The sequence below is a fragment of the Ascaphus truei genome, chromosome 17 (assembly GCF_040206685.1).
Source record: "Ascaphus truei isolate aAscTru1 chromosome 17, aAscTru1.hap1, whole genome shotgun sequence".
NCBI classification, from domain to species: Eukaryota; Metazoa; Chordata; class Amphibia; order Anura; family Ascaphidae; genus Ascaphus; species Ascaphus truei.
The window spans coordinates 24,243,696-24,315,784 of record NC_134499.1 but is presented as its reverse complement, the minus strand read 5'-3'; the positions used below and the strand labels follow the sequence as shown (position 1 = coordinate 24,315,784).

General features: G+C 42.9%; 3 protein-coding genes across 10 annotated transcripts in view; 1 reads left to right on the top strand and 2 right to left on the bottom strand.

The window, feature by feature from the left end:
- Nucleotides 1-18,764: 18,764 nt before the first annotated feature.
- Nucleotides 18,765-55,146, bottom strand: LOC142468140 (uncharacterized). 3 transcript variants are annotated; one of them, XM_075574306.1, is made up of 11 exons: nucleotides 54,851-55,146; nucleotides 52,852-53,023; nucleotides 50,699-50,739; nucleotides 49,144-49,367; nucleotides 41,276-41,512; nucleotides 39,606-39,677; nucleotides 38,843-38,948; nucleotides 37,072-37,280; nucleotides 35,878-35,950; nucleotides 24,828-24,945; nucleotides 18,765-19,685 (listed from the first exon to the last, which is right to left on the bottom strand). In XM_075574306.1, the coding sequence occupies exons 1-11, from the start codon at nucleotides 54,864-54,866 to the stop codon at nucleotides 19,490-19,492; spliced, it is 1,464 nt and encodes a 487-aa protein (XP_075430421.1). In that variant the 5' UTR covers nucleotides 54,867-55,146; the 3' UTR covers nucleotides 18,765-19,489. The 3 variants fall into 3 exon arrangements, with proteins under 3 accessions (XP_075430421.1, XP_075430419.1, XP_075430420.1); XM_075574304.1 differs by having other exon boundaries at nucleotides 38,732-38,948; nucleotides 54,851-55,143; XM_075574305.1 differs by having other exon boundaries at nucleotides 38,732-38,948; nucleotides 54,904-55,142.
- Nucleotides 55,147-56,487: 1,341 nt separating this feature from the next.
- LOC142468139 (2-epi-5-epi-valiolone synthase-like) lies at nucleotides 56,488-62,557 on the top strand. Its single transcript, XM_075574302.1, has 5 exons — nucleotides 56,488-56,831; nucleotides 58,035-58,668; nucleotides 58,912-59,145; nucleotides 59,404-59,656; nucleotides 60,442-62,557. Exons 1-5 carry the CDS (start codon nucleotides 56,641-56,643, stop codon nucleotides 60,513-60,515), a joined length of 1,386 nt encoding a protein of 461 aa, XP_075430417.1. The 5' UTR covers nucleotides 56,488-56,640; the 3' UTR covers nucleotides 60,516-62,557.
- A 5,981-nt stretch (nucleotides 62,558-68,538) lies between these two features.
- MITF (melanocyte inducing transcription factor) overlaps nucleotides 68,539-72,089 on the bottom strand; it is a 169,407-nt gene continuing 165,856 nt past the window's right edge. For all 6 annotated transcript variants that reach the window (XM_075574299.1, XM_075574296.1, XM_075574297.1 and 3 more), the window contains one exon: nucleotides 68,539-72,089. This exon is cut by the window's right edge and continues 1,395 nt beyond it. The gene's annotated coding sequence lies outside the window, so the exon portion shown is untranslated.

Here is a 72,089-nt window from a genome sequence, read left to right as displayed (position 1 = left end):
TTTACTACTGTATTTGCAACATGAGTAACTTTAATGAGAAATAATTACCTAAGCTGCCAATCGATCCATTCTCCTGTGATCGATCGGCCAATATTCTGCTGCATGGGGATATCAAAATGGCTGCCTTCTGACTGTGCTGCAGTCTGTGAAATGCTGCAACTGATATGTCACATTATATTACTAAGTGTAACACATTATTGTTACAGCTTTCAGCTTGGCAATAGACAGTCGGCTCCTGGAAAACTGCAACAGATCTGTCTGTGATACTTTGTTGCCAAAGGGTAGAACTCAAAAAGGTGTGTGTTTGCCTTTTTCAAAAGAGAAAGGGAATATGACTTTCTAAATGGTTTCTATAGCAACCAAAGGATGATCAGTACATTTAAAAAAAATGCTGTCAGTATTATCTAATACTACAAAACTGATTTATTGGGGGGGGGGGAGATATAGGATTTTGGATGTTTTGCTGCTTTAAATTAACATAGAGAAATCAAAGTGTTGGTCAACTTAATAATAATAATAGCATGTTTTTGTATAGCGCTGCTAGTTATACGTAGCGCTTTACAGAGACATTTTGCAGGCACAGGTCCCTGCCCTGTGGAGCTTACAATCTATGTTTTTTGGTGCCTGAGGCACAGGGAGATAAAGTGACTTGCCCAAGGTCACAAGGAGCCGACACCGGGAATTGAACCAGGCTCCCCTGATGCAAACTCAGTGCCAGTCAGTGTCTTTTACTCACTGAGCCACTCCCTCTCACTTGATCATTTCTAAATAAATCTGCGATATTATTCACAAAACACAACAAGAAAGCCCCACACATCTCTAGTGCTGGGTTATGCAACACAATGTAAAAATGTTATATATACTGTAACTTGCCTGCAGATCTGAAAGGGTTAACATACTGTATACTTTACCGGATAAGGAAAATATCCTTTACATGAATCTCAAGTTAGACCAAACTTGCAACAATTTGAAAACCTGTTTAAGCCCAAAACCTCTTAAGCATTCACTATTATAAATCCATTGCGATATTATCTAATGCGTTCCGTTGAAAAGTTAAAGAACAAGGTAATTCAGCAGCCTCCATTAGTCCACAAAATGTAACATCTGTTCTGAGTTATTACATTTTTAAAGATCTGTGTGTAAAAAGTTATTCAAGTCATTTCAAACGTAGAAAATTTTAAATATATATACTGTGAGCAATGAGCGAATAATCAGTCATTTATTTTCACAGTTCATAGTAATGTTAAATGTAATGTTATTTAAACATGGCATTAAAAATCACGAACTATGTTTTAATGCTTTTTGACACAAGGCACTAATAGGTAATATTCTGCGGTATTATTTGTTCAAGTTTTGCGCTGTGACATTTTTACAACATAACCTGGGTTAGTTTTGTATCCTGTGTAAACCCATATTCCCTATAATTTATTTACAATCTACTTTTGTAATCCCTGCCAAGCCTGCACATTGCAAATCGGATTAACAACACAAAGATTTTCCAGATCGGTCTAGAAACTCAGACTAAGGTCGGTCAATGTCACTCCAAGGTCAACCATTTTTGTTCTTGGTGATGTCTGGTCAGAGTCGAGTACAGATTGGGAGAAATAATTGCCAGTTCCTTTATAATTACACAACAATAAATCACTCTTCTGAAATACAGATGCAGCCACCAGTATTAGAACAGATAGTGACGCTGTCATGCGCTTCCATGTACTAAGGCAGATACACCCTCAGGGTGTCTCCAGGCAATGTAGCTATGTGGGAGGGAGCTGTGCGTGGCCACTGAATTGACCTGTGCAGGGGGATGTCCTCTTACCTCTCCTGCACCGTTGGTCTGGGACCCGCTCTCCTCCCCAGCTACTGCGTGCCGCCGTCGGTGAAGATCAGGAACGAAGAAGTGAAACGGCGCTACTGCGCATGTCTGAAGAAATGAAGCTCCCGGATGTTCTTCTGAAAAACTTTATTGACCACAACACAAGGGCTACACCGCATTCTCCCCCTCTACGCGTTTCACCCTTACAGATAGGGCTTCGTCTCCGTAGAGGGGGAGAATGCGGTGTAGCCCTTGTGTTGTGGTCAATAAAGTTTTTCAGAAGAACATCCGGGAGCTTCATTTCTTCAGACATGTGCAGTAGCGCCGTTTCACTTCTTCGTACCAGTATTAGAACACTTACCTGCGAAATCCTGGGAGATTCTGGGGCAGTCTCGCAGTAAATGCCTCAACATTTCTGTGAGATTCTTAATGGCGCATAGGATTAACACAGCGGGGATCCCTGCAATGTTGAGGCAATGGTCAGACAATGTTGCGGCATTTACTGTGAGACTGCCCCAGAAGTCTCCCAGGCAAGAGTTCTAATACTCGTGGCTGCATCTGTAAGACTTGTCATTAGCTGCCTTGTATTGAAGTCAAGAGTTCACTATACAGTATGTTAAAAGACAACGGGGCCTATGCAGAGAGCAGCGAATTTTAAAATTGGCGAATTTATTAAAAAGTAGCTTTTTTGGAGAGTTTTATTCTCCATATGCAGAAAAGTGCGAATTCTGCTATGTTTAACATGGATGCGTGTGGCGAGTTTAAATTGGCGAGATGCGCGCTTCAGAAACGTGTAAAAACAAATTCGCGCCTTTTTTTTCCCATTGCAATGGCCGCGAGCGGCAGCTTCTTGCCAATTTTTTCTGGCGCGGCAAAAAGGAGACAATCGCGCCATTTTATTGGCGCGAACAGCCGCTAGATGCCGTTCGCGCCTCTCTGCATTAGGATATTTTTAAAACTGGCGAGATTGAGGTTCTCGCCAGCCGCGAGGCGAGTTTTAGAGATAGAAAAGAAAAATTGGCGCGTTTTTCGGAACTCGCCATTATCTGCTGCTTTCTGCGCGATTTTCTCCAAAAAATGGCGAATTTCGAAATAGCGCTGCTCTCTGCATAGGCCCCAACAAGTGAATATACACGATAAACGCAGCAGTGATCTTTTGTTTCAGGATGTTGCATTCCATCCCAGACAGTTTCCCAAAGGCCATTTTTATTTGCGCGTTGTGGGTGATATTTTGAACAATAGGTTAAAGCAGCAATCCATGGAATACCCGGGTATTTTTGTTGTAAATAAATCAGTTCTGTAGTATTAGATAATACTACCTTTTTTAATGTTAAAATTCAACTCGAATGCCATTGTAATAAGTTTTAATATACAGAACATCTTTGGATTTCTAAGGCCGGGATAATAGTGGCGTTGTGCGACGACAAAACAAATTTATGTTGCCCAATGAGCGCGCACATAGTGAGCGCGAGCAGCACGCGAGCAGCACGCGAGCAGCACGTCCCAGCGCGATTTTTGAAAAAGCATTTTAAATAGTTTTTGCCGGGTGACGGGCGCGTCACCTGAGCGGTTCAGCCATGTGACATCTGGCCACGCCTCCCGGTGACTGCAGGCTGCAGTGCAGGTTTCGCGCTGACGTCACGCGGTCGCGCACGCTGGCAGTATAATGGCGGCCTAAAGCAGACTTTAGCCCACCTCCACCAACAGCGCAAGACCTTTGCAACACTTTGCTGTTTGTGATCATGTGTTGCCAATATTCCCAGCAGTTTGAGCTGTAACCTGTAGCAATAGATAATGTTACCGTAATTTAAGAATACATTGTAGCTGCTGAGTTACACTGACTGAAGGATTGATTTGAAACTTAAAGGCAGCCATTTACTGAGCCTTGGGAAGCAGGATTTTGCTGATCGATCATGGGAGAACCAATCGATCTACAGCTTAGGTAATTAGTTTTCAATAAAAGTAATCAAATTCTGCATATATTAAACAAAATATATATTTTTTTTTAAGCTGCTTGAATTGCCTCTTTAGGATGGTACTCTGAGCACAGTATGCTGCATAGACTTACAAATACTTTGATTTATTCGCTGGCAAATTGAGCTAGGAAATGTTTGTGTCTTATTTTACATTTTGGGGTGCTTATCCCCCATAAACTCCCCTTTGTGAGTACACACTGTATGCAACATGGATAGAGAAGGAGTCACCTGTCTGCACTGTGAAGTGTAATGACATGTGCTTGGGACAGCAGGCATAGATTGTATACTCTTCAGTCCCAGCATAAATTGTGCCTGAACTATTGTGCAACTCGGAATTCCTTAATAGTCTCACGTGAATTAATAGCTCTATGTGAACTCACATGGTTCAATTAGGCTACTCCTCGTACTAGTCCTGACTCACTTACTTAGCACCTCACTTATGTTCTATGCTGTTCTTCTTCTTATTATTGTTTATTATCATTTCTTTATAAAATACCAACATATTCCATAGCACAGTGCAAACGGTCAGCACAATTCTATTAAATTACATTAAAAGAATTACATACCAATCAAGGACAAGCGCAATCAGATACAGAGAGTGAAGAGGGCCCAGCTCCTGAGAGCTTACAATGCAGAGGGCATAAGGGTCAAAGTTGAAACAAACGATAATGGGGCTGTTGTTAGTGGGATTGAGTATGCCTCAGGGGTTCGGTGCAGCAACATAGCTTGTCCTAATGTATTCTGTAAGTCCCCCATTATTCCATTTAGATGGTACATTTTGTAGGACAGGCAATCCCTACTTCTTATTGTTTAACGCAGAGGTCCCCGACTCCAGTCCTCAAGGACGGCTAACAGTGTAGGATTTAAGGATAACCTCTCATTAGCACAGGTGGAACAATCATTTTGACTGAACCACCTGTGCTCTAGCAGGGGTAGCCATAAAACCTGCACTGTTAGTGGTCTTTGCGGACTGGAGTTGGGGACCTCTGGTTTAACGTACTTGTGAAACTTTGTATGTTATTGTATTGTATGTCTTTATTTATATAGCGCCAAAAGTGTACTCAGCGCTTCACAAAGAATAAAGTACAGGGAATTATAATTATACAATAAGTGCAGCAAAATCAGACAATAGGAAAGGAAATCCCTGCCCCGAAGAGCTTACAATCTAAGTTATCCTCCGATACTGTCTGTATTATAATTCTGTAAAGCACTGCATACATTTCTAAATAAACATATACAGTACATACATACGTTCACTATTAGTGCTGCTTATCATATGCTACTCTTCATTCGTGAAAGAAACTTTTAGAGATGCGAAAACATTTTTTTTATGGCTTTCACAACCACCAAAAAATAATCTACCTATATATTCGGGATCTCTCAGAAAAAGCATGTTCAGATAATTGTATTTATCTGTCACATATCAGAAAGAACGTATGGAACCTTAAGCAAAGTGCGGCATGACTGCAAGGTCCGGGCTGACCCCACCCCTCCCCCACCCTTTCCTCCTGCTCCCCTCCCCCCTCTTGGTCACCGGTGACAGTCCGGAGGGGGGGAGAGCTGGCGGTGACGGGCGGGAGATCATTCTGCGCTCCTCACGGTGTTTTCCCTCCCTCCTTTTTGGTTAAATTCTGTTTTGTGAGCTATACTCGTATTGAATATATTTATATTTGAGGTGTCTGTTGGGGTTATGTTGCCTCTGTCGCAGTGGCTGATTGGGGGGTAAGTGCAGGGTAACCCTTCAGACGGGGCTCAGTTACGGTAATGCCTGGTGGTTGCATGGTTGGCAAATGGGCAGGGCTCATTGTGCTTTGAGTAACTGGGGCCCATCTCTTGGCTGACGTGGAGTCAGCTGAACGGCCAGAACTTGAAATGGTCCCATCTAACGGGCTATAATATAACCATCATTGGCCTTACCTGTGGGGGGAGCACTCTGGCAGGGTTAGCACCTGAGGGTTTGCTGTATACTAATAATAGCCGCAGCCATTGTACTTCCAGACCTTGTGCTTTATTTGTGGGATATTTCGGGCGGGTGGAGGGGGGGGAGTTGCAGAGTTGCAAGCTCTGAGGGCATGTCCATGAGGCTCCTTCCTCTGTGTATGTTGCTCGTGGATACAAAAAAAGCAGCGTAAACGTGCTACCCCAGGCATTTTCTTAATATTCACTTCCTACCCTACAGTATATTTTCCAATAAACAGACATGTCATCGGAAGTTTTGAAGTGGCAAATACAATTTAAAGCCCCGCCTTCTGAAATGAGAACAATAGAATGATATACTGTAGCAGAGTGGTCTCTGATTAAATAGTGCAGTGCTACTGGAACGATATTGTGCACGGAGAGGATCTGGTTCTACACTCAATACAGGGTTTATCATGGAAAGAGGAAGGTGTCTTGGGAGCACAGTTAGGGTCCAGAAGCTGTCCCAGAATAGACCTGCCATTGCCATACCCAGTAAACCTATTTTCTGCTGCTTCCCGATGGCCCATGGTAAGACGATGGAATGGAAACACGCTACAAATCAATTAATCACTTTGCCAGTTGGAAAGCCAAGAGCAGCGAAGGGGCTCGTTCCCCCCCCCCCCCCCGTGTTGAAATCCAGGGGCTGCAGTCATACCCTTGTCAGGGGTGAGGGATATCCCGTGGTGTCATGTTGCGTGTGACTTCTCTATCACTGTGAATTCGCCTGAGAAAAACTTTCCCTGTGAGGTTGTTATAAAAAGATTTCCAAAATACATTAAAAAATAGTTGTTGTTTTTTTAAACTCTAATTACATAGAGAGAGTTTGCATTAAGGCACAATCCATCATGTGTGTGCCATTCACCTTTCAATATGTCAATCACGTTGCAAAGTGTATGTCACTTTTTTTTGTCATTCTTTTTTTTTTTTTTTTTTAAGGGAAAAGAAAGATTCACACTCGTTTTATGGACAGGACTTTAGTTTCTATTTGTAATCACAATCTTTGCTGTATAAGTATTCAGCACACATTGATTTTATGCATAAGCACATTGGAAGGCATAAGGTAAATTATGATCAAATGGTGACAATTGTCTGGAAATGTGAAGGCAGATTGCATTTAGATTATTTCGGGTTTTTTTTTTTTGTTTTTTGATGGGAGAAATGCAGTTTCTTTCTGGTCCATAAAAAATATATGACTATTTTCAAACTGCATCAAGTCTGCCAACAGCCATTCACATTAGTCGGTTCCATAACACCATTAGGTGTAAATGTAAATCATACAGGGACACAATGCCATAAAATATTAAATGTAAGAAGATCATAATTGAGATGTTATTGATGCCATACATTTTTATTGACAAATAAATGTATGCTTTCAAAATATTTACCTTGCTGTGTTACTGGTTGATTGGCATAAAAAAATATGTCATGTACTGTAATACTGTCGATAAAATAACAGGAGTTTGCAAGCGATAGTCAATTAAGAAAAACAGATTTCATTCATTTGTGGTACAAGATATTCGGGATTGGGTTGTGATGCTGGTAGATCAGGGGTAGCCAACTCCAGTCCTCAAGAGCTACCAGTAGGTCAGGCTTTCAGGATTTCCCTGCTTCAGCACAGGTGTTTCAGTCTTCGGCTGAGCCACTGATTGAGCCACCTGTTCTGAAGCTGGGATAGCCTCAAAGCCTGACCTGTTTGGGGATCTTGAGGACTGGAGTTGAGCACCCCTGGTCTATACCGCCTCCGATTTTGCAAAGCTTTCCACAGCAGCTAAAAGATAACAGATCTCGAATCAGAATTTGACCCGCCCTGTTGTAACATGAGCGTTGTGTAACTCTTTCCTTTTATTAGCATTCCCACTTCTCCAAATGCAAGCTTGCACAAGCAAGGCACAGAAGAGGAAATACCAATATACACTGACAATGAGATGTTAACCCCCCTTCCTCTTTGCACACATTTTATGGCAAAACCTCAAATATACCATTATAATATGTACATCAAGAAACTCCTTCCATAACTCTACATATTGCTCCATACCCCTGCTGTTCATATCACTTATCATTGCTGAACAGTGAATTAGGCCAGATCAATATATGTATTGTTACATTGATACCAGGAGACATGATCACAATGCTGTTAACACGAGTTTTGAAATCAGGCATCAGTTTGAAAACAATATGTATATTTTTTCCATTGAAGTTAACTGGGTTACATTTGCATTTGCTATCACTGTAACAAAGTTGTCCTTCTCATTAAATCCTCTGAATTTACTGTATTCATTTTTAAATGACACTGCAGCTGAAAGAGAACACATAGGCAGAGTCTGCAGTTAGCATTGGGCAGTTGAAAGCTGAGAGCTGTTGAGAAAAAAACATTTCTTAAGCAAGCTTAATTGTCTAACGCCATGAAAAATGTAATGCAGGCTTACTAATGGAACACAGTAAGAATCCAAAGAAACGTCTTCAGGGTGAAGTGTCCTTAAATAGACAGAGTACTTAAAGAAAAAAACCATGACATTTTTGCCAAGTGCACTGACTTCCTTTAGCCCTATTAGATTAAACACACAGATACCCAGTAAGCTCATATAAACCCCCCAAAATTACCACATTGTATATATGTGTGTGTATATATATATATATATATATATATATATATATATATATATATATATATATATATATATATATATATATATATATATATACAGTGGTTGACAAATCACCAAAAAATCTACTCGCCACACAAAAAAATCTACTCGCCACCTAGTACCAAACGTGTGCTGCTTGGGCCAATATTTACTCGCCCGGGGGTTAAATCCACTCGCCCGGGGCGAGCAAATGTATAGGTTTGTCGAACACTGTATATATATATATATATATATATATATATATATATATATATATATATATATATATATATATACATGTAATATAAGTGTCAAAAGGAGTGCTACTGAGCGTGGCACTGTATACTACAAAAAATCAAAACACAAAGGGAGCCCAGAGCTACTTCCAAAATGTCAAAAAAACACAGTCAAATAAATAAATATATATATATATATATATATAATATATATATACAGTCAACAAATCACCAAAAAATCTACTCGCCGGACAAAAAAATCTACTCGCCACCTAGTAACACACGTGTGCTGCTTGGGCCAATAGAAGCTCGCCACGATGTTAAATCCACTCGCCCGGGGCGTGCAAATGTATAGGTTTGTCGAACACTGTATATATATATATATCAAATGTAAATACAACTGTATGCTCATCTGCATGTCTTAGGCAGGTCTGCAACCCCGCCTTTCACCATTATCACCCAGCACACAGCACTTCCACTACAGCAAGGGATTCTGGAAAATCACATGCAAATGAGCACACAGTGCCATTTTTTGCTTCAAAAACCATTTTATACATGGTTCCCTATTTTATACATGGCTATCGAAGCAGTGAGAAGGCAAAGGGGCGGTGGAGGAGCTTGGTACTTTGGTGATACCACTCTGCCCTTATGTGCAGGACTATCTCTACAGTTTGTAAAGTCTCATTCCTTTTGTTTGAAACTCTTGCATTAGCTGGGACTCCGGGGAATAATTATATTAAATCTTTTCATGCTGTATGATCTTGGGGCTGGCTTTTTTTTGTTGCTAAGTTGACCTAAAAAATTCACCAACCATTAAAATTCAATTTGCAGGTCACATGATCCTTGCTTACTGCAATTTTGGGAAAACGTCTCGCCTAAATTGGCAAAGGTTTCACAGAATGTTCACAACCATTGTAAATGTAAGGGGAATTCTCAAACAAGAATTAGGGAAGGCCATTTGAAGACTTTAGTACATCTCTACCATGAAATCTATTTACTCCTTTGCAGTGCTGCTGAATAAAGTTTTTCTCTAATAAACTGGGACCTGAGACCCTAGCAGATATATAATTACATATTTTTGCATATTTCTTGGGTGGTGGCAGCAGCTAGATATGTGTCACGCTGCGCTCACCACAAACAGGACGGAAGACCGCGGGGCTGAGGTGGGGATAGAAAGACACCGACCCACAACCACGCAGTCCTGTCCGGAATGCGTAGTCCAAGTCGTACCGCGTCGTAGGGTTGGAGAGGTCAGGGTAGTCAGGGTACTTGCCGTGTTCCGGGGTTGGAGAGTAGAGGATGGTAGATTTCCGTAGCCAAGGTCCGGGGTAATAGAAGGTAGAATGGTCGAGGGCGAAGCTGGGGTCAAAGTGCAGGAGAGTGTAGGAATCCAGAGAACAGCCAGGATCAGGATATCAGAGAACAGACAGGTCAGACCAAGCAAAGTTCAAGCAAACTAAACAGCAGCGGTGAGCACAATGCATAAACAGGAGTTTATGCTCAGCAAGGAATGCCAGACAGGAGCAGGTATATATGTGGGAAGGATCCAATTACCTTTCAGGGGTGTGATCCGGTCCTCCAATGATGTCCGGGCGGCAGTAATCTGAAACAGCCTGCAGGTCAGGCTTTCCTGGTGATTGCCTTGGTTGCCGAGCAACCCGCGCGCGTGCGCGATGCGCGTCGTGGAGCGCTGACGTCACGCGGGCGTACGGCCGAGTTCCCTCCCTGTGGGAGGCGCTGGCAGCTCCTTTCCGAGCGTGCGTGTACTGCCCTGGCCGTGCGTGTGCGCATGGGTCCGCCGTGTGACGCGTCAGCGGGGCGGTCTCTGACCGGAGTTGCTGCAGATGTGACAATATGATTGCAATTGAGAAAGGGGTTAATATTAACTCATTGAAAGTACCTTGCGGAGGAGAAAGGTGAGTTGGCTGGGGTATTCCCTGTGAATTAACCCTGGTTGCATATCTACATTAAGTCACGTGCTCACTGTTCATGACAGATGGTTTATGGGGACGGATTGAGGGGAGATATTTTTCGTTTGAGGGACCTTTGCGGAAGGTGAAAAGTGGGCCAGCTAGAGAGCTTTGTATTAACCTTTGTCCCGGATTCAGGTCACGTGCTCACAGGTGTGCCGTATGTGTTGCACACGCCTATAACATATAATCTTTCTCTGTTCATGCAATGTCTTTAAATGTAGTGTATAACCTCTGTTCATTTAATGTAACAATGTATTGTTATCATAACTCTGTGCCCAGGACATACTTGAAAACGAGAGGTAACTCTCAATGTTTAACTTCATGGTAAAACATTTTTTAAATAAAATAAATAAATAAAGCAATTCCTAGCAAGACAGCGACGCGGAACACTCTCTGTATATTACTGACTTCGTAATGAACTTTTTTCCACTTGCACTGTAATGTCTGAGGGTCTGTGTTTTCCACAACTATGGAAATGACATCTTAAGAAGTTAAAGGCAAATCCCTTACTCCTTTGAACTGGGTTTTTTTTCAGTGTTGCATGTACACAGATACACTTTTGATGTGTTAACTAGAAAATCTTACTGAAACAGAACAAAGCAGTTGTCACTGAAAAGAAAGAACTGACAGAGAACCACGCAGCATTTTATTGAGCAACTGTCAGAACTGATGCATCCGTTTGTCTGCTGTATTTATCAAAGACCAAGAACTAATGCAAGGAATAACAGACTAAACATTATTCTTATTTACGTAATGGAGAAGAGAGTTTTTAGTGGTATAAGCGCTCAAGCGCTGAATCCATAAAATGTAAAATATTCAAAATGGCGCATAAGCAGAGGCACAGGGTACAAGGCAAGTGGTATATATTGAATAAAAATAACCAACGTGAATCTCAAGAGGTATAAGGTCCTAAAAAGAGACAAAGTAACCCTGAAGGATAAGATTTAGAGGGCTGAAACCCACTCCTCAATACCTCACTGGAATTGTTCCAGGACCACTATTATAACACTTGGTCCAATGGAATTCTGTATAAATATACTCACATTTGAGTAGTACGTCTGTCCTGTGCCTCCAGTTAGCGCTACCAGTTGTTGGATCAGAATAAACACAAATGGAGATATGGCGCTCAGCCAAAGAGTGGGTCAAAGGATAATATAAAAAATTATTTCTTTAATGAATCCATTTAAAAACAGAGGTGTAACAGGCCTGTTACAGGACAGAGGTACTACTCAAATGTGAGCATATTTATACAGAATTCCATTGGACCAAGTGTTATAATAGTGGTCCTGGGACAATTCCAGTGAGGTATGTTCATAGTCTCTGTCTCATAGTCTCATACACACACACACACACACACACACACACACACACACACACACACACACACACACACACACACACACACACACACACACACACGCAAATCATGCATTAGCAGGATCTAGAAAATAATTCTATACTTACTAAGCATAATCGGTCGTTAGGGCTAATAATATGCAAAATAGGCGTTCTCCCTAACGTCACAAATCCACTGAAGGCCGTTCAAGGTAACGCAGGGATTTAACCTGACGTTATTTACAGTAGGTCATACCTCAAGGTGGCGTTACACCCATCAAGACCCTGAAATATGGGGAGAGGGGAGACGGGAGAGAGGGGAGAGGGGAGAGAGGAGAAGGGAGAGGGGTGAGGGAAGAGGGGAGAGAGTAGAGAGGAGAGAGGAGAGAGGAGAGAGGAGAGAGGGGAGAGGGGAGAGGGGAGAGGGGAGAGTGGAGAGGAGAGAGGATGAAGTTAATTAATTACAGCTGCTTGAATTTAGACAGATGTTTCAGGTCACAAGTTCTTCTTTAAGTATTTACATAAAGTTTAACAACCTAGACATAAATATGTCCCAAGAGTTTACATACAGTTTTCCACAAAAAGGTATTTTAATGTAAGAATGACATTTTACCTTATAAGACAAGTTTCAAATAGATTTTGTTTACTTTAAAATCCGTAGATACTTTTAAGGAATGACATGCTCTAGGGGAATTCAGCAAATAGACATTTAAGTCAGGTGAAAACATAACAGGCAGAGTTTGCCAAAAGACCAAAACGTATTTGGACACGGCAATAATTAAGCACAGTACGTAGGACTCTTTGGGTGTTATTCATGTAACTGCGACAGTGACGATTGGGCCACTATTCTATGAAAACTTCCATTGCTTCCAATGAGAGCTTCTGTGCAGTAATGCACTGATCGGCACTATTGTAGTTTCAGTAATAACCCCTTATGTATCAAACATTACAAGCAACTGCTTTGCGGACACTAAAACTCACACTTAGCATCTCGTAATATGGATTAACAAGGGCTCTTTGAATTGACTAAGTGCCATTCACATTTAATGAGCAATTTCTGTAATGCTTATATGACGGGTTTCTTGTGCAGTATAAGTATTACGTTGTGTATGGCAGTTATTGTCTTTCGCGGATCAATGAAATGTTGAAGTTTGAGTTGGGTTTAATCTCAATGCAATAACACACGTTGAGAATGATGGGGCTTATTGTAAATCAGCGATGGGGAATTTCATCCAGATACGGCCAGATCAGCCGCATCAGTGGATATACAGTACAGTAAGCCTCTAACACAGCTGTGTCCTGGAACCGTGTCACTCACTATCCAATGATTCCAATAGTGATCTACTGTATACGGAATGAGCAGTTTGTGAACTTAAGGCCTCAAACAAGGTGGCGCTGAGCAGGCAAGCTCATGCTGGCCGCAATGAAACACATTGCGGCAATGTGTGCGGCCAGCGTGAGCAAGCGCCTGCGCCTGCTCGCCCTCATTGGGCGAACCGCTCACGTGGCGCGCGAGCGAGAGACAAATTCAATGTTGCTTGCTTCGGCCAGCAGCTAAGCGCCGAGCATGCGCAGGCACTCGGTCACGCTGGCCGCACACATTGCTGCAATGTGTTTCATCGCGGCCAGCGCGAGCGTGAGCGCCAGCTCAGCGCCCCCCTGGCCGCAGCCTAAGGCTTCGATTTATACCAGCTCCAGCTGGTAGTGCGCACGTTCTCGTGACATCATCAATGCGATCCAGTCGAGCGACATGTACACTGCAGGCAGGAGGCAGTCGGAGGAGACAGGGAGGCATGGCGGAGGCGTGGCTGTGAGCGGTTCGCCCTCATTGGCTGAACCTCTCACTTGACGCGGCCGTCGCCTGAAAAAAAAAAATGTTCTCTTGTCTGTCGCCCTGGAGTTCCTGTCTGCGCGCGCGTCACGCTGGGTATGTACACTTTCATTGCATTGTTGCAATTTGATTTTGAGCAGCGCACCGCCAGCCGCTTTCGATATAATCACGGCCTAACTCAGTGGTCCCGCTCTCCAATATAGAGCACCGGGAATCATACATTCCACTTTCCAAGGGATTAGGACAAAAGTAGTTTTGACATTAAAATGCTAATCTCTGAAGTTTTTGGGAGTCACATATTAAGGCACAAGTCTGCAAAAAAAATCTGAAGGGATAGGGAAACAGATCCCAAATGTGTGTTTGTGGAGCTATTTTAAGTTTAAGTTAAGTGCTTATTGGCCAAACGGTGACGCGCGCGGCTAGGAGGCATAGCCATGATGTCACATTGGTAGGCCGCACTATGATTGGCTCACAGTGTCACGTGGCACAGCAGCCGCTCAAAAATACAAATTTCTTTGTATTTCCACACAGCCGCCGCGCCAATGCTGTCTGCCATGCGCGCGCGCGTCGGCACTGGATACACTGTCATAGGGAGACAGGTATTTATCATTGCCTCGCACGCGTGCCGGTTCTTAGTATAATACAAACCTAAGAGAGGGCGCAGATTGCAGGTTGATAGCAAATCTGTTTGGAAGAACGAGGTCTGATACACTGCACAAGTGAAAGGGAGAGCAGATTTATTTAATGAGAACAGGCCATGGTGCACGGCTTATGCCAACACTTTACAAGAAGGCGTATGCAAGCGTGCTGCCAACGAGGAGCAGCAGTTTGATGTTTAATATGGCAAATCCGGCTTTCATTTCATTGTAGTGCCACGCCAGAAGGTTAACCCCGTCACTGCCAGAGGAGTGGAAAGTCTGGTAGTGAAAGGGTTTATTCATTCATATCTCAAAATACTTTCACTTCACAAACTGGAAATTCATCAGATATCAAAATATGCCAGGCCATCTTGTTTTTAATTTAATTGATTAAGTTGGATGTCTATTGCATTTCATGTAGCACAATCCTGATAGGTCTGCTATCTGCACTGTGGTCTCTCTGTGCATACACATGTTTATTAAAGATTGGGCTATTAACTGCATTTCCAAGTCTTTCATGTGCTCAAAAGTCAGAACACGAGAGTGGAATTTCTAGATTGACCCTAAACCTATATGTTTGTTTGGTGCCCCTTCCATGAAAATCATGTTAGGTTAAAAAGGTGTTCCATTGATCTAGAGCCATATTGGACCCATTTCTTAATCTCTAAACACATGAACATAATATGAAGTGTAATGTATCATATTGATCCAATAGTTCTATACCAGCTACTTTTTTAATGATCTTTTTTTACATTCAACATAATATTAATGGACACATCATTTGTAAGTATTTCGTGTTAAAATACTGCTCTAAATGCATTTTAACAATATGGTTTTAAACGTGGAATGTTCCTAAGTAAATAATAAATGCTTCACTCAAGATTCAGGCAGTTACAAAAAATCTGGATTATGCTAATGTTTGAAAATTACCAAATCTGGCTATCATTTAGAATTTTTTTAACTTTAATTTGTAGCAATTTGGCATGGAAAGATTATTACTTTAATTGCCAATAAAAGCTGTACTTTTAACATAAGTGTACGACAGGCCCTAGGGTATGGCTCTATTATCTTTTCTTTTTCTTTTTTTTTCTTTTTGTCATTATAAGATATTCTACATGAATGTTGAAAAACTTACAAAGGAAATATCAGAGGCACAAACTTAGATGCAATATAATCAAAGTTAGAAAGATGAAACAAAAAGGGCAGCTAGGTATGATTTGAGCACAATATGAGTTAAGGTTTCCTCCTACAGGCAATGTTTAGAATTTCATCTTCCACCGTAGAAAATGTAAGAATGCTAAACTGAGATTTCAGAGATGGTTCAAAGCAACTAATCAGCGAGTTAAAATATATTTTATTGTCGATGTCTAGGGGATAACTTGGCCCTACATTATTCTTCCATCCATACACAGTTTCATGCACTGTCCCACCCTACACCTTCTTTCATAGAACCCTTACCACTTAGATCGCGAGCTCTTCGGGACAGGATCTCGGTTTATGCCATGGAATATTTTACTGGCTGCTCTTATCCACATTGTTTGTACTTTGTTTTCTCTGTTGGTGCTATATAAATACAATTATATACATATAAAGCTTTCCTTTTATTTCTCGATATCTGTTACCCGCGTGTGTTGAAAACACACAATCATTTTGCAATGCCCTCCTGCATTTCTTCATGCAGGTTGCACCGATGGGTGCTCCGGCTCCTTGTTTTAGAGTTGCTGGAACTTTCAAGGTCTGCCTGGAAAGTTTGAGGTAATTGTAGCAGGTCTTTGCATCCTTCTGAGGGATTTCCAGCCGAAGGATTGGATATGACAAAGAGGATACACTACAGTGGATAGGCTATGGGCCCTGGGAAGACTTGCAGATTTCAGTGAGGTTTGTGGAGGTTCCCAAGGCCAATTAAACTGAGTTTATAGGGGTCCGTGCTCATTTGCATGTCATTACCCAGAATCCCTGGCTGTGTGGAAACATTCTTTGCTAAGCGGTAATGGGGAAAGACAGGGTTGACGACATGTCTGAGACATGCAAATGTTCCCACAAGTGGTATTTTTATTTGCTATTATTATTATTATTATTCAGATATCCTAACCAAGAGTGGTCATTGTTTTCCATCAGCATCTAAGAAAACAGAGAGTGTCATATTCCTGAAACAGGCCTTTTCTGATCAGCTATCATGTTTAGTGTCCCACTGAATCAGCTAAAGAGAATTTATAAGACATGAAAGAGTTACATTGTTGCAAGCATTTCAAGCTCATGTATCGTTCCTCTAACAAAACAGGGGAACAAATACACAACGACTTCACTTTTCAGTCTTGATATGAATCTATATAAATATTGCTACAGTACACATAAACTTCTCTTATATTCACACCAGCTCCGGATCCATCTACGACTGACGTTGTGCCCATTGTTAATATGTATTGTGCTCCAATGTGTTCCATATTTACTCCCAGAAGTTTACCTTTGAATAACATAAAATGAGTGCCACGATGGGGCGCTAAGATGTTTCACGGTGTGCCAAAATGTGTTCCCCATACTTCTACGGTATGCCTATGCCTGCAATGTGATTCCTATGCTTGTAATGCATTTACCCTGCCTGTGCTATATTCCCTATACCAGTAATGTATTCCCTATGGGCACAATGCATTCCTATGTGCCCCCAGTGTGTATCTGGAGTCCCCATGTTAGAAATAGGAATGGGCATGTCACTTTGGCCTTTCGGGATGTTTTGAAAACCTTTTCACACTTAGGAACCTGGGCGGGTGTGAAAGCCTCTGTGTTCCCCAAACTGCATCCTGCTAATTAGGACAGGGTATAACTGCCTTTTGTTCCAGGGCCTATCAGTCTCTGCTCCCTGAGTTCATGTAAATCAGCCCTGTATGAGTGGGATACCTGCGTACATACAGCCTGGGTAAAGCCTTTGTGTTTCCCCGCCTGGACGTGAGCCTGCAAGCCGGTTTCAAAACTGTGCTTAATCGTGCAAAAGAAAACCTTTTTGTTCCAGTACTAAGAGGACTCCAGGAGGTAAGCTAGCTATGACAGCACCGGGTACCAGGGACGCCGACAGGGGGGGACAGAAGGGACAGGTGTTTCGGGCCCGCTGGCTGTGGGGGCCCGGCTGGCCGGCGTGGAAAGTCAGGCCGAACTCTGGCCAGGCCCGGCTTCCCGGTCTTCTCGCGGCCGGTCCCCGGCTCTCTCCTCAGGAGTGTAGTCTGCGTGACTCTATCCCTCTGTCCCACGCCGACAGGTCTCTCTGACGTCAAGGCGCCGGAAGTAGGCTTTGCTCTGCTCCCGGCGCGTGACTTCCTGAGAGTGAGGGCTGTCGGAAGCTCGGCGTGGGACAGAGGGATCGAGGCATGCAGGCTGCTGCTGAGGGGAGAGCCGGGGCCTGGCCAGCGGTCGGGTCCAACTTACAGCGCCCGCTGTCGGACCTCCACATCCACTGGACCCGGCCTGACCATCCACAAGGTAAGTATTTTTTTATTTGGATTGGGAGAGTGGGGGGGTCTTTTTAATATGTATTGGGAGGTGGGGGTCTTTTTAATATTTATTGGGGATGGGGATCCTTTTTAATATGTATTTGGGGTGGGGGTCTTTTTTTATATGTTTTGAAGGCTGGGGTCTTTTTTTATATGTATTGGGGCGTCTTTTTAATATGTATTGGGGAGGTGGGGGTCTTTTTAATGTGTATTGAAGGCTGGGGGTCTTTTTTTATATGTATTGGGGCGTCTTTTTAATATGTATTGGGGAGGTGGGGGTCTTTTTAATGTGTATTGGGAGATGGGGGCCTTTTAATGTGTATTGGGAGGTGGGGGCCTTTTTTAATATGCATTGGGGGGTGGGAGTGTATTTGTTAATATGTGGTGGGTGTATTTTTTAATATGGTGTGGGGTGTTTTTTTTATATAGGGTGGGGGTGTATTTTTTATATGTATAGGGGGTGGGGTGTATTTTTAATATGTATTGGGGGTGGGGTTATATGGATTTAGGTGGGTGAGTTTTTTGGTATGTATTTTGTGGGGGGGGGGGGTGATTACCGCAATACTGCCAAGGGGGGAGAGCGGATTTAACTCTAGTCCTGGGCCCCGGGCAATCTGTCGGCGGCCCTGCCTGGTCCCTAGTGAGATTAGGGGTTTCCTGTTGCCCCTGAGTCCGGTACTGTATCACTGTGCCTGTATGTTATGGCTAATTTCAAACTCTGGTTTGTTAAACCTCTGTGTTCTGTCTGGCGATTCAAAGACACTCGGTCGTCCGATCACCCCCGATCGTGACACATTTACATAAAACTCAAATTGCTTTGGTTAGGGACCCATATGAAACTGTAGAGAGTGTGTCAGTCTCATTCTAAAGCTGTAAAGTAAAACTTATGAAACAGGCCATAGAAAATCAAAACTTTATTTTTCTTCAATATTTCTCCATAATAGAAAACAACTGTAGGATATCACTATGCTGTGTGAAATTAAAAGGAAAAGTAAAGACAGACTTTACCCATCTTGGTGTTGCTATAAAAGCACCAATATGAATTACATATCTCTCATTAAGAGGCATATTCATTAAACAGCAATAGAAGCCCCCAGAAGGAGTTTCTTTGCAATAGTGCCCCGATCGACACTCACAGTTTAATCAATAATCCCCTGGGGGTTATTCAATATCGGCCAAGTCCCCATTTAAGTCAGCGGTACACCTATGAATTTAACCGTGGTTGAATAAAGCAGAGATTCCAGTGCCCTTGTCTGCATTCCCCAATACAAGGCTAGGGAAAGTGTTTACTGAAAATATACATCATACTGTTTGCAAACAGTTCTCTGGAGACAAAACCGTGCAAACAGTGGTTTACTTCTGACTGCAAACAATGTGATTGTGTGTTCATTTTGCTGTAATTCTTGCATTAGCTAATTACATGCCTTCAAAGAGTACAGGGGAGCAATTAATTCCATTTCCACAAGGTAATTTATACTGTGTATTGTTTCAAGTATATAATACTACAATATTAATTCTTTTTGTGTTAATGAGGACAGCTGGTAAAACAGCCACGTTGCCGTTTATTTCCCCATGCAGCTCACTTTCTTTTCTCTGTGATTAACAGTCTTCCATGCTACTTCCTACCAAAGGCTCTGGCCTCCTTCGATGACTAAATTGTGGCCTGTCATGTAATCCGACGCTTCCGATGCCATGAACACCACGGCAGCCTGCAGATCAGTTACTTGAGCCAGTCTCCCAGCAGGGATATCATCCAACCAGCGCTGAACGAGAGGCTTTAAAACGTCTGAATGGATCAGTGGTGTATCTACGATGCCCCTGAAAAAATAAAAATAAACAAATAACAAAACTATGACTGTCTCTGTTGCACCAAGCACAAGAATAGGTCGGATGTTTAGGGCTACAGGGAGAAGATGATGTCATTGGGGCATGTTCTGGCGTTATTGTTCTGTTGGGTAGCATCTGCGTTAAATGCAATAAATTCATTTAAGTTGTATACATTTGGTCCTTTAAAACAGTAGTTCTTCCCCCAGGCCTTTCGGTTCCTTTTTTATTTATGTAGTGGGAATCAGGGGGTTCCCGAAGCAGAACGGTGTGAATTTCAGCTCTGTGGACCCCCTGACTCCTGAAATACATACCGGGAACGCTAGCACCAGTACTTCCTGGTTGTTTAAATCCCCAGCGTCACGTGGACCAATAAGAAGATGCAACAGATGGTGTAACTTTTGGCACGAGATTTAAAGCGACAATTGGTTTCCCCTATAGGGGACAGTTCCGGCGCTACGTTTACAGGTATATATCTTGGTAACCAGGAGGTTTCTTAAATGAAGGCATTGCTTCTACGGGGAGACCTCCTGCTTCTGGGTTAAAAAGAAATGTGGTAACAAAGTGATGCTATTGTACAGTGAAAGTCAATGAAATCTTCTATATAACTATAAAAACTGATGTCACGTTTATTATTTGACTGAATCTGGCCCTTTAGGAGCACTGATAAAAACCCTAACCCTCTCTAATAGCGTGTCTGAGATTAGAAGCATTGTAAGTAACCCCAACCCTCTCTAATAGCGTGTCTGAGATTAGAAGCATTGTACTGTAAGTAACCCCAACCTTCTCTAATAGCACTTCTGAGATCAGATGCATTGTAAGGAACCCCAACCCTCTCTTGTAGCATGTCCGAGATCAGATGCATTGTAAATTCTTCTGCATTTTGTCCAATTTTCAAATTACCTAAAAATTGCAGGGAACCTTTTCGGGAGTCCCGGGAAACCCTGGTTTAAAAACACTGCTATACACAGTAGCCAGGACATACACAAAACACTGCAGATATAATCAGTTTTAAGATGATCACTGTCATAGTGAACTGTAATCCATTGCTTTGCAATGTGTTGCAAGTGCCTGCAGCAGTGAAAATTAAAACAATGATTTCCCATTAAAATGTACAAACAGGATTTACATCCCATTTTATTACATTTTTATTAATGAGAACAGACCACAATAAACTGTAACACTTCAATTTTGCCAGCTTTTATGAATGTAACCGACACTGATGAGAAGCAGCCCTCTGCAGCAGCATATTGATGTTTTCTGCAATGTATCATTTCTCCAGCTCCCCCCGAACAAATATATTTACATACAGTCACTATGCCTAATAAGAAATTACATTTAACTTCTCAGGAATGACAGTAACTAAAAACCCAACCGCCAATTCGACTTCATTAGTGTGGCAGGAATGTATTCCAAATGTTAATAAAAATTCCAACATGCTGATAAATTAGCGCTTCTAAGGAGCATGTGACACCCTTGGTTAACATATTCAACCTCAATTATATTTCCCTTCAGCACCCTGTTATCTGGAACCTTTGCTGGCAATCAGAGGTGCTGTTTTTCCGCGGCCAATTTTCTAGATAATGTAGCTTATCAACACTGTGGGTAAACTTGCCAATGAAATCAGACTGCACTGAACCACACACGCGCTAATTGCATCCCCTTTTTTATGCATATTTACAGACTGTCACTTCAAAGAAATCAGTGGCCCATTGAGGCACCCAGTTAGCTGGAAGAACTGACGCTTGCAAATGAAAATTAGCAAACAAACTGGTGATAAATATGAAATGAGCATGTATTTAATTTTTTTTTTTTAAACGTACCCCCCCCTCCGCCTCCTCCCCCCTGGAACATCACCTTCATTCTAATTTAGATTATCAAGGGTATTGTGGATTTACATACTGTAGCAGTTTTGCTCTCAAATGAAACAGTAGTGTTGGAAATAATTTGTTTCTGTGGACTATGAAGCTGACCATTCATTGAATTCACCAAGTTACAAACACTATTCATTTTACAGATTGACTTGGCTATTTGCACTGAAGCTTACTGCTCCAGCATGTTCTTGGATGTAAAGGATTTCAATACAATTCAATTCAAATACATGGCATTTGTGCAGAAATGTATTAGTTAAAAAAAAGGTTTGGGTTAAATGCATTCCCGGTTCCTTTAGTGGGAGGTTGGTACATAACTTAACGGACCCCTATTCAATATGGAGACATCTTTGCCACACTGGAGAAGCGTTCAGCTTCATTCAAATAAATGGGACTAAAGTCTTCTCCAGCATGGGGAATGAGGCTGCACAGCATATTATTTTTAGAGTTTATTTAAGTTTTTTTGTTAGAGGGGGAGGAGGGAAAAACAGAAAATGAAAGAGAGAGGTGGGGGTGGGGGGGTCATTCAATATTTTTCAAAGTAGTTGTACAGTTTTTGAAAGAAAGGGTTTCCGCAGTTTGATTGTGCATGTTAATTGTTTGTCGTTTTTTCCATCCTGGAATGGGGGTGTATAGAATTTGAATGTGGGAATATTTTTGTGTGGTTAGGGAACCTAGTCAGACAGGTCAATCACTGTGTGACTGAGCTTTGTGGGGGCTACTGCCCCCCAGTATTCACAGGAGATATAATGAGGCATGTATGATCACTTGCTCTACCAAAGCTCTAAAATACATCACCAGTATTTGTCGGCCTTTACCAGGCCCATGGCACCATGCTGGGAGCATCTCCCCTCCCCCCCCCCCCGTGAAAAAAGTGAAGGGGACTTACCTTAAAGTGTCCCTCTGCTGCATCATGTGACGTAATGTTGCTATGGCAACGCGTCGTCATAGGATATCACAGCGTCATTTGACGGCGGTTACCATGGCAACACGACGCTACAGGAGGTGGCCCGCTCCAGAAACGGTAAGACTCCTTCTCAATGATAGAAAGAAAACCACACACACCTCCTCGGTGAGAAGCGGTCCCTCCTCTCGGCGCCGGGATCCAACTTCCGCCCGAATGGAGGCGGGAGCTGGAGGAGGGAGAGCTCTGCGCTGCCCCCTCCGGTTGGGTGGGAGTTGGCTCCCCGTGCCGACAGAAGGAGGAGGGAGCGGAGGAAACGCATGTCCCCCTATGGCGCAGGGTCCAATGTCCCCCTATGGCGTGTCCCCCTATGGCGCGGCTGCCTTGCCCCAATTTGAGCTTTCTAAATAATCCATCATTTTCATTTTATAGCCCCAAATGTTGGGTTTGGTTTCCTTCATGATAAGAACTGCCACTGCAATGTCATGTGACCCCTAAAATCTGTCAAACGCCGTAACGACCAATACAACTGATCACAGACCCACTTTGCATTCTCAGTTATGAAGGGGTTACAAGAAGTTACACTTTGGACACTCGTTTAGTTTTTATATAGTTGTACTTTTAGTTTGGAAAACTGCCATTGTGCCTCTTTGTAGGCAACATTAATTTAAATCATATCCAGATTACTTGAAGCAAGTGCCAACGTGCTAATGCTAGTGTATTGACCCTCTGTGTTACTGCTAACAACCTATTAGTGATGTCTGCTCCATGCCACCTTTTAATAAAACATGCATTTCTCAGAGCAAATAAGTAACTTACACATGATTTTAGTCATGGATAAAACAGTAGTTGGACACTTGTCTGTCCATTAACTACAAATACAAAATATTTTAACCCCCCGGCACCTCAGTTTCATCCCTTTAATATACAACAATATTTGTTTTTCTTCCGTAGTGCTGTACAGCGTACGGCGTGCTGTAGGAATCATTTTGCAGGCACAGCAAGTCCCTGCCCCGTGGAGTTAACACTCTAAATGTGGTGCTTTCGTCACAGGGAGATTGAGTGACTTGCCCAAGGTGACAAGGAGAGCCGACGCTGGGATTCACCCACTTCAAAGGCTGTGACATTACCACTAAGCAACCCCCCCATCCCTGTCCCCGCTGCTCCAGAGGTCTGTATTATCTTGTAAAGCATTCCACATTGAAAGGCTTAATTGGAGAATTCTGAATGACGCAGGTCAGCCAATCACAATATAGATAGGTTACATAGTAAAAATAAGGTAGAAATGATGCAGGCGCGCCAGCTATACCACAATCTTCCGTTTCTACTTTGGTTCATAAACAGGACTGGATAGCAACACTGAAAGTGTCATCAAATTAATTGTTTGAATCTAAATCTTGTATTTACACTAGAATACAAGTACTCGCAGGAATGCCTCTTACATACGCAATCCTCTCCCTTAAACTACGTTTCCTATTAGCCCATAAACATCTCAGGTTTATTGCTCCCTGTAATTATCCTGGTGAGTTATCAATAAAATGAAGTTATGTACCATGTTAAGCAGTCAGCTTTGGGAGGAATTTCAGATGAGTCACTGGACATTGTTATAACGTACACAAAATACATTTTGAGAAACATTTCACACGATTATAAGGAGGTGTTATCTTTACTTGAGCGAGCAAAAACAACACTAAAAGTTTGCTTGAATTCAATGTATCTTCTGCTGCTGAGCCAATAAAACAAACTAGTGAAGCAAACATGACACCATGCACAATTCCTGTGCATTTGCACTTTTATTCACAGAGTAGGCTATGCAAGGTGGGTTAGGCCGCGGTTATAGTGGCCGCTGGCGCCGCGAACAAAAGTCCACAACTCTATGAGGCAGGCCATAGAGCGCGCGACCAAGCGCGTGATTCTCAGCCAGACATTTTCATTTTGTCTTTGCACGACGGATGGGTCACGTGCGCCTTCAGTCAATGAGGGCCAACTGCTCATGTGACGTCATGGCCACGCCTCCCTGTCGCCTAGAACCTCAGTGCAGGTTTCACGCGAGCGGCAGGCGCGCGTGGCGTCACTATAATCGAGGCCTTAGGCAGCAGTATAAAGGTGAATGGGTTTCTAAGGTGCCTTACAGCTTAACACCACTTAGTTAATATGGACCAGAATATGTTAGAGAGTCTTTGTGGTAGCATAAGGAAGCCAAAAGTGAGCACGTTTGCAATAGTCAAACCAAAATCCTTTGTGTTTGCAGTGTTTAATGCTGTGGTATTAAGCTCCTGGTGCTGTATGTAGAACGTGGTATGAAGGGATTGCCATATCCTGAGTATTTATACTTTGTGCTAGCCTATATCTTGCACTTACGGTGAAATACAGTTGACTCTCACCCCTCTGCCAATCCATTCTGTTCCCAGAGTCTGAGTTAATTTCACCACACCAGCTTTTGAGGTATTGTATGCCAACTGCTTCTGTGGATGAGGAACTAAAAGAAAGAAATGAGAGTTGGAATTAGAAACCATTTGGAAGAAAAAGTACAATCTTCCACTGTGCCAAAAGAGAAAGCTGTTTAACCATTGCAGTTAAGTGGGCTCATCGATAATAACTTTATTTCATATAGCACATTTCTCCCACGCGTGTCACAATGACAGTATAGTACAGGGAGAGCAAACTTTTGCTGCTGCGCCCCCCCTGTCTTCCTTGTCCCCCCACTTTGTATCCACGTCAAATGACGCTGCGGGGTTATGTGATGCCACTGCATCCGCCGCACCCTCCCCCCCCAAAAAAATCTCCTGTTCCCCTGGTATAGTACACAGTCCCTGCCCAGATGAATTTGCAATCTATGATTTTGGTGCCTGAGGCACAGGGGGAGATAAAGTGACTTGTCCAAGGTCACAAGGAGCCGACACCGAGAATTGAACCAGTTTCCCCTGATAGTGTTAAGTGTTATTGTTTACAGAGTCAGAGCCTTTGCTCACTGGGCCGCTCCTGCAGCCTGGTGCTACTATTATCCAAAATCTTCTGACAGCTCAAAGAAATAAGTAAAGCTATAGGCTGGGATTCTATTTGGAAGAGATGGTTATGACAGCAGTAACTGAACTATCATTGGGGAAGCCTCCATCTAGCAGTAGACTGAACAGGGCTGGAGATGGTAATGTGAAAATATACAGTACGTTTAACAATACTGACCATTATTGCTTCTTTCTTAAAAGTGCACATACTGTACATATTTAAGCTTGAAAGGCATTGGGATCAATTCTATATACTCTGAAGCAGACTTTCAGTCCGTTTCAGAATAAAAGGACCATTAACTTTAAGGGGATTTCATCTTAAAACCGCCGTAACGGCAGCTCTGGAGTGTATAGAATTGACCCCATTGTAAACGTTAGAAGCATTTTAGAAGAAAAAAATGAAACATCAAGTTAACCCAAACTGTTTATTCTCCTAACACCATCCAATAAGAAAAAAAAGGATACGTACTGTAGATACTTTTCTTTGCATTTATCAGTACTCTGTGTCAGGATCACATAGAACCATTTAAACTGAACAGTGATCTAAGAGGAGAATTATACACAGACAGATGTATCCACAAAGACCTAACAAGTCACCCGGGCAAGCTGCGGTCTCGCGACTGCGGGGGCCCCAGCGCTAGAGGACTAACCCTGCGGGGGGTCCAATCTGGACGTATGGATGCCACGCAGAGTGACCGCAACAGACAATGTCATTGGAGCCGCAGATTTTTGCTTTTTCGGCTGCGGAGACAACAAGTCGCGCTACATCTGGGCAGCGTTGAGGTGCACACTTTCTCACCCCATTAATTAGGCCAGGGGTTAGCAAACCCCCCCCCCTTCCCGCACGGCTCTGGTGTCAAATGACCCTGTGGCGTCATTTGACACCGGTTGCCATAGAGACATGTCTGTGGAACCAAGATAAGTAAAAAGTTACAGAGGCCTCGTGCGATCCCCAGCATTTATTTTAAATGCCTTCGGGGAAGCGTAGGGCCTCAGTAACAGCCACGCCCCCCCCCCCCCCTCTCGAAAATCTCACGCCCCCCACTTTGCGCACCCCTACATTAGACTGTGAAGCTGTCTTCCAGAGATCCCTGCTTGAATGAAGTTCCATGTCTCCAGCCCGTGGAAGACATTTTCACGGAATATTGGGGCCTTTGACTTGGAAAAATCATGTGAATGTGCGCAAGTGAAACAGCCTGGGATAAAAACTTGAAGTGAAATAGAACAAAACACACCAGCGTCGCTGAAAAAAGCAGACGTGTCTTGGGCATCAGCTTTCATTTAAGAAATCATCTTGCATTTCAATTATACATTAAGCAAACTCGTTGGCATGGTTGCTTGTTAACAAAGCAAAAAAATGTGGAATCATTCCGTTTGTTGCCCAATTCATTTTCTGAACTTAAAGCTTTTAACATCACTCAGGCAATGGTGGTTCCATGTAATAACAAGGGAGGGAGAGGGGGCAGGAAGAGGGGACAGGGAGAGGGGGCTAGGGGGTATGATACTTTTTATTGGACCAACAAGTAGTTGTATTGTATGTCTTTATTTATATAGCGCCATAAATGTACATAGCGCTTCACAGTAGTAATACATATCATATAAATAACAAATAATATAAATAACAGATCATGGGAATAAGTGCTTCAGACATACTGTAAAAGTAACATTAAGGAAGGAGTCCCTGCTCCGAGGAGCTTACAATCTAATTGTTGATATGTTACAAGCTTTTGAACCTCTCAAGGTCGAAGTAACCCCATGAAGGTCCCAAAGCTTGTAACAGATCAACTACTTGTTGGTCCAATAAAAGGTATCATACCTGCTCCCTCTCGCTCCTTTGTTACTACAATATCACTCAGACGCATTCTTCTCGATGTCTTCCGTTTGCGAAGCAATGCGCTGCAGACGCCTCTGGCAGTGAAGCGTTTCGGATGAAGGACGCTTGTCCCTGACTGGGCTTTAAAGCAAGCCACGTTTTGCAGAACGCTACCTTCACAGAATTCCTTCATCCAGCTTTCCACGCAGCAGTGCACAGCTAAACATACACATTTACACCGCAGACACACGCTCCCTTTGCAGCTTTTCAGCAGGCTTGTTTAGTATTTTCACGGGGCTCGTTTCAGCCCTCACAGAAGTTGTTATTCTGAAAGATGGTTTAAAGTCTGAGAAATAAGCCTCCGGTGGCCCATGCTGTTCCTATGAAAGGACTCACGACCAAGTGAAAGGTTGTTACAGGAATTTGAATAGGAAATCTTACTTGATGATGTTCTGTACAAAGATTAATCTGGGATAGCACAGCTTGCAGGAAATACAGTGAGGAATTAGGATTTGATTAGACAACCAACATATCGAGACACTGATTTACCAACAATCAGCTGTTTTCTGCTGGGTCCTCATAGGTGCAGTTGTATAACATCACATATTCTATGTACGCACTGACAACAAACATGGGGAGATATGTGATTTTAAAAGCTCATTTTTCTAATGTCACTTTTATGTCTGAAGCACTTATTCCCACTTTGTGTTATTTGTATTATTTGTTATTTCTATTATTATGTCACGTGTATTACTGCTATGAAGCATGATGTACATTAATGCGCTAAATACATACAGATATACAGTACATACTGTAATTGAATGTATGAAGAACTCTTGTGTTGATTCATTAAGGTTTGGGGTTCTCAACTCCAGTCCTCAAGAACCCCCAAAAGGTGAGCTTTTAAGGATACTCCTGCTTCAGCACAGGTGGCTCAATCAGTGCGTCATTGAGCCACTGATTAAGCCACCTGTGCTGAAGCAGGGATATCCTGAAAACCTGACCTGTTGGGGGGGGGGAGGGGTGCTCGAGGACTGGAGTTGAGCACCCCTGCATAAAGGGGCATCAGACTTATGACAAATACACTCTACTCCAGGAACAATGTGGCCACACATACGTTGAACTGTTTTTGGGCTAAATAGTCTATTCTTCATAACAATGAACTTCCCATTGGTTCCGTTTTGTAGCTTAGAACTGTAGCTGTGCTTTATCTAAAGAAAGCTGGATCCGTCCTGCATTAAACGCTTACACCAGATACATCCATGTGCTTTAAAAAGACTCCTATGCATATTGTGCATAATCGTTCAATGGAAAAATAATCAATAAAACAGTGTATTCCCTAAATGACTCAACTGTTACATTTACAAGTGAAAGTTGTGTCAATGAAGTCATGCAATACTTCTGTGAAACGGTGTGTTTAGGAAAAGAGGCTTCGCATGCTACACTCAAAGATACATTTCAAGTTCATGGATGTTTGGTAGCTGTCTGGTAACCTTTAGCACTTTTCCTCCTGCACTTGTAGCAGACTCCACGGCACCATCTACTCACTTAATCACCTCAGGCCCTGTCCACGTGGGGCTGTCCTGACAGATGCAGAAATGAAGTTACACATTTTGCCCGGTCACAATGCAATTATAACATATTTTGGGGGGTACGCACGGGAACTAAGTGATGGCATTAAAAATCAATTATTTGAACAAGAAACTCAATACAAGGATTAGGACATTATTAGGAATACAGCTTAAGTACTATGTGGAAGTGGATAAGTACCTTTCCTGTCACATTTCCTTGCTTAAAGATGGAATATTTGTTGTACTTTGGATATTAAGTATATCATCTGAATTCAGTTGTTGCCACTTTTTTCACTACACAAACACCACTGAATTAATATTTTTTTATATTGTAATGTGTCTCATTCTGCTTGTGGAAATATCAGGCAATTGAAAGTACACATGCTTACATTATACATATACTGTACATTATATACACACGCACGCACGCACAATGTATTTTGTTACCAGCATATTGTTAAAGTTCATGTTAATCTATTTAACCTAAAAATACATTTCAAATTTTGGTTGCACCCTTTGTAGTTTTGGGGAAATGATTATTCTTGCTTGATAACTAAATGCACATTTTGCTGCAGTTTTGCCAGTAGAGGATATTTTCTGTATCTCTGAGCTCCCACTCCCCCCAGTAACTACAAACTGTATAACATGTCTGATTCACAGCCGTGTCCTGCGTACGTGAGGTATCACAGCCAGGTCCTGTGTACGTGAGGTATCACAGCCGTGTCCTGCGTACGTGAGGTATCACAGCCAGGTCCTGCGTACGTGGGGTATCACAGCCGTGTCCTGCGTACGTGAGGTATCACAGCCAGGTCCTGCGTACGTGAGGTATCACAGCCGTGTCCTGCGTACGTAGGGTATCACAGCCGTGTCCTGCGTACGTGGGGTATCACAGCCGTGTCCTGCGTACGTGGGGTATCACAGCCGTGTCCTGCGTACGTGGGGTATCACAGCCGTGTCCTGCGTACGTGGGGTATCATAGCCGGGCCCTGTGTATGTGGGGTATCACAGCCAGGTCCTGTGTACGTGAGGTATAACAGCCGGGCCCGGCGTACGTGGGGTATCACAGCCGTGTCCTGCGTACGTGGGGTATCACAGACAGGACCTGCGTGCGTGGGGTATCACAGACAGGACCTGCGTACGTGGGGTATAATAGCCGGGCCCTGTGTACGTGGGGTATCACAGCCGTGTCCTGCGTACGTGGGGTATCACAGCCGTGTCCTGCGTACGTGGGGTATCACAGACAGGACCTGCGTGCGTGGGGTATCACAGACAGGACCTGCGTACGTGGGGTATAATAGCCGGGCCCTGTGTACGTGGGGTATCACAGCCAGGTCCTGCGTACGTGAGGTATCACAGCCGTGTCCTGCGTACGTGGGGTATCACAGCCAGGTCCTGCGTACGTGGGGAATCACAGCCGTGTCCTGCGTACGTGGGGTATCACAGACAGGACCTGCGTACATGGGGTATCACAGACAGGACCTGCGTACGTGGGGTATCATAGCCGGGCCCTGTGTATGTGGGGTATCACAGCCGGGTCCTGCATACGTGGGGTATCACAGCAGGGTCCTGCGTACGTGGGGTATCACAGCCGGGCCCTGTGTATGTGGGGTATCACAGCCAGGTCCTGCGTACGTGGGGTATCACAGCCGTGTCCTGCGTACGTGGGGTATCACAGCCAGGTCCTGCGTACGTGGGGTATCACAGCCGTGTCCTGCGTACGTGGGGTATCACAAACAGGACCTGCGTACGTGGGTTATCACAGCCAGGTCCTGCGTACGTGAGGTATCACAGCCGTGTCCTGCGTACGTGGGGTATCACAGCCGGGCGCGGCGTACGTGGGGTATAACAGCCGGGCCCGGCGTATGTGGGGTATAACAGCCGGGCCCGGCGTACGTGGGGTATAACAGCCGGGCCCAGCGTACGTGGGGTATAACAGCCAGGTCCTGCGTACGTGGGGTATCACAGCCGGCCCTGCGTACGTGGGGTATCACAGCCGGGCGTGGCGTACGTGGGGTTTCAAAGCCGGGTCTTGCGTACATGGGATATCGCAGCCGGGTCCTGCGTATGTGAGGTATCGCAGCCGGGCCCTGTGTATGTGGGGTATCACAGCCAGGTCCTGCGTACGTGGGGTATCACAGCCGTGTCCTGCGTACGTGGGGTATCACAGCCGGACCCTGCGTACGTGGGGTATCACAGCCGGGCGTGGCGTACGTGGGGTATCGCAGCAGGACCCTGCATACGTGGGGTATCACAGCCGGCCCTGCGTACGTGGGGTATCACAGCCAGGTCCTGCGTACGTGGGGTATCACAGCCGGGCCCTGCGTACGTGGGGTATCACAGCCGGGCCCTGCGTACGTGGGGTATCACAGCCGTGTCCTGCGTACGTGGGGTATCACAGCCGGGCCCTGCACATGTGGGGTATCACAGCCGGGCCCTGCATATGTGGGGTATCACAGCCGGGCCCTGCGCATGTGGGGTATCACAGCCAGGCCCTGCATATGTGGGGTATCACAGTCGGGCCCTGCGCATGTGGGGTATCACAGCCGGGTCTTGCATACGTGGGGTATCACAGCCGGGTCTTGCATACGTGGGGTATCGCAGCCGGGTCCTGTGTACGTGGGGTATCGCAGCCGGGTCCTGTGTACGTGGGGTATCACAGCCGGGCCCTGCGTACGTGGGGTATCACAGCCGGGCCCTGCGCATGTGGGGTATCACAGCCGGGCCCTGCACATGTGGGGTATCACAGCCGGGTCTTGCATACATGGGGTATCGCAGCCGGGTCCTGTGTACGTGGGGTATCGCAGCCGGGTCCTGTGTACGTGGGGTATCACAGCCGGGCCCTGCGCATGTGGGGTATCACAGCCTGGTCTTGCATACGTGGGGTATCGCAGCCGGGCCCGGCGTACGTGAGGTATCACAGCCGGGTCCTGCGTACGTGGGGTATCACAACCGGGCCCTGTGTATGTGGGGTATCACAGCCGGGTCCTGCGTACGTGAGATATCACAGAAGGACCCTGCATACGTGGGGTATCACAGCCGTGTCCTGCGTACGTCGGATATCACAGCCGGACCCTGCGTATGTGGGGTATCACAGCCGGGCCCTGCGTACGTGAGGTATCACAGCCATGTCCTGCGTACATGGGGTATCACAGCCGTGTCCTGCGTACGTGAGGTATCACAGCCGTGTCCTGCGTACGTGGGGTATCACAGCCGTGTCCTGCGTACGTGGGGTATCACAGCCGTGTCCTGCGTACGTGAGGTATCACAGCCGGGCCCTGTGTACGTGGGATATCACAGCCAGGCCCTGCGTACATGTGGTATCACAGCCGTGTCCTGCGTACGTGGGGTATCACAGCCGGACCCTGCGTACGTGGGGTATCACAGCCGTGTCCTGCGTACGTGGGATATCACAGCCGGGCCCTGCGTACGTGGGGTATCACAGCCATGTCCTGCGTACGTGGGATATCACAGCCAGGCCCTGCGTACGTGGGGTATCACAGCCGTGTCCTGCGTACGTGAGGTATCGCAGCCGGGCCCTGCGTACGTGGGGTATCGCAGCCGTGTCCTGCGTACGTGGGGTATCGCAGCCGTGTCCTGCGTACGTGGGGCATCACAGCAGGACCCTGTGTACGTGGGGCATCACAGCCGGGCCCTGTGTACGTGGGGTATCACAGCCGGGCCCTGCGTACGTGGGGTATCACAGCCAGGTCCTGCGTACGTGGGGTATCACAGCCGGGCCCTGCGTACGTGGGGTATCAAAGACAGGTCCTGCGTACGTGAGGTATCACAGCCGGACCCTGCGTACGTGGGTTATCACAGCCGTGTCCTGCGTACGTGGGGTATCACAGCCGGGCCCTGCGTACGTGGGGTATCACAGCCGGGCCCTGCGTTCGTGGGGTATCACAGCCGGGCCCTGCGTACGTGGGGTATCACAGCCTGGCCCTGCGTACGTGGGGTATCACAGCCGGGCCCTGAATACGTGGGGTATCACAGCAGGACCCTGCGTACGTGGGGTATCACAGCCAGGTCCTGCGTACGTGGGGTATCACAGCAGGACCCTGCGTACGTGGGGTATCACAGCCGTGTCCTGCGTACGTGGGGTATCACAGCAGGACCCTGTGTACTTGGGGTATCACAGCCAGGTCCTGCGTACGTGGGGTATCACAGCACGACCCTGCGTACGTGGGGTATCACAGCCGTGTCCTGCGTACGTGGGGTATCACAGCCAGGTCCTGCGTACGTGGGGTATCACAGCCGTGTCCTGCGTACGTGGGATATCACAGCCGGATCCTGCGTACGTGGGGTATCACAGCCGTGTCCTGCGTACGTGAGATATCACAGCCGTGTCCTGCGTACGTGGGGTATCACAGCCGGGTCCTGCGTACGTGGGGTATCACAGCCGGGCCCTGAATACGTGAGGTATCACAGCAGGACCCTGCGTACGTGGGGTATCACAGCCAGGCCCTGCGTACGTGAGGTATCACAGCCGTGTCCTGCGTACGTGGGGTATCACAGCCGTGTCCTGCGTACGTGGGATATCACAGCCGGATCCTGCGTACGTGGGGTATCACAGCCGTGTCCTGCGTACGTGAGATATCACAGCCGTGTCCTGCGTACGTGGGGTATCACAGCCGGGTCCTGCGTACGTGGGGTATCACAGCCAGGCCCTGCGTACGTGAGGTATCACAGCCGTGTCCTGCGTACATGGGGTATCACAGCCGTGTCCTGCATACGTGAGGTATCACAGCCGGGTCCTGCGTACGTGGGGTATCACAGCCAGGCCCTGCGTATGTGGGGTATCACAGCCATGTCCTGCGTATGTGGGGTATCACAGCCGAGCCCTGCGTACGTGGGGTATCACAGCCGAGCCCTGCGTACGTGGGGTATCACAGCCGAGCCCTGCATACGTGAGGTATCACAGCCATGTCCTGCGTACGCGGGGTATCACAGCCGGGCCCTGCGTACGTGGGGTATCACAGCCGTGTCCTGCGTACGTGGGGTATCACAGCCGTGTCCTGCGTACGTGGGGTATCACAGCCGGGCCCTGCGTACGTGGGGTATCACAGCCATATTCACACCAAGACGACAATGGGTGCACTCCAGTTTGGGTGCAAATGCCATGTAAGGCTGTAACTTTTTATAGGGGCACAGAAAACCCTAAATTTGATATCATATAACACATTTCAAAAATAAAAATAAAATTTGAGTCTCCTACCTTCCCCCAAAATCTCCTGCGTATTTCTAGCTGAAATACGTGTCTTCCAATCTACATAAACAGCATCTATCTTTATTTGACATTTTTAAATGTCTCCATATTGTCCCCAAATATATACATTTATAATGACCAGTCTTCAAATGTCAGTTAACTGTTTCACAAAACATCCCTTTTTTGACACCTTTTTGCACCCTTTGTTCCGAGTCTAAAAAAAAAAAAAAACGTGTTCCTGTTTTTAATTATAAATAGGACAGGTGGCACAGACACTTAACCAAGGACTCATAACACAATTATAAATGCATTTTTGAAGAAACATTTATAGTTGCTCTGTAATAAACTGAACAGAATGCTGCAGAATGTCAAACTGGGCACAGTAAAAATAAATGTTATTCCCAAGGAAAATAAAAAGGCTGCATATTTATATAACATTCAGCAGATGGACATAATATTAACTTAGTGGTTTTTCAGTTGTACTTTTATAGCTACTAGATTTTCTAGCCTAACTTGGCAGCTCAAAGCACCGTTTGATTTTTGGATTTGGACAATACTGTAACAGATGTCCAGACCAATAAAAAAAAATTCCTGAAGGGCTATGCTTAATTTGTGTAATTGATCAATTTTTGTTCCATGGGCCTCAGATCACTAGCGAGTAACAGCCTTCCAGATTAGCTCAGCAGTTGGGATTTCGTTCCATATGTTACAATAGTTTATGGGCTTTTTTGACTGCACGGCTGATACAGCAGCGCTAGTCAAGGCACCTGTTGGCAGCAATAATGAAATTTAACAACTGGCATTACAGCCTGGAATAGAGTGAAAGTTACTAGTCAAATATTGCACATAATTCTCACTCCAAGCACCAGCTTTGCATACAGTATTCATCAGCGTTCAGTTGTTGAGTGTTTGGTAAAGACAGAGTGACTCTGAAGTTACATTTGCTGCCCTTCAGGAATGGAGAGGCCTCACTTCCTCTTTCGGTCTTTACATTTCCAGCTACCAAACGGGACGACTTCAAAAGCAAGTCTTATTTGCAGGAGATGGGTTATTTTATGACATATTTTTTTATAAAGGAGACAGCCCTTACGCTGACCTTCCTGATTATCGCTGTGAGGGCTCAAAAGGGATGAAATCGATGCTAAAAAAGTCACTTAGAATACCTCTTTGGTCATTAGCATTTAATTTATAATGTTAATGAGTGATAATGGGCATTGCACTTAGCCAATACATCCCTGAATGTCAAACCATCAAGGTGCAATCCTTTGCCGGTGTCAACGTAGACTTTTGGGGTTAGTTCATATTGTAATAGATGTACCAAGTGTTGCAAATCTTGGTGCCATGTTTTCCATTGTTCATCAATGACAAACGCAATTGTGATAATGAGTCTGAATTTGAGTACGCCTATTGCTTCAGCTGTAACAAACTTGCTAAGTCTTATGTATTTCGCAGCCAGATTGAAACATGAGTTCATATTCAATAGTGCACAGCGTAGGCAAATTTCAAATGAAGATGTGCTAAGGCTTAGAACTATTTAGTAAATCTGGTCCTTATGTGTTTATTGAAGCAAACAGGCTGCCTTCCATTATATCCTTAAGAACTTCGGCAGTTCACTCACATTCAATGAGATCACACAGGTGTGCCGCTACCAGACAGATTTTAAAAAAAGCCATAAATGTTTGCTAATATATTTTTTGACCTGATACAAAGTGTCAGTGATTTACCACTCTCCGATACATGCTTAATTAAATCAGATGGCATGATTACTAATTAAACTATGAATTCTAAAGCGCAACTGTCAACTCTCATCACTCACCTATTAAACTTGCCATAGACGCAGTGTTAATTATCTTCCCGTATCCTTGATTCAGCATAACGCGGCCTGCAGCCTACCAAGAGAATTAAAGGGAAGACCAGTGAACCTTCTGGTGCCCCTGCAGAGAATGACATGATAACAAATGGCTCTTCTCCCTAAAAATGATTTCTGTTTCGGTACCAAAAACTCCATCCCTTATTGCAGCAACCACTACAGTATGTCCATAAATGTATCAATGAAAAAAAAAAAAGAAATCTCTAAATTAATTAGCAGTTTCAGTTGTTAATCCTAATTAATGATTAAGCAATGGCACAAAAAGGCCACGCTTCAAAGTGTATTCAAAGTATTCATTTGCTTTGCATCAGCAAGGCCTAGAATTATCCCATTTGCAGCTCGTATCTGTTGTTTTTAGAGTCAATAGTAGTTGAGTTTTTGCCTCACTTAATAGATACTGCAGGAGTTCAGTTACCTGCCCCGGGATTAATAACCCTCCCCAAGTCCATACAATGTATTAGTTTATGGGTGTATTATTTACTATGTAGATGATGTACAGATCTATTTTACATTGATTACACTTCCTATCTCATTATTAGATTTTGCAGTCTATTTCAAGACATACAGTATTAGTAATACAAATGTTAAAAGGAGAGCACATATAATGTATGCAACATTCCCTGCAGCATTCTTTCCCACGTCAGGTTTCATCCCCTCAGAACAGTAAGATGTAACCATGCTCAAATGGGTGAGCCCAAAAGGATGAAACAGTTGTCTTTGAGTAGGTCTTCTGATTCTGTGCTTCGTTAAACCAGGATTTGCTGTTGAAGTAGCATGCAAAAACATCCTGGTCCCAGAGGACGCTAAATCAATGACATGCTCAGTGTGCTCATTTGCATGTTTTACCCATAATCCTTGTCTGCAGTTTAAGCACGTGACCATGGGTTCAATGAATCCGGTTTTGTGGAAGACAGGGGCTCCTTGTCTTTGCCAACTAATTAGGAAAGGCATAGCTTAAATAGGAGATGATATGTTAGAGAAAGTGTTACACTATATATGGCTAAGCAGGAGTGCCATCTTTGCTCTCCCTTCTAGAGAGAGGTTTCATACAGTGGCTCTGTCCAAATGGATTTATTCCCATAAACATGCCAACAAAGCTCTCAGAACCTTCGAACGCCTAAGAAACAATGTAACACATACCTGACAGCACATGAATAAGCCTCGCAAGTTAACATTAAACGTTCTGTCCCACTCGTCCAACGTGGTATCCTCACTTGCCGAATTCATATTAATTCCAGCGTTATTACATGCTATGTCAATTCTGCCCCAATTAGCTACAATTGTATCCACAACCCTTTTTACATCTTCTTCTTTGCTAATATCAGCTGCCATGGCAACCGATTTTATGCCTGCAGAGTGATAAAGTAAATAAAAAAAATTTAAAACATAACATTAAAACCGTAAAAAAAAAAAGAAAGAAAAAGAAGAAGTTTTCAAAATCGGAGAAGTTATTGATAATAAAGGAAATATCTGTAATTTACTTTACACATGGAAAATTTAAAAAAAAAAGTAGATATTGAATTTTATTCAAGGTGGAACAAATATTCTTTCAGTAACCAAAAATTCCTTTATAGTTGGGGAGTAGCACCACCTGCTGGTAAAAAGTGCAGAATGCTACTGTAGCATTGTGCTACGAATGGAGCACATTCAATCACAATGCGGCTGTAGATATACTGATGAATCATTCTCAGCCGGGATTACATTTTTTTTTTAATATTACTGTACACCCCTTAGCACTCATTTTGAGTCAGTTGCATTAATTGCAAGGAAATGTCACAAATATTTCACAAAGCATGGAATCTAACTTTTTTAAAGTTAAATGTTTCTATTAAAATATCATATCTTCCCTATATTATCTATGGTGGAAAGCCGGGCTGCAGACCTGTCTGAGAGATGTGACTGTGCTCACAAGTGAGGTTTTTATTTGGGGGTTTTGTCACTTTTTTTACCCACCATAACTTATTTAATGTGCAGTTCAAACCTATCCCAGCTTCATATTACAAAGCCAGTATAACCACCCTCACACTGATGAGACAAAAGCTATCTGTGAGTAGGTTTACTGGCTCTGCACTTCTTTAACCCCAGCGGTGCTGAAAAGCTGTGTAATGCGGTAGGCATAAACTAGTAAGGCCCCATGTTAAAATTGATTAGCATTGAGTTTATAATATTATGTCAGGTGCATTGTAAAGCTCTATGTAACTGGATGGCGCTATATAAATAAAGATATACCAGTACATACAAAATGTGACACTGTGCTCATTTGCCTGTAATTTCCCAGAATCCCTGGCTGCAGTGGAAGCACTGAGATAATGGGGAAAAGCAGGGTTGCAGACCTGTCCGGGACATGTGAATGTGCCCACAAGTAGCATTTTTATTCGCTGTATAGAAACTACAAATGTAGTTCATTGGAGTCATTGTACCCTGACTGCTAAGATATTTATAAGTATCCGTCTGCACGTTTCCTGACTCTCCCCTCATTAACAATTTCAATCAAAACCAGATAAATTGTCTCAATGCCCCTCATTTTTGAAAAAGCACAACATTTTTTATAATTTTAGAAAATGTTCAGTATTCTGTGTTTTCCCCTTGTATACTGTACTTTTCCCCCGAATTATAACTACGCTTTTTTTTTCCCTCTTCACCAGTAGATCTAGTTTAGTAGACTGAAGTTCCAAGATTCAACAACTGTCAGTAAGTAAACACATAGGTCGGGATTCACCTTATGATATCTGAGGAATTCTACATGTTCCTTGATGGGATTAATAGAGTTTAGCAAATGTTCTAAATAGATATTACATACCTTTTACGTGTAGTTCAAATGCTACCGCCTCTGCTTTCTCCAGAACCAGGTCTATGATGGCAACTTTGGCGCCCGCTTCTCCTAACGCATGCGCAAATGCTCTTCCAATACCTTGACCTCCTCCGGTCACGTAGGCCACCTTGCCATCCAACCGCAGGCGGTCTAGTATACCACGTCCATTGAGGCCCCAAAACACATCGTCTTTCACAACTCCTTCCTGCGTCAAAAAACAGAATCACATTGCTCCTTTGTGGGGATTATAAAACTACGATGCTCTGTCAAGACATTCTTGTCAATTATGATATAGTTAGGATTTGTTGCTATTCGATAAGAGTAGAAAGCACTCACATTTTAGTTTCAGATGGGGACCATTATCAGGGTTAACAAGTGCACAAGTTCAGATGAGTTATGTAAGAAGGCTAAAACAATGGTGTTTTTCTATGGGGATATAATAACAAAACTGCTGTAGCTATTGGAATGAATATGCCCATTTAGTTCATTCCAAAAATGATTGACATGCAGTAGTGTGTACAGTCTTATAGGTACACAGTCTCAAAACCAGCCACACATGCAGAATTATTCTTACAAATAATCACATTGGTGCTGCTGTGTCCCGAAATGTACTATACAATTGTATTTAATAGTGATCACTATTGGCGCTCTTGTTAAAACAGTTGGGAAACTGCTAGAAAGCTAATTGTTATCAATCTATGAGCTGCCCAGCCCAATTCTTAAATAAAATGATTGAACTGGGGTCTCCCAAGGTCGGAATGACAATGTCCCATGCTGGAAACCCATCTGGAGGAGAGGGATTAAGGAGGTACAATAATCTGAACACTTCAGGGTTCCACAGAGAATAACACTGTTTCCTTACCTTCATGTCCACAGCTACAGAGAAATGTTTCCTTCTTACAATGCTAATCCCACAATCTACAGGTAAAACTACCTTAAGAAAAAAAGGAACAACCAAATCAGCTTAATATGTACAACTATTCTGCAGTTGTGGCTATACACAATTACCAATACACATGATATCATTCATCTCATTATTTTTTATTGGGGTTTTGCCCCACATTCGTTAGGACTTTACGATGAATAGCATTTTTAGCATCGCTTAGGTCTATTATTTGCAAGTCCTGCTCTGCGATGGTATATAACTTCTTATTTCTAAGGGGGTCATTCTATATAGTCCACATCGGTTGTTCAGGACACCATTGACTTCAATGGGAATTTTCCCCCCGAAAAAGGCCTGAATGGCCAGTTTGGACAATATACTGTAGTCTAAGGACCTAAATCCTTAACCTTCAAGCCAAACAGGAAATATATTATAATAATAATAATAAATAAATATATATATATATATATATATATATATATATCCTCCTTTTTAAGAGATGATAAGATGCTGAGAGCTTTAAATACTTTTGAAACTGTTAAATACATTTTATAAGGATGCGCAAATAGTAATCTCAAACTAATTTTCTCTTACTGCCCCAAATATTTGGAGCGATCTACTAATTATTCATCCCGACTCAATATGGAGTGAAGATGTTAATGCTTAGTAAGGAACACGATAGCTTTTATTCAAGTGAATAGAGGCCTTGCTTACCAAGGTCTAATTGACCCCATCTTCAACCAAGTCACTTCTTCAACAAAGCATGTAATTGCCCAATAAAACCCCAGCGACTGCATTACACTCCCATCAAATTCTCTTCTACGAGCAGGTGTCATGCTCCTTCAAGTCTGTATTCTTCCTGGTGTAGCAGTCTGTTTGGGGAAGGGATTCTCTTTGGGTATTATTCTGTATTTTCCAAAGCGACCATATGAGGTTAATGAGGATGGGGGCCCAAAATGGCTTTGGGGCCGTAATGTTTACTCGGGTGTCAGGTGCGTTTACCTGCACTGCATTCCTATTGTCCTACATCGTTTGCCTGCTAAACTATAACATCCTACAGAACGTACAAAGCATGGTCAGAGATAAATAGAAGAGATTATTCATTCTAAAATGCTGTGCTGAAACGCTGTGTAATATGGCAGGTATAAGCTTATAGGGGTCCCATGTTAAAATGGACATGAAGCAAAAGGTGACACTGTGTGCTCATTTGCATGTCATTTCCCAGAATCCCTGGCTACGGCGGAAGCCCTGTATACTAGGAAAGGGGTGTTCAACTCCAGTACTCAAGCCCCCTCCCCCCCCCTCCTCTCCCAACAGGTCACGTTTTAAGGATATGACTGCTTCAGCACAAGTGGCTCAATCAGTCTCTGCTTCAGCACAAGTGGCTCAATCAGTCTCTGCTTTAGCACAGTTGGCTCTGATTGAGCCACCTTTGCTGAAGCTGGGATATCCTGAAAACCTAACCTGTTGAGGGAGCTTGAGGGCTGGAGTTGAGCGCCCCTGTGCCAGGAGATAATGGGGAAGGGCAGGGTCGCGGACGTGAATGTGCTCACAAGCGATATTTTTTATTTGCCATAAAACGAATCATAAAATCGAGGCGATCTCGTTTTCTCAATTTGACCGCACACTGCGGCGTCGGCCGCACTAACCTGCTCTACTCCGTGGTCTGAATGAATCATTTCAGCCATTTGTCTGGCCGCACATCCCTTCCCGTCAGCGTCGCTTCCCCCGCTCCTCCGCTCTCTCACAAGAATGCTGCGCACGCAGATCACTCCATTCATTTTCAGCATATTGCAGCTCATAATCAGGTTGTAATCGCTTATCTGATTTCGCTCAGTAGCATCGATAAAAATCATGTCAAATTGCTCGCCCGAAGCGGCAAACTTCTGCAAGAAAACAAACAGGCATGAAATACAGATGTATTCTGCAAGCAGCCCCGTGGTATTACACTAGCCTCATGGATAGATCGTAGCCACAAGCAGATGGAGAAAATGACTTGGTGCAGCCACTCATAGAACTGGCATTTAGATGTCTTATTCACTAGCAACGTACATCCTTTTTCCAAGCCTAAAGTGGCATAAATTTGCAAGGCAGCGGAGTCAGGTTCAGAATGAATCAGGTTCCCAGACTAAAATGCATTAATACGATGGCTGTTTGTTATTGTCACTCAACCACAAACAGAATTATTCAAATTCACATCCGTGTAATTGGTAACTAAATACAACACGTCACACTTTGCAGCTTCATAGGCGCACACGTGCCCTGGTGAAATGCATTACAACCTTTTGTAAACTCAGGGAAGATTTGAACTGTCGTTTGTCTAAGGTCAAGCAAAAAGTGACTGGCAGAGCACTTTTATGTTAAAATAAAATTACAATGCAAGATCATGCATATTCTCTAGCCTGACTGCAGGGAGCTCAAATCAGCCATAAAACGATCCGTTTTTATCTGGGTCAAAAAAAGATTAAAAAATAAAAAAAGATATCAGCATTAAGGAAATGGAATACGGATGTTAAAAGTGTGATTGTTTGCACTTTCCCGCTCTTTGTCATCAGCCCACAGACTGCTTTCACCTGACAAACCACGATCAACAGAACAGAAGACAATTTGAAAACCCCAGAGAGTACTAATGGGAAGAATGATTACTCATATAAAAGGTTTGTAACTAATGGCATTAGGGAATGTGACACCGCCATTTAATATCCACTGAATGCAGGCGCCTTCCATTTCGGTACAACGGATTCATTCGCTTTGCATAGTTTTCCTATCGGCGACGGCTGAATGGCTTTAGTGAGAAGTTTGGCGTAGATGACTAATCAAAAGGATTCAGCATCCCCTTGTTTGAGACGAGCACATATTTTCTGCGGTAAGCACACATCTGAATATACATCTGAATGGCACATCGATGCCATTGTAAACTCTTTTAAAATACACTCTAGACAGTCAAGAACCAATACATGTTATTTAAAATATATATATAAATATATATCTCAAATAAGAATATCACTTGTACGCACATTCACATGTCATAGGCTGAGTCCATAGGGACTTCAGCCGTGCGGAGGCGCGCGGAGGCAGAGGGAAAGCGGGTGCTTTCCCTGGCCTTAGTCCGGGCGCCGTCCGGGGGCGGGCCAGTGAAGTCACGGAGCTGGTTCGCCCTCATTGGGCGGACCGCTCATGTGACCAGCCCATCGCTCCCCTCAGCGCGCAAACTAAAAAAAATTTAAGAGCTACGCCTCCGCACGCCTGCGGAAGCGTGCGCGAGCCCCTGCTAAAGCCGCTCTCGTTGCGGCTGCAGGGGCTCACTGGTAAGCGTCAGCGCGGCTCAGCGAGTAAGCGCTGACCATGCCCTCGGCCTTAGACAGGTCTGCAACCCTGCTTTTCGCCATTATCACCTAGCGCTTCCACTGCAGCAAGGGATTCTGGGAAATGACATGCAAATGAGCACACAGTATATATCTAAAACTATACCCTGCTAGAAATAGAATTTATAGGCACAACAGATCCCTGCTCTGAGAATCTTAAAATCCATCTTTGTACCTGAGATACAGGAGATTGGCGAACGCATTGGAGGAGAGAAGCAGAGCTCTGCGAACTGTTGGGAATTCCGTTTGCAAGCTTTTCGGGAAATTTGTATCATTTTCGCAATTTAACAAAAAAAAACATTTATTTTTTTCCAATGACACAGAATCTCGTCTCCTTTTTTTTTTACATGTCATTGTCGGTTAAGTTTTGCTAGTTTTAGTAAAAACAAAAACGAGGTTATATGGATAACGGGACCTGCATGACCTCCCTGGGAATTTGGCCGGCAAACGTTGCAGTTTATTGGCGCATCGTTTTTCACGGGAGAACCACGAGTTACGCTGTGTTCGCGAACTTGAGCAAACAGTTGGCGCAACTCCAGTCTGAATGACCTAACACTCACAACGCATGAACACATACTTTGTGGGTGGTGCCATTACAAATATCAGCAACCACAATCCCACAATCCCTAGGACACCTGAACAAAGGAAATAAAGAATATATCGATAAAGAATATTGGTATTGTGCTTGTGTTGCTTTGGCATTAATAATTACACTTGCAGCACTTAATTAAATAATGTGTAGTTTAATATCTACTTCTGAGGCTGTGGTCCCAGTGTGCACTGGAGCACGCGCGCCTGGCGGGGGGGAGGAGGGGTGGCGGCACGTTCACAGCGCTTCCCCGCGATCTGTGGTCTTCGGAGAGAGGGAGAGATTGTGACGGGAGGGGGCATGGTAGGGGGTTTGCAGGGGCGTGGCCATGACCTCACGCGGCTGGTTCACCCTCATTGGCTGAACCGTCAGCGGGGGCGTGGCCACGCCCCCGTCGCAAGTTGCAAATACTATTTTTTTTATATTTGAGAAAACTTGTCGTAGAGCGCGGCCGCCAAATGCGCGCCGACGTAGGTACTTGGCCCGGTCTGATTGGGGGGCGGTGCTTGTACGCACAGCGCACGCCTCGTAGAACGCACTGGGACCGCAGCCTGACAGAAGGGTATAGAATGCATTTAATTCGAATATACTGTATTGTTAACCCTTTGGGCAGTAAGAAAGTAAAATAAATACTGTAAGGTCCTTTATCCGAGGTAATGCAAAGGACACCAAAGCTTTGCACATTTCATCTACAGGAATACAATTAAATTTTCTTTGCTTTTTCACATTTTTTTTTTATGCAAATCTCACAAAATGAACTAATATCCCACAGAAAAAACATTGGATCGGATAGCAATTTTTAAAAATGTGGTTTGTGAAAATTGCTAAGATGATTCCGTGGTTGGCAAATTTCTGTTGAATGTTTTTCGCTGTACATAATTATTAATTGTTCACATGTTCCCATTCTTTTCGCCCATCACAAAAATGCAGTATGGTTCTTACATCTACACTGCGTGTTGGATACATTCAGCTGTTGCTTAGCCTTCCCTCTCTATTGCTATTGATCAACTCCTATTTTAACCACTTTTAGATTGAGAACACAAAGGAAAAAGTTACTTTTCAAACTCCATTTGCTCGTAGACATATTCTCTTGTTGCTCCTTAATGTAATTCCACTGAATACAGTTTATGTTCACTGGTAAAGCTCAGTCTCAGGGGATGACGGGAGAGGAAATGCAATTTCTGGTAATAACAGCTCACAACAGTGAATACTCTCCACTTATCCCCACAATTTCCAGCTATTTTGGACTTCTTTCTGAATTAACCTTTCATATCAAAAGGAGCAATTCTGCACACTAGAGACTCCGACACAATTTCATGCATAATTTATTCACCCAGTTCAACATTAAACGCAGAGCCCTTGACTTTGTCAAGGTGATTTCTATTGGCAGACTTCACAAGCAGCTATTCAGTGTAAGCGATTGTGTGAGATCTATAGCTATTTTGTCTTGGAAAGAAGAAAAAAAATGTATGAGGATGTGCACAGGGCGACATGTACAGAGAGAGCTTGGGGTGGAACAAATCTCCCTTTTAAAGTTGAAAAGAGCCGTCTATTTTGCTCAACCCAAAATACACATTTCTGTAGATATAGCCTTTGAAGTTTTTTTACAGTGTGGTGGCGTTGTGCTGTACTGGATATACTGCACCTGCTTGGAACTGTATAAGATTGGATTACCTTTCAATCAGCAGCGTGTTCTTTTACCCCTCTGTAGGCCATGAGAAGGAATATATTACTAGGGGTGCCAGGTGGCTTCTCCAAAAATACTGGACACAATGGTGAAAGGTGCGACACGCTCGAGACAAACACACACACGCCCATCTCACCTCTCTCCGCTCCATGCTGTTTTCTTCCCTCCTTGGCTCCACCCCCAGGCTCCTGACACCTCCTCCTGATTGGTTCCATTACCCAACAGCAGCCAATCAGGATGGAGAAAGAAGCCGAGCCCCCTAGCCACAGCCCTGCTATCTAGCTGCTCGGGGTAAATCCCGCGGCCCCCCCAAGCCGGTCAGGTCACTATGTCCGGAGAGGTAATACCAGACACATACATGTCCAGTATTACCTATAATTTATTACTGGACAGTGTCCAAATACAGGACAGTCCAGTTCAATACTGAACACCTGGCAACCCTATTTTTACTGATCCTCACACTTTAACTGCCCCTGCCTTGAATTGCCTGCACATCAGCTACTGAATTTAGCATTGTTTTCTGGTTCTTGTTTTCAATGAACTGTTTAAAAAAAAGTGGTATGAAAGTACATGAGGAGCCTTCATGCTTCTTGAGACCTGCTTAGCATGAGAGCCCACCCTTTTAATAAATAGGTAGCCACCTCAGAGTACAAACTCCCCCTCACATGGTGTTTCTAGGCTTGCAGATACAATCTTTCAAAACCTTTGTTACCCGAGAGGATTGCTTGTACTCACTTAAGAAACTGTCTTTTAAGTAGATATCAATATAGTACAGGTGGTCCTCGCTATCCGATGTTTCACTTTATGACGGATGGCATATCCAACGCTTTACAATGCAACCCTATGGGCCGTTTTCCGAAACCTGAATGCGTTATCCAACGCTCACCGCCACTGATTAACATGGGACTCACTTTACAACGGTTTCACGATCCAACGCTACTTCCAGAACGGATTCCGTTGGATAACCGAGGACTGCCTGTATATCTGATTAGCTGCACCTTGAACTCATTACATTGAGATGCAAGAAATGAAGGAACTTGGCAAACTAAAGGTTTGTTTACTCCACACTCCTGGTAGGACCATTCTTTTGTTTCTCTCCCAGAACTTCAAAAACCCTTTGTGTTTGGTAATTAACATTTAGACTCCAGGGGAAACATATGCATATTCCTTGGCAGAGATCAAACCCCGGGAACCTTTTGACCTGTCCACCAATATATTACAGTACATGATGAATCAGGCATTAATAGGAATTCTCAAGACATCAAAGACACACACACATTATTTAGGTTAAGCATGTTTCCTCAACCAATCAGAAAACTGCTACATGTAGAGCAATGTGCTGAGAAACACATTTACACAGAGGAGGGGTCAGTTAGTCAAGAAGGAGGGAGAGAGCTTAAAGTGACCCGTGGGAATTCCATAAAACATCATTTCAGGTCATTATGATCATAATTCTTGTACACTTGTAAATCTGTATATATCTGTGTTTTATACCAATGTATGGTTAGATAGGGTGTATTGTATTGTTTTGTTAGGCCTGTAACAAGTACAATCCTTATAAGGCTGCGGACATGGTCAGCGCTTATTTATTTATTTATTTATAAAATATTTTACCAGGAAGTAATACATTGAGAGTTACCTCTCGTTTTCAAGTATGTCCTGGGCACAGAGTAAAACAAAATAATACATGGTTACAAATACAAATACAGCTTAGGCGCTGACCCACGCTCACGCTTGCCAGTGAGCCCCTACAGCCGCAATGAGAGCGGCTTTAGCAGGGGCTCATGCACGCTTCCACAGGCGTGCGGAAGCGTGCTGACTTTCACCCGACAGTCGGATTTTAGAGGGTTAATTGAGTGAGGGGAGGGGGGAATTGAGTGAGGGGGAGTTAATGAGTGGGAAGAGGGGGTTAATACGTGTGAGGTGGCAGGGGGTTAAAGAGTGTGAGGAGGAGAACGGGGGTCAATGAGTGAGGGAGCAGGAGGGTTTATGAGTGTGAGGAGGGTGGTTAATTGAGTGTTGGGAGGGGGGAACTGAGTGAGGGTGTTAATGAGGGGAAGGGGGGTTAATGAATGCGAGAAGGGAAACAGGAGTTAAGGAGTGAGGAGGGGAATGGGAGAGGATGAGGAGTAGATAAATAGAGGGGGTGAGAGAGTGAGGAGTAGAGATGGGCAGATCCTCCCAAATCCATTTCCTGGATTTTCACGCATTTTCCCCACCAAAATCCATTTCGCCGTGTAAAATACACAAACTGATTTGGTCGGTTTTAATCTGCGCAAATTAATCAAAAACCGCCATTGGATACAATCCATTGACGGATTTGTAGAATCCAATCCACAGACTCAACTACTTGTTGGTGGGTTCTTAAAAATTCGTCAACGGGTTGCGGAATCCGCGGAGTGTATTGGTAATAATAATAAAAAAATCAGCAAAACGGGAATCGACCTTTTTTGAGACTGATCCGCTGAAATCCGTGGACCAAAAGAACCGGCCGATCTACTGTGGATCTAAATCTGCCCCCAAAATTTTCCCCTCTCTAGTGAGGAGGGGTGTGAGAAAGGAGGAGTCTCGCAAAGGCCGCCGACATGGGTGCCCCGGGGGAAACTCCAATCCTTGACCCCATGAAAGCGGTCAGTGGCCCTGGTTCCACATATTATAGGCCTAGGCCTCGTCCAGGCTGCGGTTCCACATATTATAGGCTTAGGCCTCGTCCAGGCTGCATGCGAGCGTGCGATCACAACAATTAAAGTCAATTGTTGTGTCCAAGCTGTGTGCGCGCGTACACGTGAGTGCACGGCGCTCAGCGAGACAAATCAATTTGATTTGGCTACTCGCTGGCGCGTCACGTGAGAGGTTCTCCCAATGAGGGCGAGCGCTCTTCCATCCTGGACGAGGCCTTAAACTCTGGAACGTTCAGAATCCAAGCTTCCCGATTGGTTAAAATTCTGAGCATTACTGATCCTGGGGTGCCTAGAAATTTGAAGCAGTAAAAACTACTGTGAATATAATGAATGTTACCTTTAAACTAAAAACAAATTAAAACAAGTTTAGAGTTTAATAGTAACAGTTTGCGCAGAACGGGGCATTACGTGGCCAATAATGTTTTGGCGGGTAAATGGTTCAGTGAAGCCCTGTCTTAATGTGATTATTCATTCTGTGCAAACCTTGGCTTGTCATCTCTGGCATCAGTCAGTCATACTACAAGCCAGGCCTCATCGGGCAGGTTTCTGATACAAGATAAAAAATAGGATTAAGATTATGAGAGGCATTATTTTGGCATATTGCTAATATCTCTTTCCTCTGTAGGGCAATTACGTGTAGTACAGGGGAGGCCAACTCCATCCCTCAAGGGCCACCAACAGGTCAGTTTTTCAGGATATCCCTGCTTCAGTACAGGTGGCTCAATCAGTCCCTGCTTCAGCACAGGGGGCTCAATCAGAGGCTCAGCCTTTGACTGAGCCACCTGTGCTGAAGCAGGGATATCCTGATGACCTGACCTGTTGGTGGCCCTTGAGGACTGGTGTTGGCCACCTCTGGTGTAATATGTAACTGTCCGTTTATGCAGCACTGCGGCTTCTGCTAAAGTAACAATCTGTGGTCCCAGCGCAGATGACGAATAATGAAATTTGGAGGTGAACCATCGGAAATCAAGAACAGATGTTGACTGTAATGATCTCCATTTTGTTGTGTTAATCTGTGCCAATTACTTAAATCCTTCTCTGCCAGAGGGGCTGGCAGCATTATACGAATAATAAACACCCTCTGATAACCAAGGGTAGTACATGGCAGTACCTGGCAGAGTATGTAGAAGATATAATATTGACATATATGTTTATATACAAATACCCATGAGAATGCAAGAAAGCTGAAGTTCACCTTCACAATGTCCGCAGTGATTCCTACTTTCACTTGCATCTTTTTCCCGTGAGACGAATTTTCGTGCAGTTTTTGCACGTACGGTTCGGATGCACATAGAACTAATTTTCCATCCTCGGGTAAAAGCTCAGCCAAAGCTAGCGCGTCGTCGCTGGAGCAATTATGCAGGTGTAAAATATTTTGGGCACCAGTCATGTGCAGAAGCATCTTGTAGACATCAATCCCTACAGGGAAAAGAACACGGGGACATCAGTTGTGCCCAAATCAATAAAATCCATACCTGTAACCTGCTAATGTTAGTCTCAATGTTACTGGATTATCGACCCATTCATGCAAATTAATAGTGAAATTCCGCATAGAATTATTTATCTTTTATAGCCTTTTTTTCTGCACATAATAATCTCACTTGTGAGCACATTCACGTCTCAGGCAGGTCTGCAACCCGGCTTTTCCCCATTCTCTTTTAGCATACGGTGCTTCCACTGCAGCCAGGGTTTTTGGGATATTTTACGCAAATGAGCACTCACAGTGTCACCTTTTGCTTTTTATCCATTTTAACATGGAACCCCTATAAGTGTATGCTTATTCCATCTGCAGGACTAATTAGAATAAATGTAAGTTTTATATATTTTTTGTCATATTTCATTTTCATGAGTGTAAATCACAGTGCTTGCCCTCGTGTGCCTCTATTTCCATCTGCAGGACTGGGCAGAGACCTGGGTGGAGTGCAGGGGATGTCCAGTTAAGTTTGGATCAGTATCCTGGCAGGGTTAGAGGCTCTTTAATGAGATGCGCCACTACCCGTCTCATGGTGAGAGGGAAGGGAAAGTGTTGCCCTGTGTATGCTGAAAACCTGTCCTGTTCACAATACATTGTGTATGCTGAAGAAGTTGCCTACTGTTATAATAAATACTAATAGGTTTTTGGTGCTCTCTTCATTTATCACCACTCCTTACTACAAGTCGGATCTACTACTACAACAACCCTGACATGAACAGGTAAACCGCTGAGGAACCACCCCCTTTGAGCAGGTAAAAACCCTGTTAAAGCTCTAAAGACTGTCCCAGCCACTCCCTTTTCTCTGTTCACCCTATCCCTGATGCTGGGCTGGGGGTGTTACATGAAAAAAAGGTCATGAGTTAGACTGAAGGACCCGCAAAGAAACAAAAGAGGAATATGTTCCAGAGAAAAGAGAAATGTTAGAACAAGGGGTCATGCAATGAGAGTTTTTTTTTTTTTTTAAATGAAATTATAGGTAGTTGATACATGGAAGAGCTTTGCAGTGGGGGTGGTATATTGCTCCATTTATTCTTTTAAAACAACAAGTGAAATATAAAAACATAGATACAGGTGTGATTCTTGATTCCAAATGATTTATTTGTTTGTTTTTTCATGACGTTTTGTGATGCCTTCAAATTTTGCAAAATAATGCAAGTAACACAGCGTCAGCTCTACTGCAGACAATAGTGTATTGTACTTTGGAAGCGCAAAATAAAGCGGTAACAAGTATTAAACACGGTGCCCTGGCAGTTCAAAATTCGGAAACATACTGTACCTGTAGTTTTCACTTCTCCTGAAAATTCATCTAAAGTATTTCTAAAGTAGGGAACAAAACAACTTGATTACAGGAGACAGTAACCATTTTAATTCTAGTTTATTATTATTATTATATTATATTCTAAGAGATTAAGATTTAGATCTGCAAGTCGAACCCAATAGGATGAATCACGCACTATAGAATTCGTACCCCCAGTTAATTAACACCCATTGGGCAAATTAACCCGTAACAGAGCTTGATAAATACCCACCATAGAGCTCCAATTAGAAACTAAAGGCTAATGTAGTATCTAATTAAGGCAAGGAGACACCACCAGCATTTCTAACATTTAAAACATCTCCAATGAGCGCCCAACGTGATTATTCTACGTGGGTTTTTCTTCCGTAACAGATAACTGTGTATTGAAGCATGGGATAGCAACGGTAATGGCATGTTCTTAAAATGCACAAAACGGCACTGTATTTATTAAAGGAAAAGAATTGCATTGTTAGCAGAGTGACGTTTTCCTTTGTTAAAGTTGATGTGTTTATGTTGCACTGTTTTTACCTCCATTTTGAAGCCATGAAATATGAGTGGAAACCTCCCATCATCTGCAAAGTTTGATGAGAAATTCCCAGGTTGCAATACACATTTCTATGTGTGTTAATGAGTAGCCTTGTATAATCAATCACAGAAAAAGCATAACCATCTAATCTCCATAAACCAACCTTTCCTGCCTCCCACCTTCACCAAATACAGTGTAACTGTAGAAGAGTTTTTCATGTTTCGCATTCAGCGACCCCCCCCCCCCCCCCAGCCATAGGCGGGGGGGTTTCATGACAAGGGGGGGCGGCCTTCCCCCCGCTGGCCCGCCCCCACACCGCCCTCCCCAACAATATTGGCCTCCTTTTAAGGGCAAGCTGGCGGGGGCACGTGCTCTTTGCCACCCGCCAGGCCAAAGCAGGCGGGGGGGGGGGGGGGAACCGCCTGGCAACCTCCCTGGTCAAATTGTGTTGTTATGCAGTGACGGTTAATGTTTCACTATGCAGCTGACAACGGAGCAACTCATCTTTCTCATTGTTGCAAAAGTTTCTGCATTATTATAACATTCCTACCAGTAACTACAAATACCACTTGTGGTCCGGGTTTATTTATATATTTAACTCTCTTACCTTCTCCGGCGGCATCTCCCCCTGCATGGTTCAGTCAAGATGGCTCCGCGACATCAAATGGCGTTACGTCGACGACAACGGGACGTCACGACGCCATGTGGTGTCACATTACCATGACAACGGGACGCCCTGCAGCGCCATGTTGCCATGACAACGTGACGTCGCATGATGCCACGACGTTGCGCGACGTCCCATTGTCATGGCAACGCGATGCCATTTGGCGGAGCCATCTTGACGGGAACATGCAAGGGCAGATGCCGGCGCTGGAGAAGGTAAAAGCCGAGGCCCTGCACCAAACATGCTAGCCGGCCCTGCAGTAAACCGGAGATTTCATATTACAACCTGTAGCCCGGAGATACCTAGCCGAAACCCATAGTCTCCAGGTCAAACCCGGAGTGGTGGCATTTGCATGTTTCAGACAGGTCTGTAACCTTGTCTTTCTCCATTATCGTTTAGCAAACAGTGCTTCCACTGCAGCCAGGGATTCTGGGTAATGACACGCCAATGTGCATACCAAACACAGAACGAGGCCTCTTTATCTCTTTACAATGCATTTCAATGTCTTCTTCCTGTAAACCCATTTACACACCATATCATACTGCACATGAGTAAGCTAGTACAGGGGTGCGCAAACTTTTACCCTGCCTGCTCTCCTCGGTGCCTTGCGCCCCCCCCCCCCCTTCCTATCGACCCCGGCGTCAAATGACGCGCGGGGTCATGTGACATCACTTTGCCATGGTAACGTGACATCACGTGACCCCGCTCCCTAATTTGACGCCGGGTTACCAGGACGACGCGTCGCTGGAAGGGAAGTGTAAGTGTATTACAGAGGCCTTGCGCGGTCCCCCGGCACTTAATTTAAATGCCTGGTGGGAGAGTTCGGGACCTCCATAACTGCCGCGCTCCCCCAGAAAATCTAGCACCCCCCAGTTTGCGCACCGCTGAGCTAGAATAATGTGTCAAATATATCTTTGTCACACAAAAACTTTGTCGCATTACTTGCAAACGTGACCTTCTTTCTCCATAATTTTTTCTGGCGAAAGTTTCATTTCAGCGACGATATCGGACGCTTTTTGAAGACAAGTGATAAGCTCTGCAGGAAAATCATGGCCACTCTTACACACATCTGTGGCTTTACTGAGATAACCCGCAAGCAGCTCCATCGGTGAATCTACAATAAAGAGGTTAAGTGGGTTATTTCCTCAGGTCTCCTAAGGGCAAAACCAGCTCAAACGAAATGCAACAGGTTTAGCCAAGGAAACTCCCATTGCTTCTAATGAGAATAATTTCCATTGATAAATAAGGCTCTTTTCATCATCATGTAATGTTTTTATTTATTGCTGGTTATTCTAGTAATTAAAAAATGGAATAAAAGTACTTATTAACAAAAATGACGTATTAATGTCCTCTACATACAGCATATCATTGTAAAAATACTGCAAAACGATGTAGCTCTGTTCTTCAGACAAGTGCTGTTATCCTGAAATCAAATCTCCGAGGAAGATTATGACATGAGTATAAGTGTAAGTGGGCACTCATACTCACAGCAGATATATGTCAGAATATTTATTTTCATGTAGGGGAACATAATGAAAATGAAAGTCTGTAATTATGACTACAATCTAGAAAATATAGGTGTCATTTCTATTCAGCCACATACAGGTTTCACTTAAAGGTCCTTTTTCAATATGTTGTAAAGAAGAGATTTTTGGCAAAGTTAAAATTTGAAAAACAGTGGGGGGGGGGGGGTTGCATTTTTAAATATTTTTTTAATTCATTAGAGTTAAAAAATAAATTAAAAAAAACACAACAAAAATTGAGTGTTCAAAAATGGGCAAATATTTGAAAATTTGCACGCAATTTTTTTTTTTAAATTCGACCAAAAAATGAAAATGCGATAATCTGAAAATATTTGAAAATGTTCAGTTTTCAGAAAATCCAGGGGGGAAAAAAGGAGGACTCCAAGTTCTTCACATTCACCACTCTCTACTGTGAAGCCTCCTCCCAGTTTAGCTCCATTAAACTGAAATGGGACTGAAATCTTCTCCAGCACAGGGAAGCCGCTTCATAGCAAAATAAATAGGGGCCCATAACTGACAGCTAACCACTAGAATGTCAGAAAGATTTCAAATGCATTGCAAAGCCCCTCTGGCATGGAAGGACTCAAAGCTAGTTGACCCCGTGTAGTTCTCCGTGGTTTCTCCATGCCACGTGGCTCTAGAGGCATCTAAGGTGTTAAACTCCTAAGCCTGGGGATGTTATTACAGTTAAAAGAGGGCGACACGCCTACGCTCACAGTACACCCCACGGCAGACCTAGTGGATTCCTTCAAACCCACATGAAGGTGTTTAACTCTTCCCATACCAGGGAGGTTTGTGTTGACGGTCTACTGCACCGACATACAGTTCAGTTGTGAACATAGTGGTTGCTGTGGAACATGTCCTCTGAAACCGTGACTTTAGAGGGCATGTGACGATCTCCGTGGATTTGTAGCGCTAAGCGTTTATCGGCTGTAGAACAGCTTCAAAAATGCACGGCGGGTTCACAATCCATTTTAGTGCCATTGTACAGTGCTGCAAACACACAATGAGGGTTTAGAGCAGGGGTAGTCCTCAAGGGCTACCAACAGGTGAGGTATTCAGGATATCCCTGCTTCAGCACAGGTGACTCAATCAGTAGCTCAGTCAAAGACCTGTTGGTAGCTCTTGAGGACTGGAGTTGGTTACCCCTGGTTTAGAGTTTTCAATCCACTTTTGTACCTAAACAATGGCACGGACGCCTGCTGTGTAGCTCCAAGCAATGCATGTCAGGCTCACCTGGACAGCGAAGGAGGTAAATAAACAATTTGTACAACATAACAAGAAGCTGGCATGTGCTCTTCAACCACATAATCCCACTTCAAACGTAATCCCACTATATGTCTTAACGGCAAAACCACGAAGTAACATTTATGTTGTCTGATTTCCTGGTAAGAGTATGTAATGGTGCTATAGCATACCTGCGGTGTGCTGCATTGTGCAAAGTATACAGCTGCACTGAGTTGTTTCTCACCTGCCGGCGTTGCGTAGCTTGAGTAACACACATGGACTGTAGACCTTTAACAGCGGCTCTGCACGTGTACCTCGGAGCTGAGAGGGTACCGAGAAGGCGCTCGAGGTGACAGGAGGTAGGACAGGAATGTGCCCAGACCACTGAGCGTAATAGAGACCCCCACCTTCCCTCTGAGACCTGAAGTGCAGAGAAGGGAGTGCCGGTTTCAGGTGTGTGTGTGTGTGTGTGTGTGTGTGTGTGTGTGTGTGTGTGTGTGTGTGTATATATATATATATGTGTGTGTGTGTGTGTATGTGTATACGTATACACCTATTTGTATACATGCATAGTCTTCGTTCACATCGACTTTATTTTATATAAGAGTGAATGTTACACAAGCCTGTAGCAGCCCTGCCCATATTCAGGTTACATATCTTGCCCCGTAGGTTGTGGAACCCTCAATCTGGCTTAATCCCTAACTTCTGAAATGGTTTATTATGGTTCATGACCAGCAATTTATGTTCATGTACCCCAACGATCTGTGTTAAATAATTCCTTTTGGCCAAAGGAATAAATGCAAAACTGGGGCATAAAGCAGCAGAATATTTAAAAAAAAAAAAAAACCTCACAGAAGCAATGAAATTCGTTTCTATGATAAATTTGGTGCAGGTTTGTGACATTTTTGTCCACTAACATTATTCCAGAGCGTTAAATGCATTGGGGATAAATCAAATAAGGCCCCTGAAAGACAATAGTGTGTTTGCAATGCCACAATGTCTAAAATATACATTTTCTAAATGATTCTGTAGTGCGCCTATGCACTTCTATAGTTCTATAGATATTAAAACATGAAATGCTGAGGAACTCGGATTTCGTACATGGCTGATCATGGTGTGTATTGTTTCAATACAAAATTTAACAACACATACGTCAAAGCACGTAGAGAGAAGTTGTCAAAATCATCAGTTATGTAAGGAAAATTATTAATGCAGATACAATAGTAACATTAGGTTGCGTTAGTGGATGTTAATGCATATACAGTTATATTGAATAATGTTTAAGTTCAGAGGGAGTATATAACCTGTACATGGCATATATCTATGTTAAATATGAAGGCTACAGAAAAAATAAAACTGAAAAAGATTACTTTTGAAGGAAATCCATAACATTTTGACTGCTATCCGTCTATAAGAAATCATATGCTCTACAAAGGGTCTTTATTTAAAAAAAAATATTTCTGTATTGCAAGTGCACAAAAGAATATTTCCATAATAAACATTAAAACTAGCATGAAAACTTATCGGGATTTAATACATTATCGATTCCCAAACAATTCTTGGTTTTCTCTTAAGAATTAGAATTTTGGGTTCCCTGACAACATACCTCCCTTTCATAACACAACAATCATTCTATGTTACGTAAAACTTGAAATACATTGATACTCATATGTTTATGCAAGCATTAATATCAATGAACCTATACAAAAATTAGTTATACAACATATCCCTCCCAAGTTCTCCCATTTAAGGTCAAAGTTATGTCCCACACCTTTTTTCGAGTTATATAAACTGCACATGAGCGTAGGCTCAAGAACCTCCCTCTCAAAGCTACTGGTTGACTAAAATGTATAAGAACACAGGATAGTCTGAATTGTCATTGTATAGACACAGACATACTATAGATGTTCTGAATCTCAGAAAGAGTTTTTCTAACCTGTCAAAGGAAGCCTTGGAAAGTGAACCTTCTTGAACTGCAGAGATGCCAGCAGGTGAGCTATATGCAGTGAGCACAGTCAGGGGACCAACCAAGACTGAGACCCCAAGTAGCCGAGGCAAGCAGAAGGAATACAGGCTGATCCGGGTAAAGGATACTTGGTGTCGTGTTGAGATTGGACAAGAAATACCCTGCACATTGGAAGAAGATCAGATTACTGTTTCTCAGGCCAAAATGTGAGTATGCATCTATATTCAAAACAAAGCACAATCCCAGTCCCAATGTTGATTGTAGTGTACGATCTACCACTTTATTAAGGGTGTTTGAAAAACATACTTCTGTGTCTCTAAAAATGTTATTTGAAGAATGCCTTGGAAGGCCAATAGGAAGGTCATGTGAACTGAGGTTTATAGGAAGGTTCTGTAATAGCCAGAGCTGCTGTTCAAATTAAGTTGTAAAACCGATGTGTGTAGTGCTTTACAAAACAGAGACAATACAGGACAAGGAATTGTAATATAATAAGTGCAGAAAACATAAAATCAGGCAACAGGAAAGTAAATCCATGGATTTGAATATGTTGCATTTTTATATTACCTTATTTGCCAGGTATTTCAGGTGTGTTCACAGGTACAGTATCTCTCAACGTGTTATATAGAGGAGGGTTTTACACTGGATTTACTTCAATTGGTGCTCTCTTCCTTACCTCCGCCCCCCCCCCTCTCTCCCAGCCAATTACACATTTACTGTATTTTCACCCAGTCTAGATTGTTGAAATGGTTGTTGAAGGCATCACTGAAGTCTGACATCATGCTTCAATGCCAATAGAGTTAATCCCTTCACTATCAGACCACTGCAATGTGTTGCTAGGCCCATGGCAGAGAAGGAATTACATTTATTGAGTTCTGACCAATGAGCCGAAACATTGATTAGAATGCAATAAATCTTCTAAGTGCTTGTCTTAATTATTTATATATATATATATATCACACTTAGTTAAGTTATGGTGGGTAAAAAAGTGACAAAAACCCTCCACAGTAAAGCATATAGCAAATAGAAATATTACTGTATGCTCATCTGCATGTCTTAGACAGGTTTGCAGCCCTGCCTTTCACCATTATCACCCAGCACACAGTGCTTCAACTGCAGCAAGGGATTCTGGGAAATGACATGCAAATGAGCACACAGTGCCACCTTTTGCTTCAAAACCATATAACATGGTCCCCTATAAGCTTATGCTTGCAGCATTTCACAGCTTTTGAGCTAGCCTGGGTTAAGATGCAGAGCCCGTAAACCCACCCGCAGACAGATATATATATATATATATATATATATATATATTTATATATATATACAATTATTTTAGATGTACAGTTAAATATTTATACATTGGATGCAAAATACAAATGCTATATTATGTTCTATCTTTTCTTCCTAAGCAGTGGTGAAAAGGTCTCCGAATCTGGTATCTCATGGACCATACAAGCACCCATCTATTTCCGCTACAAAGTGATAGAGAGTCAGAGCCTACTAGATCCTGGCAATCTGACACTCCTTTATGGCCATGTATTTGATTCCCAGGAGTTGGAGGCCTACCAGAACAGTAAGAAGACACAAAAGCGCTTTATTGTCATCGATATGACTGTTGATAGATTGTACGGCTCCAAAGTCAGAAAGTATTTTGAAGTTAACAATGTTAATTATAAAATCTTTGCTCTCTCAACCACTGAGGAAACTAAGTCAATGACGCTGGTTCTAAATATACTGGAGGAAGTTCACAAGTTTGGCCTTGATAGACGTACTGAGCCCATCATAGCTATTGGAGGAGGAGTGTGTTTAGACATTGTAGGACTAGCAGCTTCCCTTTACAGGCGCCGCACTCCTTATATTCGGGTTCCCACAACTCTCCTGTCTTATGTTGATGCAAGTGTTGGAGCGAAAAATGGGGTGAATTTCTGTAACTGCAAAAACAAACTTGGAAGCTACACACCTCCAGTGGCCACTTTCCTGGACAGGTCATTTATCCAAACTATTCCACGTCGTCAGATTTCCAATGGCCTTGGAGAGATTTTAAAGGTATTTCCATAGTTTTAATAGCCACTTGTTCTTTGATGAAATGGAATTCATTGTGAATGGTCTAAACTAAATGTGTTCCTTCTAATGTACAAGGGACATCATCAATAAATCAACCCCCGTTTCACGCTGCATTCGTTGTTTAGCTTGTCTAGGCTGTATGTACTTTTTATTGATAACTAATATTTTTCACTTAACACACACGCATATATAGATAACATTTAACTGTCAACTAATCTTTTTCAGATGGCTTTGATGAAACACAAAGGACTGTTTGATTTGCTGGCTAGCCATGGAAAATATCTATTGGATACAAAATTTCAGTCTCGAAATGGCCTTGCAAGCCATGGCGATGCCGCACTAAAAGCCACCAGACTTGCAATAGAAACCATGTTGGAAGAGCTGGCTCCAAACCTCTGGGAAGATGACCTTGACCGATTAGTTGATTATGGCCATGTAATAAGTCCTGAACTTGAAATGGTATTGAGACTGTATATTTTGAATCACATTATATATATAAATCAGTGTCAAATTAAATAATATTTAAAGCATTTATTTATGTTTTAAAACAATATAGATATAATGGTATTTCATGTTGGTGCAATTAAGGAAATTATATCAAATAGATTGTTATAATTGTACACAGTGGTTTTCTTTAGATCGCTATATTTGTTTATTTCACATCACCTCTATCTATGGTAAAAAAAAAAAATGAAATGTTATATTTAACTATTACAGAAAGTTTTACCAGCTCTATTGCATGGAGAAGCAGTGAATGTTGACATGGCATTCATGACATATGTGTCCTATGAAAGAGGGCTGCTCACTCTGGAGGAGAAAGATCGTACTTTACTGTGTATGAAGGGCTTGGAGTTGCCAGTGTGGCAGAAAGATTGCACGCTCCAGCTCATAAGCAAAGCCCTGGGTGATAGATTGAAGCACAGTGGAGGTCAGATGAGACTTCCTCTTCCTACAGGACTAGGGACTGCAGGTACAGTACAAAACCGCGATACCAGTGATTTCCAACATGGGGTTTCATAAGGCGGTTAGCCCAAACAAATATGTAATGGTGGATCCCATGCAGTATAGTGGGTTCCTGAGCCTGTCTGGGGACTGCACACTTAGTAAGGCCCCAAACTGCACCTTAGACTGGGAGGTATAGCTGTCAATTAAAGCAGGAGCATTCAAAGTCGCTCCCCACAATGCTTTGTATTGTGGGGCGTGACTTTAGAAGCCCTGACAGTCATTGACAGCTATAGCATCCATGCTATCTGCACACACTGAGGTACTGTTTGGGGCATCTTTAAGTATGTGTTTCCGCCACAAGCTCAGGATGCTATACTTCGGGTCAGTTTTGTTACCAATACTCTGATAAATAAATAAAATAGGCAATAAGATGTATTAATTAGGGGTTTGTGGAACAACTATTTTCTAGCAGGGGGCACACAATGTAAAAAAGGTTGGAAACCACTGCTCTATAAAAAGACAGAACATAACACATAATCAAAACACTTTAAGTATTATTCTCTCTATATAATATAAATCCAATTGTATTATTTATGAACTCTGGAATTTTCTTTATGGATGAGTTTGTATTTTTATTTCCAGTAGGTTACATAAATTGTGTTCAGAATTATTGGGTATGGGATTAGCTTTCTTTTTTAATGTTAATGGGTTTGGGGATTAACTGACATGTTTTAATTTTGTATGGGGCATGGCAACATTGAATCTCTTGTTTGATTGTTAACGGCTGATTCGTTATGTCCTCACTTTCAGAGATTTTTAATGATGTTAGTGAAGAGACTATTAAGAGGGCCTATAAGATGTGGGTAGAGGAGTGCACAGCATAATGAGACCAAACGCCCTGAAGAATCTCGAATATAATGCAGAATGGGAATATGTGGCAGAAGAGAGATTTACAGCTACTTACTGCCAAGACTACAACATGGAATGAGCCACTGTGAACTCCACAGTAGTAAGATGTGTTGCAGGATTACTATACAGCGTTATATTACAGAATTGATACAATCACAGTCTCCTTCCATGTGAATGTGAGAATCTTTTTATTAGACTAGATAAAACCAGAATATTTGGGCAACAGTGCTCGACTGGAGTGGATGTCTCAGGCCCTGTGTACAAGCCATGGGATTAAGGCACTGGCCTTATATGAAGTGATAGTGAAGTGATCTTGTTTAAGAGCCGGTTTTGACTTCTGCTACCATGGAGAGTCACAAAACGCAGATAAGCCTCAAGTGCTAAATATTAGATTGTAAGCTTTCAAAAGTAGAGACTAATTTTTACCTACATTGCTATATTATGTACAAAATATACCGGCAGCTTATTATAAAAATAGATGTAGGAAAATGATTGGGTTGTTCAATGTAGATATGCATGTAAAGATGTGGCAGGTGTTATTACCTGTTAACGAGAAATAACGCACTAAATATTGATGCATTAAGAACATAACGCAAGTTACCATGGTTTTTAATGGCGCATGTAGTAGCGTGGGAGTAATAATGTCTGCTAAATCTGTAGCGTATATTTCAGTAGAAGTATTATTCAAGGAGCAATTGGATAGATCAGAATCCCCTGTAAATAAGATGTACAGGCATACCCCGGTTTAAGGACACTCACGAGTAAGGACATATCGCCCAATAGGCAAACGGCAGCTCGCACATGCGCCTGTCAGTACGTCCTGAACAGCAATACCGGTTCCCTATCTGTACTGAAGCTGTGCGCAAGCGGGGAGACTATAGAGCCTGTTACAAATGTGTTATTTACATTAGTTATGCACATATATGACGATTGCAGTGCAGTACATGCATCAATAAGTGGAAAAAAGGTAGTGCTTCACTTTAAGTACATTTTCGCTTTACATACTCGCTCTGGACCCATTGCGTACGTTAATGTGGGGTATGCCTGTATACACTACTGGACATTTTTCAAACTCTTTGTTACTTTAATATACAAATTGATGACTGACATTAGTGTTATACGTTGTGCTACATATGAGCATAATGTATGTATGTGATAATTCTGCTAATATAAAGTCTCTAATATTTAGGCCCAGATTTACTAATAGGTGCTAAATTTGAATTAATAGGCCTTAACATGCATTAAACTAAGCGTACCACTTCGTAAATATGGCCCTTAATCTTTAAACATGTTTGAAGGCAGCTTGTTAAGTGAATATAACAGCTTCACCCTATTGGTACAGTAAAAAGATTAAAACAAAACCCTGTATCTTTTTGCAGCTAGATTGGATACTTTGCTAATTATTGCTTCCCACTCGTACTGTAGCTTTAAAAATGTACAGTGTGAGGTAGGCACTGGGATATATTCAACGACTATCTCAGCCATCAACAGCTAAGGAGTTTATAATAAGTGTATGTAGACATTTATGGTTTAACATACATCCAGCAACAGGAGAGATGATCCAGGGCTCCACGGGTTTGTAGCAAAAGAATGTATTCATAATACACTGAAATACATAAACTCTTTTGCTAAAAATTCTTTTGCTAGAAACCCATGGAACCCTGGATCCTCTCTCCTGTTGCTGTATACTTGGATTGCTGTAGATAGGCCATCCTTGAACAAGGAGCTCCGACATTGTGCGCAAGTATCGCGGTTTTTGCATTTATTTGCACTGTTTTGGTGTACTACACACTCACGTACCTTAACATACAAACAGACACAATTTCTTATGTGCTCTACATGTATAGGTGTGTGTCTGTGTATTATGAACAGGCGCGTATTTGTTAATAGGGGGCTTTCTATTTCTTAGAATATCACAAAGTATTTGAAATGTTGATTGTTGGGATGCATGTGATGTATAGATTTTCTTGTGCATGTTAAAGATCTGTGCAATTAATAAAAATGACTACAAACTTGAGCATTTAGTTTTTTTTTTCCAATCATTTCATTTTAGTAATTATTTGCAGCCGGCTCTCGCTTGCTCTGTTAACTTGTTAGATATTTCTTCTACATGAGGATATTACTGGGCAGCTTTCTGTTAGCTCCCTCTTCTACACTAATATTTTACACTTGATAATCTGCACGTTTACTATCCTATATTAAAAAAAAAAAATACCCTGTCCCGTTTTCATCTACCCGTCTCTCACAATCACCACACTCGCTTCCCTGACAATCCAATCCTACAATATGCTCACCTTTCCATCTGTTTGCTGCAACATCTTAACTCAACACTTTCCCTTCATTTAACCTAACTCAGGGGTGTGCAAACTGGGAGCCACCCCCCCCCCACCCCCCACAGGGTGGGCGCAAGAATTTCTCTGCAGGGGGGGGGGGGGGCACGGCAGTTACAGAGGCCCTGTAACTTCCCTTACCTTTGCTCGGCGGCTTCTTGTGACGCGTCGCCATGGCAACGTGGCTTCAAATGACGCTGCGGGGGTTCACATGATGTCACGTGACGTCAGAACTCAGGACACTGTAAGGACAGGGGGGACGCGAGCAGGGGGGGCGCAGGGGAAACAGTTTGCGCAACTTTTACCTACCTCACAGCTCTGCTTACTATATACATGTAACCCCCCCCAACCTTGCCCGGCTCCTAAGGAGTGTTACTATCAGGTAGTGTAGTTGTGGTGCCACAAACTCTTTAAACTCTCGGGGTGCTGGCAGTCGGCTGGCTGGTAGTGTAAGCTCTCAGGGTGGTAATAAAGAGCACGCACCATTAACTTTTATACAAACCGAACAGGCTTTATTGACAGGACAGGCTTTTACTCTTACATTCTGGAGTTCATACATCTCCACAGGGAGGCACACATGGCACACATGGCACACATGGCGTACATCACTCTTGTCTTGTACATAGTCAAATCCATTTCTATAACTTTTAAGATCCTGGAGTCCTCAAGCAGGCACTTTACTACAACCTGATGTAATGCCATCAGGGTTCCGAACTACCCCTCATTAATACAAAACCCCACCTGTCCTCTTTAGTGACCTGGTGCGCTTACTTCTTCTAAGGCTGGCATTGGGGCAACCTTGATACGGTATGTGACAGCACAGGAGACCCCATGTGTTTGGGAATCCCACGCAAAGGAAAAGCTGCCACCCACACACTCTTTCAGTATATCCGTATGGCCTTCCCATTAGCTAGTGAGTGGCCCTATCTATGTAGGGACACTTCCCTGACTATAAAACAACAAAGGTGATCTTACATCATTACACAGAGGTTCACCCTTACTAGACTAGGACTACACGCAGAAAGGTGGAGACCCCTCCTCTTTCACTTGGAGTCCTCTTGATGTTGATGGGGCACTCCTGTGGTCTAAGGCCCAACCCCCTATACCTCTACCTTTATACCACCTACTGACCTCTCTGGTCACCATTGTTTCAGGGGAGTGGCTGGGTTTCTCACCACATCTCTCTACCCGTTACTGGGCAAGATCATGGGTGGACTCCTAGAATAGAGGCATGGCTTACATGACAGTTGCCTGAATTGTAACTGTAACTCTGTTCCCCCTCCCCCCCCCCCCCCCCAATCTCATATAGGGACAGTGGCAGGGGATCTACACATTACCAGGTGTATGGTGTTATACCTGTAGGCTGCAGAAGTACTGAGTCGTCTGCTAGTTGGCAATAACACAGGAACCGAATAGGCTTGGACAGATCTCTGGGTTCTTCTTACTGGGTGATTTCAGCTCTCAGTACAGCCCCTCCAGCTTCAGTGGGCTCAGGGAGTACCCGAGACTACCCCTGCTGAAGCACTTCCATACCCCATGCGCACTGACTTATCACAGCAGGGGTATAGTAGAACAGGGATTCTTTATTGTGCATCACTGCAGCTCTTATTCAAGCGGGGTGCATATCTTCCAGGTTCCAGGACGATAAACAGTGCATGACCCTGATAGTATGATGGTCCCTTAGCTTAGTCTGATGTTCCCCAGACCGGAGGTGGGCAAGCTCATCCCGCCATGAGAGAGTCTGAAAGTCCTCTGCTCAGAGCTCCTTCTGAGAGGACTGTTCTTTAGCTCCTCCAGAGCAGGACTGCTAAATTTGGATGCTGCTTCCTAGAGGAAGCAGAAGAGGTGGGCTCATGGTCTATACCTCTATTGGCTATACACAGGCCATACTGTAAGTCACCACCACCTACTGCCACTCACAGAGTAGACAAGGGGGATCTAATGCCCACAGGATTAACCGGGTACTCCCTGCAGCTAGCAGGAGTTTTATAACAGGCAGGAAAGAAGTGCAGAAGGGGGGTACCCTGTTACACAACAATACCTTAAAAGGTCATTGGATTGCAACAACTCACCACACATTAACCCCATGTATACCTTTAGTAACCCAAATGGGGTTACATACACATCTCCTCCACTCATCTTCCCTCTCCCCTTCTTTGCACTCATGAACTCCACTGCTTCTTGCTCACACTTCTGCCACCTTCCTCTTCTCCTCGTAAAAGATATGCTCCTACAAGTCCTCCTATTACCTCCTATCCCTACCCTTCCTTCTTCTCTTGGCTGCTGGAGATATGTCCAAATGCTGGATAATGCCACATTGCCACTTGCTCTTGACTACCAAACCTCTCATCGGTAACATCTAAAAGCTCCAACCCATGATATCAACCCCCCGCTTTGCTCTCTTTTTCATGTGCTCTCTTGAATGCTTTCTCTCTCCACAAAAATACAAACGCTTCATCTTTTTGCACTGACAAAAACTTGGCTCTCACACTAGGACTCTGCCCTGGAGGCAGCTTTTCTTTCTCACACACACATAGCCCCTTTGGGAGAGGAGTGGGATATTTTCTCTCTTCTAAGTTTCAGCCTCTACCTACACCTGCTTCTCTGACATTCTCATCCTCGGAGGCCCATACTATTCGCCTTTTCTTTGCATATTGCTGTCATCTATATGCCACTCAGGGCCGCCAACAGAAATCATGGGGCCCAGGACAAATGAAAGGAGCAGGCCCTCCACCCCCCAAACCCATAGCGCACCTACCAAGAAAAAATATTTTTTAGTGTGCAACTTTTACTTAACTGTTTTTTTCTTATTGTAATACGGAAAAAAAAACATTACAATGCAATCTGTTTATATTTATATTTTCAACAAAACACTGGTGACTGCCTGCCTGGGTGGGTGACTGCCTGCCTGGGTGACTGACTCTGCCTGGGTGGGTGACTGCCTGCCTGGGTGACTGACTCTGCCTGGGTGGGTGACTGCCTGCCTGGGTGAGTGACTGACTGCCTGGGTGGGTGACGGACTGCCTGGGTGGGTGACTGACTGGGTGACTGACTCTGCCTGGGTGGGTGACTGGGTGAGTTACTGGGTGGGTGACAATGACTGGGTGGGTGTGAACGAGTGACTGGGTGGGTGGGTTTATGCAACAGGTAGCAAATTGAGTCTACAGTTTTATTTTATGAAGGGAAAATAAATTCTGCAGGATGGCTGAATAATCCTTATTTTCCCATTAAACCCCAATCATACAGTATGTACCCCAATAGCACAATATTATCTGCTGGACCCAGAGCCCTCACTATATATACACAAAGTATTCTGTAAAACAAACCTTGTTGTTTGCGTACAATAGCTCAAAGATTAATGAGCCAAGAATATGGTTACAAAACGAGTTACTCAACATGTCACTCTTTTTAATATGATGTCAGTGAGTTTAAGACCTCCCACACCTCTTCTAGAGTTATACAAGACCAATTTCATAACTTCCTGGTAATATGACAGGCTTCTGATTGAATAAAATACTGAAAATGTACCAATCTCGGGTGGTCAGGTGTGATACAGTACCTTTAAGTGGACCAACAAGATAGTTCTCTACAGATGTAACAATGAGCAGTTCCTGCTTTTATAACCTAAAACAAGAAGAGCCTCTTATGCACACTCAACAACAAAACTGTTTTTATTTCTTTAATGTTTTTGTGTTTGTTTGTTGTTTTAAAGATAGGATGCTCAAGGGTGACAATAAGCCAACCTCATGTTGGCCATCAAGATCAAGTAAAGGAATATCAAGCAGATACCACACCTGAACAACAACATCATCAGATCATAGTGTAGTCATTTTTAATGACTAGTGTAGCCCACGTTTTGGTCCCTGTGAACATTCTTCTGGCCCCCTGCCCTGAGGAAGGTCCCAAGGGACCGAACTCTGTTTGGAACCAAATGGTTGATTTTTTTCATTAAAAAGTACTACTATTTGTTCAGGTGTGCTATCTGCTTGATATTCCTTTACTTGCTTTCATAACCTCACAGGTATTTTCTTCTTTCACAATACACACAAGTAATAGACTAGGATTTTTACAATCTCTGGACACTAGTACAAATAAAAAGATTAGTCTTGCTGATCCATCAAAGGTATACAGTAAGAACGATATTAGATCTACACTTTTCTAGGAGGACATTACAGCTATTAGAACTTTGCAGAGTCCACCAAGGAAAGCAAGAGCCTATTCCAATATAAAAGCAGAAAGCTGTGAAATATGATCTCACAGTGAATAGAACATATGAGTTTTATCTATGTTGACGTGTCACTCTACTTGAAACAGTGTGTTGTAGCCCCCCTCTGGCATTATAGGCAATAAGTTCAATTTTTTACAGTAATTTACATGATTTATTTTAAATGTCCCCTAGGGGACAACTAGGAGTCGTATTCTGATTTCAATATTAACTTTTATCAGTACATAAAAGGGCAGAACGCGAGAAGTTCAACTGTTTTCCTGAGTACAATTTGTCAAAAAATAAATAAAAAGCAAGAAAAATAAAGATATGCACTGTAAATGTATGCATTATGCATCTATAGTAATCACTGCAATGATATGTGCTTGTTAAACCAGCAGCGTAATATTAGAGGCACTGCAGCCCTAATATACATGTTCCCACAACACTTCTGTGTAGACTAATAGGAACATGTCAGTATTGGTTCTGTTTCAGCAAAGGGGTTAATAATACCTTTGAAAGAGCATTTAAACTGTGGGCACAGGTCGAGACGGAGCAGGAGTTCCTAAAGAACCAAATGTACAATGAGATTGGGAACAAAACCAACCTCTGCCAAGAAAACGTAGAAGGGATAAAAATGGAACAAAAATATAATAAACTCAGCTAAAGAATATACCAAATCTGAAGGTTTGGTCTTCTAATGGAAATGTTGCTTAGCGTGAACTCTACCTCACACTTCAAAGAGTTGGGTGGCTTCTTTGACTTTAGAGATACAGACAATTCCATTAGTAAGGGAGTCCCTTTGCTGCTTCAGGCTCACACTTTGCAATGCTGGGCATCTCCCCCTGGCAGTAAAATGTTTAAGGAAGTAATACATGTTTCTTAAAAAGGTGGGTTACATCAGGTTTGAGCTGATTTTACCCTGCCTGTTGCAAGTACACACTGTTTCTACTTGGGAGCATTTCATTGTGCCCATAAAAGACTTGGGGTATTTCTATGGGGTATGCCAATTCGGCCGATTGGGTCGTTTTTGAACGAAAACTCCCATTGACAACTATGGGAATTTCCGTCCCAAAATGGCCCAAACAGCCACTATATATAGAATAATGCTCTTAGAAATTGGACCTCCAGGAAACACAGTGGAAAGAGAATCCAAGTGGCATGGTCTTTCCTTCCCCTCTCTAATATTGATTTATAATCCATTTGTGGAAATGGTGCAATTAGATGATTTGAGAAGAATACTGTATCTTCCATATACAGTAAGTGTTCCAAAAATAAGAACAGAAAAGCTTTTATCGTCTTCCCATCATGTGATTGGTAGGAGCCTGTAACCTAGTACATCTTTATAATTATGGAGGTACCATTCACTCCACACTACAATATTGTGAAAGCAACTACATGTATGCGATTTTTATGAACAGAATTGTAGCCACCTGTTGAAAATAACAATGTAAACTCATCATGTGAAAAACCAAATTCTTTAATCATTCTATCAAGAGCAACAATTCAAATGTTTTCATTGGATACATTAATATTGATTCATATCATACAGTGATATGGACCAAATGCACATTACTGCTGCAAGAAGCAGCAAAGTGAATATCAATAACATTACAGTACTAAGCATCAAAGCAAGAGGCATCTCATCCATGCCGCCATGTTATCAAGAAATATATAGGTGTACAATATCATCTTCCTTCCAGTGCATTTTATGTGAAACACAAATATAAGTGCATTCTTTTGTGCGTTGCATGTATTATTCCTAACGAGTCATGGACTTGTATTCACTAAGGAGTCTTCCCAAAGGCAGAGAATGGAAGATAGTCCTTAATGAAGTTATTGCTTAACACCAGAAAACTATATGGAGGAACATTATTGTATACAATACAACCAAGTTTTTGTTTTGGCAAAGTGAGAATGTTTGGCTCTTCAATCCCTTTTTCAGTGTATTCTATTAATTACTCTCAGTAACCAAATGTTAGCATACAGTTCTTACCACCTCTTTTTTTTTTTTTTTACAACATATAAAAACTTTGATAATTTAACATTACCTTCTAGAATATACGTGTTATATAGAGATTGATACATGGGAATTACATGTAGAATGCACAAAAAAAAAAAAACGATCTTTTTTTTTTTTAAAAACCTAAAAAAATATTACTTGTACATTGCAGTTGGCAGGCATATACAACATAATAAAAAGTTATTTTCTTATATAGTGCTGACAATGTCGCAGGCACAAACATATAATGTAGTTGTGAACCAATTAAGATGTGTGAACGTTTGCTGAAGTTGCAGCTGAATTATTTCTAGGCAAATAAATAAATAACACATTCAGGAATACAGAATATCTTCAGAAATTGATGCTATGCAAGTCACAGTCAATCAGGTATATATCTTTTTCTCTCTCTTCATTTTTAAATGTTCCAGGAGTAAGCAGTGGAAATGTTTTCATTTCGGTTAAATAGAAAGTTTCAGAAAATTGAAAGTTTAAAAACATGAAATATATTATTGTCCTAAATCATGGAGTAACCTGCTAAAAAAGTGACATCTTCCCATGAACGTTGCAAGGCAACCAATAAAAATAAAAAAACAGCAACGCAATATGATTAATATAAACAAACTACAACACATTTGAATTTTGCCGTAAAATTTGCCCATCTTTAATAATGACGTTTATATAGGAAGAAGTGGAGTTATTTCCCCTCCACAATAAATGCAGGCCTAACCCTATAAAATTAAAATAAACTTTTAGTGGTTTCATGTAAGATACAGTAATAAATGCTCATTCTTCAAGGTGTAATAATGATAAATAGTACCTGAGTATACTGTCGGCTATAATACTGCTTTTGCAACTTGTTTAACTTGGTTTCATTTCATGTTTGGTGGAAATCTCACAAGTCCATAATTGTTCCGCCCCAAATGTAACAGAGAAGATACAATACACAGAGATCCTCCCCTATAAGGGTAGTTCCTTCAAAGTTCTGCATTCACCCTGGAAGGACAAAATTCCCTAATCTTTCTCACTTTTGTGTTACTTTCACAGTCTTTCTTTACCTGAACGCTTCTATAAAAAAAAAATAAACTACAGACAGATGCAAATAAATTGGCACTTTCCCTACATTATTTTGAAGGATTCTGAAAAAAATCCAAGTTTAGCACAATAAGTTTGGAAGCACTTTGTCTTCTACGAGAGTATTTGGCTACACCCCTATTCACTATACACTGTATAAAACCAAAATGTTTCACTACGGTACATTTCAGTCAGTGCGAGTCCAAAGGAAAACAACTATTTAAGGCACTTCATTCTGAATGATATATGCTATTCTGCCTATTACAAGACCAAAGAAGCTGCTATTGAACGAAAAATCAATGTAGCTATCCAGTTTGTAACATTCTGTATAACAAGAGTGGCCAACGCCAGTCCCCAAGGGCCAGGTATTAGGGGTTGTCCCCGCACAGGTAGCTCAATCAATGGCTCAGCCATTCTGACTGAGCCACCTGTGCTGAAGCAGGGATTTCCTAAAAACCTGACCTGTTGGTGGCCCGTAAGGACTGAAGTCGGTCACCCTGCTGTATACCCTCCCTGTAGTACAACTTAGCGTGACGAAATACAAGTATGACTACTGTTATTGCATAGGTCTGCATCATTAATACATTGAAACTACTTTTACAACATTGTTGTATATTACATTTAAATACACCATTAAGTATCAGTCATCGGAAGATATACAGCTTGCTTGTGTAACCCTCTCTAATAGGCCTGCAAAACACTGCAGTAAAATACATTTTACAGAGGGGTTAATTTAATATTCACATTGCTGAAACAAACACTGAATCATTAAAACAACACCTTCAGACCATATCATTTGTAAGTTTTGCGTACCTCTAAAAATAAATATGTATGTTTTACAAGACGTATTTTGCTAAAATATTTAGAAGCACTACTCCTTAAACCATTCTAGCATTTTTAAGAATCATTAATATACAAAATATTTCCTAATGTCTCTGTAACAAGCACTGCAGAATTCTTCTTTACATACAAAACAGAAAACGACCCCACTGGTTTACAAAATATGTCAAAATGTCGCACTTTTAGGATGCATGTTTTTGAACAATAGAATACAAAGGGCACATTTATCCCAAAGAATAGACCAATAACAAAAAAAAAAATTGAATCAAAAAGTTATGCACAACACAATTTGAAAACGATAGAAGTGAAGCCTCTAAAAAAAACGAAAAACGATGTGTGTGTTATTTTGGTAATTTTTTTTCGTTAACCCAGGGGTTCTGAACTCCTGTCCTCAAGACCGTCCAACAGGTCAGGTGTTAAGGATATCCTTGCTTCAGCACAGGTGGCTCAATCAGTGGCTCAGTCTTCTGTGCTGAAGCAGAGACTGATTGAGCCACTTGTGCTGAAGCAGGGACTGTGAGCCACCAGTGCTGAAGCAGGGATATCCTTAAAACATGACTTGGTGGTGGCTCTTGAGGACTTGATTTGGCCTCCCCCTGGCCTACTGCATCCTTATATACCAGTACCAGGTGTTTTCTGGTTCCAACTAACCACGTCACAGAACATTTGGAAACAAAGCAATATCGGTATAAATGTCTTTGCTGCAATAACTCACACTCTAAATAATTGGCAGGCATCATTTCAATGCCACCATTGACAGTTCTGGAGCTTCATACACAGAAACCATTCAAGCAGCAATGCTTTTAACTCCATTCGTTTTTTGGTAAGTGGTTAAGTTGATTTCCTTATGGAAGAACAACCCGGCAGTGGTAGTAACTTGGACCAGACAAGTAGTGTTGTGAGTGCAGGAAAAGGAAGCTATGTTGTATCTATACATCTGACCTGCTTTAGATTCTCTGGTTCGGAATGAGATAAACCCAAAACCTCAACATTGCATTTAATGCTTGTCCTCTCTGTCTTCTCTTTGCCATCTTCCCTTCATCTCAATGAGACTGGGGAAACTATTAGGTTTAAGGTGTCTTCCTATACCTCAGTTGGTTGT

Coding starts and splice junctions, on each gene's coding strand:
- LOC142468140 (XM_075574304.1), bottom strand. Junction 37,281..38,731: donor ATTTGAACTACACGTAAAAG/GTATGTAATATC, acceptor ATCACTCTGCAG/GCATAAAATCGGTTGCCATG. Junction 19,686..24,827: donor AGAGTCAACTGTATTTCACC/GTAAGTGCAAGA, acceptor TTATTTTTTCAG/GGGCATCGTAGATACACCAC.
- LOC142468139 (XM_075574302.1), top strand. CDS start 56,641: ATGCCAGCAGGTGAGCTATATGCAGTGAGCACAGTCAGGGGACCAACC. Junction 56,832..58,034: donor ACTGTTTCTCAGGCCAAAAT/GTGAGTATGCAT, acceptor CTTCCTAAGCAG/TGGTGAAAAGGTCTCCGAAT. Junction 59,146..59,403: donor TAAGTCCTGAACTTGAAATG/GTATTGAGACTG, acceptor TAACTATTACAG/AAAGTTTTACCAGCTCTATT.